This window comes from Cyprinus carpio, unplaced genomic scaffold, assembly GCF_018340385.1.
Source record: "Cyprinus carpio isolate SPL01 unplaced genomic scaffold, ASM1834038v1 S000006723, whole genome shotgun sequence".
Lineage (NCBI taxonomy): Eukaryota > Metazoa > Chordata > Actinopteri > Cypriniformes > Cyprinidae > Cyprinus > Cyprinus carpio.
Window position 1 is genome coordinate 164,445 of NW_024879328.1, and position 72,089 is coordinate 236,533.

Sequence of the window (72,089 nt, forward strand, 5' to 3'; positions counted from 1 at the left end):
ATGGATAATTTTTTTTTATATTATTTTAACTGCCATAATCTATTAAGTGCAATAACATTTAAGAAAACTTTTGTTTTTCATCTAAAAAGGTAACCATGGGAATCCACTTAAAGTTTCACCTTCCTATTCAAAATGGGCACCGTGGATTGGTCCTCTCACCAGAGTCAGCAATAAAAAACTCAACACTGAGTATGCCAAAGTTACCGCAAAGAAGTCTGTTGCAGAACATGTGGACATTGACGTCACAGAAGAACGACTGTCAAGTGAACTAATGAACTTAAAGGTCAATTTTAACATTTTATGTAAATATGATAGCAATGCATACATTTTATTTATGTGTCTTTCTCACACCCTAAGCACTACAGCAGAGTTAAAAACAAATAAAATTGAATACAATATACAACAATGATATAAAACAAATCTGACACTTAAACATAAGCAATTTTAAAAAGGTGGGTTTTCAATAAATGTACCGGATGTCTATAATCTGCTGGATGTTTTTGAAACTGCTTCCAAGTTTGGATATTAACTAAAAGCAAGAATTTTAATTTGTGATGATAATCTATCCTGCTTTGTAAGTAATGGTTATTGTTGCATCTACATTTTTTCACAGGTTGATGCCTTGAGAAAACTTGTTAAAGAATGTGGTGTGGATTCAAAGGGCTCAAAAATGGACCTTCTCCTCCGTTTGAGGGAGGAGATGAAAACAAGTAGCACTTATAACAAAGTGTTTCAAAAAGTTTGGGGAGCATCTGGTAAGTGCCCTAATTATATGTTGTTCCATAATCTATGTAATGATCCAAGCAAATATTTAACCTGTCAGTATGAGTCTATACGTGTACCTGAAGACAGCTAGGTTAATGGCCATGCTAATCGTGTGTATTTCCATTTCAAGGTGGCTGGGCAGTTATCATGTGTCCTTGTGGCATTGTGAACTCAGTCAAATTCAACATTAGAGCTGAAAGCCCACGTGATTATGCAGATATGTTGCTGTCATTCCAACATTTCCCAAACATTGTCATCTATGATTTTGCTCGAGGATTAGTGACTCATACCAACCTAAGGGAACCAGACAGACTCCCCTTCAGTGCTTGTGGATTAGTGGTTGCTGCAGCTATCCCAGATAATATTGAATCTGCTAAGAGAGGGGAACTGAAAATAAATTTGCCATGGTTGCAGTTGAAAAAACACCCACCTGATCTTAATGGCCATCCTGCAACTGGTTCCGCAGAGCACTATGCATTGTATGACACGTTTCATCAGTATAACACAAGAGATGAAAAGGATGCTCTGAGAGTAATTGGACTTGTGCCTGAGCTATGTGGGTGGATAAACTCCCAGACAGCGGAGCAGCTGTTCTCTGGCATGCGAAAGAACAACTATTTCATGAACTCTCTCTCCCCAGCAAGCCACATCTTCCTTATGCGTAACATTTTACATCACCACAATGAGAGAGTTAACCAGAAGGCACTGGAGGACTTTAAACAGGTTTCTCGTTGAGATATCACCCTTGATGCATATGGAAAAGCCATTTTGGGTATTTATAATTCGATTTCATTATTTTAATACATTTACATTTAAGATCTATTCTAGTACAACTATCATTTCAAGTAACAAATATACCTTAAATATCTGCATCTAGGGAACTACCATTCACCCAAACATCACTGAAGGAAACCATTGTTTAAATGTGTGCCTACGTAATTCTAAATATTTTTTTATGTCTTATCACTGTCAAATCCTTAGAACTGTCACTGTCTTGCAGTGCATGCGGATGTCCCTACAGATGTGTACATGGACGCCCACTGTGGTGAGCAATGTGAGGCTCTGACTATGACAACAAACCTCAGGCCCTGTCGCGCCTCATGGACACTATTGCATCATCCCCTTCAAGACAAATTGGTATGTTGGATGTACTGCTTTGTCACAAAGATTTATTAATTGACAATATTGTGCCATTTAGTTTGTATTTGTTGAAGTTCTTTAAGTGTTGGATGTTGATTTTTTCTGGAGCTTTTTGTGGTTTTAGGTTTTGAGGAGTTTTGAATTATTTTTTCACATTTGAAACTGCTTGCATTTCTTTGTAATATGTGTAATGTGTAGGTCAATTATGTACTGGATGAGGACAGACCGATGAAGGAAATAATCATAAAAGATGGTCAGACGTGCCTCACAAGAGAGAACTTTGTAACCCTGGGACTGAGAAAGGAAATGGATTCAGTGGTGAGGAACATTTTTAGTTTTACTTTTGAAGTAATTTAACTTTTTATGGAATTGGTATAAAAAAGTGTTGTATTTACAAGTGGGAAATGCGTGTTTCAGGATTATCAAGGAAATAATTCAGCATCAGGTGTGTGTGTGTCGGTATATACAGATATATGTGACACATTCAATTGAAAAACTGTCTGTAAATATTGATAGAGATGTCTACTACAGGGAAAAGATGTTTACATTGTAGATCTCCATATTCCACCAACTTGGCTCCTGCCCTCATCCTGTGACCCTCTCCTCTCTCTTCCAGTAAGTAACCACAATACATTCAAGTGATAATCCTTTTATCTTACAAAACACTTTTCAAAATTAAGTTGCATCACACAACAAGATAAAAACACGTCAAGGTCATACAACATGACTAAAATGCAAAAGAAAAAGGTGTTTCAAATGTCATTACAAATTTAAATAAAATCATGTAAAATAAAGATTTAAAAAAAAAGAAAAAAAAAAGAAAAGAAAGCTCTTCCAAAAGTAGATGAAATTAAAGATCAAAGATGAAAGAGTTTTGCTAGCATTCTCAGGCAGAGTTGAAAATAGCCTTAATCAAATTTAATGCAAATTTGCAAAACAATCTTTCTTGTTTAAGTTGGACTCCCAAAAGAAAGATGCCTTGATTTTCCCCCTTTGGACCCCAGGGCACTATCTGCTGTGTGTAAGTGAATTTTTAGTATTTATTCCAAAATGACACTTATGAGGATGGATAATTTATACTGAAATAAACAGATTTAAGTTGTAAGTCCTCTTTCTTTTTAACCTATTGTAATCCTGCCATTGACTTGGATCTTTTGAGTAATGGTGAAGACTTGTTGACTCATTTCCAAGACTACTTTCCCTGTAGGTTATTAAGCCACTTAAAAGAGAGATTTTGTTCCTGGATTCCCAATATTCAGAGAGAGGACAAGGCTTTACTCACGGACCTTACCGAAACATCTTAAGGTTTCTAAAGAAAAGATGTTTACTGGAAGGCGTGTTCCCCAGCCTTGTTTCAGACTGTTTGATCTACTGTTAGTCGTGTTCCCAAGACTTGCTCTGATCGTTTGAACTATAGCTGTTTGTCAGTCGTGTTCCTAAGACTGAAATGTTCTGCAGTTCCTCAACAGAACTTTTTGTGTCTGTTCCAGTAGTTGTTAGTTACTGATGCTTTGTTTTTGTTTTTATCAGGTCTGTTGCACAGCACATTGTCTCGGGACCATTGACCGAATTAACTGGCCTGGATGTTAAGGTAAAAATCATTTGCAAAGACATTTTATCTGCATGTCACTTTTTAAATTATTGGTTTGTCACAACTTGGGCTATTACTACTTTTGACTATTTCTCACTTCAACCTTACAACCTGAACACTCTCCAATCACCAGGCAAGACCCTATCACACTAACACACATCTCTAAGCTAGTTTGCGGTTCATTAAACTTGATTACTTTTTATTTATTTTTAAAAGGGGCTCCCTCGACAACATTATGGCATTGACTGTGGAATCTTCATGATAATGGTAACTGAACAGTTTTCCAGTAAAAAAAAAAAAAAAACTTTTTATTTCATGTTATCTCAGATAAAGTCCATGAACAATACCTATAGCCCTTATCATACATGCAGGTTTACTTTATTTTACTGTCATTAGGCTTATGTGTAAATGGAATAAGGACTGCAGAATAAGGATGGCAGCACAATGTCAGTGCTCGGTGATGCAGCTGTCTGTTGTTTCCTTTCTCAATTCCACCTAAAGCAGTTTTTGTTAATGTAATGGGAGTCATACTGTTGCAATAGAGGATTCTCTTTTTCATTTTATTTAGCTTGCTGACTTCAAAATATGCACACATAAAATTAGTTGTGCTAACTTTGCTATATTTGCAGTACTCCTGGTATGTTGTCATGGAATTTTAACTATGGTTTAAATATGTGCATTTTGATTTTGGATTTGGTCCAGGAAGCAGCTCCCTCTGTGGTCTTTCCTGAGATTTCTTCCTCTTTTACCTTTGGGTTTTTCTGCTAAAACGGTTGTCAAGGTTTGTCGTCCTGTTTTGCTTTATATGAATGTGTGGGCCTGTGTTTTTTTTTTTTTTTTTTTTTTTTTATTATTATGGAAATTGTGAGTTGGGCCTCCATATTAACTTACATAACTTTCAACTTAAACTGTAAATTTATTGTACTCTGGTGTCTTCAGCATGACATGCCCTGCTTAAGGAGGTGGTGGTGCACAGTGTTGGTGGAGAATCTTGAGATTGAAGGGTACCAGTGTCTTTAAATTCAAGACAAATTCAGGATATTATCATTGGTAATCTGGGGCAGCAATGTAAATGTAATTTTATTTTATTTAATACTATAGCCATGGCCAGAGGTTTGCCCACTTTACCAAGCAGGGAATAGAGATGGCCAGTGGAAGTCTGGACCCAATTTTCCGCATCCCTAGGAAGAGGAAATATAAGGGTCACCATCATAAGAATTATGACCAAATTTTAAAAGGCCTAAAACTTGGTTTTAAGATGTAATTTTAATTATTGTGCTTTATATGTAATAAGCTGAGTAATATGTATCTCATTTCCTTCATGTAAAGGAACCTGTCCTCTCACACCCATGCAAGGTGAAAAAGCCATGCAAAGTTGAGGCCTCTCCAAAGGGAATTGGTATTTTGCAGGCATGTAAACATCCCAGCTTTTCACTTCTTATATACTGTATCTTAATCTAAGATGCAACAAGAACTACATATATGCAGTTTGCAGGCCACAGCTGAAGGGTACAGAATATGTAAATTAAGATTGTTCCTTTATATTGGTCCAAGATAATGATGACTTAATATTGAGGCTACTGATTTTGCAGTGACTTATGTTATATGTTTACAGCTGCCTGAGGAAATTTTGCACAGAATCTTCATCCATGTGGTGCTGCAAGATGGAGACCCGTTATTGAGTACCGTTGCTCTCACACGCAAGCATTTCTGGAGGGTAGTGAGAGAAGAATCCTTTCTGAAGGAAGCACACTTCTGCTGGCTTGACAGTAAGTTTTGACTCTTTCCTTCTGCCCTCCTATATATATATATGAGGCAAAACACCTGAGCTATAGGTAGAAGTCACTTACAGGATCACTGTGAGCTATGGGTGCACTCAACTTGGACATGTTGGCTTGCTGCTTTTTACATTGCAGCAAGTTCAGAGCAAAACGTTTAGAACTTGAGAAAGGTTTGAGAAGTGTTTGTCAAATTTTGTACAACTGAATGTCCTGCAAATGCCAGCAGCACAACACAGATTTTGTGTTCTATTGTTTTGTCATCAGGTGTGGTGAACTGACGCATTTTCAGAGGAACATAGAAGAACCTACAGAACTCCATATCGAATCTCATTCATTGCAATTCTCTATACAAAGACTGTGAAGGCTACAGGGGATGTGGACGGAGGGGAAAACTACAGGGATTCCACTCCGACAATGAATTTTGAAGGATACTGCAGTGCTGACTGCTTTTATGAGGCTGGAGGCACATTGTAATAACTGATGTTCTGTTGGATGTGATTTTTCTATTGAATGTTATATGCATGTTAGAAAGGTTCAGACTACATGCATTTCTACATTTTTGTTTGGTCTCTGTTCTGTAAAACTGAAAGCACTTTTATATGGCAGTTAATAAATTCAGTTTACAAAGAATTTATGCAGTTTTTTCCACATATTGCAGGTGTCTGTTTCTATAAATCTAAATGCAAAATGGCTGTAGGTTATCACCATTGTTATCATTGGCAATGTATGTTGACAGGCTTGTACTACGATTCACCGTGGTAACAGGTAAATTAAAGGCAGACCTTAATGGACATAAAGTAATTAATTCATGAATATGTACACTGTGGACATTTATCTTTAAAAAAACGACTCAGAATGTGGAAAAGTTATCAATAATTTACAGTTAAGTTTTGTTAATTCATCATTAACCAGACTTACATGTCGTTGGGGTGTATGTAGAACATCATATATTTTTCATAAAATTAACACATAAAAAGCCAAGAATGCTGAGGAAGGTTAAGTTTTAATTGATTATCAACTCCAGAATCAATAATGCACAACACGAAACTGATTTACGCACTTAAATTTTAACCATTATCTCGGAAAAAAATCTCACCATTGTTTTAACATGAGCGGCCATCTTGCCAACAACATCTCGTTTCTACATCTCGCGTGGTTCTGTGTGATTTGGACAACTTCAAGTTACGCCTGTCTTGCAGTCTGCAGACGTACACGCTTGACTTTCCTGATTAATCAAAGGTAAGACTCGTGTTAATATCCAGCACTAGGTGGCGCAGTGAGCTCTTCTGTCTAGAACTGTTTATTATTCACTGAAAACTGATGTAAATAGTTCAGATGATTTAAGCAGCAGCTCCTGACAGCTGAGAGCTCGATCATGATGGTTTCTGATAGTTTGTTCTGTACGCTGTGCATGTTATCGCTTTTTGGTGAGGCTTTTTTGTCATTCAAAAATGTATGTTGAATTGCTGTTTATAATAACTAGTTAGTTGGAACTATTTTAATTATGTTATTGTAGAAAAATATATGTCCTTGCAGTTAATCATTGTTTTTGTTGTTGTGAACTTGTGAATCCAACTAAATATTTATCTACAGTAGTTGTAGCAGATAAAAAGTATGCCATGTAGAGCAATTAGTCAATTACTCTTTCTTTCTTTGACATAGGGCAGTATTTAGGGGAAGACCTGCAGTTTTCTGGTCCGGCTAATGGAGCAGTAGGAGGAAGTGTAGTGTTTGCTCCTGATATCCCGTCCTCCACATCAATTTTTACAGTTCAGTGGAATTTTGGAACAACTGTAATATTGACAGCACTGTCTGATTCAACTGTAATATTCCCAGCATACAGAGACAGAGTCAGTTTTGACAGAAACACTCTCGCTCTGGAGCTCCGGAACCTGAGACTGGAGGATTCTGGAACATACAAACTAACTGTAGCACCTAGTGCTGGAGCCCAACTTACAGGAGAAACTACACTACAAGTGTTCGGTGAGTGTGTTGCTTAAACTTCAGTATTTAATATCAAAGCATCGGCTATAGGCTTAAAGGGGTCATATGATGTTGCTAAAAAGAACATTATTTTGTGTATTTGGTGTAATGAAATGTGTTTATGCGGTTTAAGGTAAAAAAAAAAAAACACATTATTTTCCACATACTGTACATTATTGTTTCTCCTCTATGCCCCGCCTTCTGAAACGCGTCGATTTTCACAAGGCTCATTGCTCTGAAAAGTGAGGTGTGCTGTGATCAGGGGGGCTGATCACAGATACAAATACATATAATATCAACATTATGTGCAAAAAGGTGACATTACATGCAAAGCACCATTTATAGGCATATGCAACAGTATCAACCTTATGTGCAACAAAAGCTTTAACAAAATAAATTAAAAATATTAAATAAATGTATTGTTTTAAAAGCTTTGAGATTCTTGGAAGACGAAATAGTTTGGACATACTGTTGAACCTCTTTTTCAAAAACAGTATATAATGGATTTTGACGAGTGAATTTACTGCGGTGAATATGAAATTTAGCAAGAAGTAACAATAGGTTAATAATAAAATATTCATTAATTTTGTCTTTTTGAATATTAAAGAAGCCAAACAGTAGATCCTTAAAAAGCAGAGAGAAACCCTGGAGCGCACTGCGATTGATAACATTGGAGAATTCAATCCAAAATAGCTGTGTATGAGGACAATCCCAAAAGATCTGCATATCAGTTTCATTAGGGTCACCACAAAAAGAGCAGCTTGTATCTATGTCTGATTTAAACCTTTTCAAAAACACTTTAGCTGATAACAATCTGTGTTACAATTTGAATGAGATTTCTCTAACCTTGTTAGTTATGTATTTCAAAGACAGAGTCCATACTTTTTTTCCAGTCAATATGATCAACCACATTCCTCCAATAAGATATCACATATGGAGCTGTTTCAAGCTCCTTTTGAAAAAGTGATCTAATCTTATAATTACGTGATGAAGGAGGTGACAAAAAGCATAGTTTTCCTACTGGGATTTCAAATAGGTCTAAAGAAATAGATCAAGTGCTGGATGATCTAACAGAGTCCCTTAAAAGCATAACAGCTCCTTTGGGAATAGCGTCCATTACAATGGAGAATTATTTAATCATTTTTCGTAAATTTTATTAGTAACTTCTGAGTTAAATAACTGGGAAACAATCAGAATGTTTTTCTCAAACCAATTACTAAAAAACAAAGATGTTCTCTTCTATACAATGTCTTGATTTTTCCAAATGAAGTACCGGTGAGGGGAGAAATTATGCTTAAAAATTAATGACCATGCAAGTAATGCCTGTTTGTGAAATTTAGATAAATTGTAAGGGATTCTAGCAATATTATAATTACAGATGAATAGGAAAGGGAGACCACCTAATTTGGAAAATAGTAATCGGGGATAAAATTCCAGATTGAGTTTGGATTACACAAAAACTGTCTAATCCAATTAATTTTGAAAGTGTTGTTCAAAGAAGAGAAATCAAGGAAATTCAACCTACCATACTCATACGTGTTCATTAATACAGACTTCTTAACATAATGGATTTTGTTTTTCCAAACAAAATTAAACAGGATTTTATCAACTGATTTACAAATTTTGTTGTCCATATATAGAGAGTGCAGAGTATGTAAGCCTGGAGAAGCCCTCCGCCTTAGCAAGCAGTACTCTGCCTCTCAAGGTCAAGTCTCTCTGCAACCATGCATTGAATCTTCTTTGGGCTTTTATTATAATCAGATCAAAATTCAAGGTATATCTTTTATCTTGATTTTTAGTTATCATAATGCCTAAATATGTAATTTCGGATTTAACTGTAATATTATAAATAGTGAGTGCTGTACAATCTTTAATAGACATTAATTCACATTTACTTGTGTTTAGATTAAGACCCGAAGTTTCAGAGAACAGTTTTATATAATTAATTGCTATAGGGATTTGGGAAGCATCTCTCATAAGGTGGTAAGCATAAGGTGGTGTCATCTGCTAATTGACTAATAAATGTTTCTCGATCAGCGTAACGAATGCCCTGAATAGCACTTTCACATACAAATGTTGACAGTAGCTGCACACAAAGAAGAAATAAATAGGGAGAAAGGGGACAACCTTGTCTCACTCCTCTGGATAAACTAAACCTTGTAGGGCTGTGCAAAAAATCGAATACGATTTTCATGCGCATCTCTTCAGTAAACACGCTCCTGTAATTAGTAGTATATCTCCAGCACGTGCGTTAAGATCAGGGTTGCCAGGTTTTCACAACAAATCCTGCCCAGTTGTTTCTCAAAACTAGTCCAAAACTAACCCAATCGCGTTTCCAGGAGGTTCCCCCCCGATAAAAATTGCATCCCGGGGGTTAAAATATAAGGTTTTTTTGTCAGGGTTGCCCTGGTAATATTCACATTTTAGGTGCTAAATATCACATTATTGGTATTGGGGTCGCTTCAACCCGCGAACATGAAAAAAACAACCGCAGACTTGGCAACACTGGTTGGCATTTACTACACAGAGCCATAATTCACTGACAATCTACACAAAATCGATTTTAAAATCGCAGGCGATTCTTTCTCGATTTTGAAAGCGATTTTGTGTAGCTTGTCGGTGGACTACGGCTCTGTGTAGTAAATGCCGCTCCACCTGAACCAGTGTTACCAAGTCTGCGGCTGTTTTTCATGTCCGCGGGTTTGAAGCGACCCCAATACCAATAACGTGATATTTAGCCCCTAAAATGTGAATATTACCAGGGCAACCCTGACAAAAACGTATATTTTAACCCCGGGATGCAATTTTTATCGGGGAACCTCCTGGAAACGCGATTGGGTTAGTTTTGGACTAGTTTTGAGAAGTAACTGGGCAGGATCTGTTGTGAAAACCTGGCAACCCTGATCTTAACGCACGTGCTGGAGATATACTACTAATTACAGGAGCGTCTTTACTGAAGAGATGCGCATGAAAATCGTATTCGATTTTTTGCACAGCCCTAAAACCTTGGTGAAGTGCCATTCTTTTAATTTAATCGAAGCACTTCCATTATTGTAAAGGGTTTTAATTACTCTGCAAAACATGTCCCCAAAACCAAATTTATTTAATGAATTAATAATAAATTGGTGCTCTAAAGAATCGAAAGCCTTATAGAAATCTAAGAAAAGAATGAAGCTGTCCTCCTGAATTAAGTCTGAATAAATCTAATAAATCAAGAATCAATCTTATATTGCTTAACAATGTGTCTTTTGTTCAAAAAAACAGATTGTGTCTCATCTATAACAGATCCCAATACAGATTTTAGTCTTTTAGCAAACATAATAGCTAAAATTTTATAATCATTGTTAAGCAGAGAAATGGGACGCCAATTATCAATTAAAAGTAAATCTTACTTAGGTTTCGGAATTAAAGTAATTAAGCCTTGCGTGGGAGTCACGGGGAGAGCCTCATTCTGTATGTGTTCTTCAAAAACCTTCAGTAAAAAGGGAGACAATTCTCTAGAGAACTGTTTATAAAACTCTGCAGTAAGCCCGTCCGCTACGGGAGATTTATTGTTTTTAAGTTCTAGAATTGAGTTACTAACTTAAAAATATAAGATAAAGTAATATCACTATCACAGAGATTTCTGTCATCGCTTGAGATACTCTTACAATTTTTAACAGACTCCAGAAAAGTATGGGCTGCCTCTTCCGAAAATGTTTTTTTATACAGATTACTGTAAAATCAAGTGCAATTTGCCTGAGGATTATTAGTGACTGTCCCCTCAATATTGAGTTTCAATTAGTGAAGTACTTAAGCGATTCTATTCTAAACTGAAAAAATATGCTGTGTTACATTCTCCCTCCTCCAGCCATTTTTGTCTTGATCTAATATAAGCACCCTGTGCCCTATAAGTGTACATCTCACTAGACTGCAGGTCAGCATACTCAAGTTTATCAGATTCAGAAAACAACTCTGGGGGTTTAGGAGAAAGTATCGCAATTTTAGACACCACCTTATTTTCTTCTGCTCTCTTAAGTTTAGCTAAATTACTACCCTATTTTAAAGTATTTACTAATTTCAAACTTCAACAGCTCCCACAGTAAACAGTATTAATCTAACACTAAAGCTCTTCTCCAGTACTGCTCAATCAATGATGTAATATTCTTCTTAACATTTTCAAAATGGAGAAGAGAATTGTTCAGTTTCCAATTAGAAGGAGATGAGCTGAAATCAAGGGATGCAGAAAGACAAAGCCTAAGAGAGACTGCACTGTGATCTGTAAGAGGTGTAGCATGAATGCTGACTGATTTACAACTATTTGCTAGTCTTTGAGAAATGAGTCAGTAATCTATTCGGGACTGCTTAGAATGGTCCTTGCTGCTCCACGTATAGAGTCTCTGCTGTGGATACATTTCTCTCCATATATCAACAACACGAAAACGCAACATGAAATTATTCATAATTGGACTTATAGAAGCAGCTCTAGGGGGAAACCTATCTAAATCACTGTTTAAAACCATATTGAAATCCCCACCTAAAATAAGAACAGCATTGGGGTATTTATTTAACCAGTGCTGTATATTTTCAATGATATTGTCCATTAAAGAAGTATTTTGTATAGAAGAATTGTATCCATAAACATTTAATAACACTGAGATGGTCTGACCAAGTGAAAGCACTAATAAGAGAAAATGACCCTTTGGATCACTGTCAACGTGTAGAATTTCACCAGCAAACTTATTTTTTAAAATGGTGACACCTGCTGATCGCTCTGTGCCATGCGACATCCATACATCACTGCCCCACTGGGAATTCAAATATTTGACATCGTGGTGTGTGGAATGTTTTTCTTGAAAAAAGCAAAAGTCGGATCCATGGTTTTTAACAAACAAAAAGAGGGCTTTGCGCTTCACATTGTTTCTTAGACCGCTGGCATTAAGAGAAATGGACGATATTGACATTGAAAAAATGAACAGCAATGAACAGCTGTTCAACACGATTCAAAACAAAGGCAAAAAGTCAAAACTGACTGATAGATGACAAGAAAGCTGAGATGAACAGAGCTTAACTGACCAATTTAAAGGTCCAGCTGTAATATGACAATAGCTCAAACGCCATAGTGACAGTTAACAGTCATCATCTTAGAAAAGAGTACACGATCCTCATGATGGAACTCACAAAGCAATCTCCACACCTTCAATAAACGCACGCGCTCCGATATAATAAGCCATTTTTCCAGCAGCCCTCGCCTCTCTCACTCTCGGCCACAAGCTCTTCCGTCTCTCCCGGTCCTGCGAAGTCAGATCCTCTGCGAAGCGGAGGTTGTTGTCTTTGAGAAACTGGGAATTTTTGGCCGCTTTCCATAAGGCATCACGGATAATCTGTGAGGAAAACTGCATGATAACGGCGCAAGGTTTTGTGTGGTCACCTCTCCTCCCTAACCGATGCACAGTGTCAACAACATCAGGGTACTTGCTCTTGGCCTTGGGATAAGTCTCGCTGCAGATTCGAATGACCTCGGATCTGATATATTCTTTGAAAGTCTCAGGCACTCCAAACAATCTCAAATTCCACCTGCGAGAGTATCTCTCCAGATCAGAAATGCGTGTTTCCCAGGTGCTCGTGAGATGTTCTTGATCTTTAAGTCTGGAATCTACATCTTTCACATTAGTTTTTAGATCTTGTACTTCTGCAAACACAAAGTCTACCGTTTTCTTCAGACTTTCTATCTTCAGAGCATTGGCGCTAATCATTCCTTCGAGTGCGTCAGGCCGAGTATTGATCAACGAGGAGAGTGTAGAAATGATGGCAGAGTCGGCCTGCTCGTTTGGACTTGAAGATTTACCTTTTTTATGAGCAGGTGGCTTGCTAGGAGTGACAGGGAGTGAAGTCGCGCAGAGATCTAGCTCGTTTACAGCAGGAGAAGCATAATCTTGGACATCCATGATGTTGATAGTGTCTGATCGCTCTTTGCGTTTGTCAAATGGCATATTTATGCTCTTAATTGTATGTACTAAAATATAATCTAGCAAATGTAACAAAAAAAAAACGTTAATACAGCTATACTTTCTTAATATATAAAGTTTGGTCAGGAGCTCTGAAAACTTTGACTTAACAAGGCGCCATCTTGGACCTCCCCCGACTTCACTTGTCTCTGTTGAATCCAATGGGGTCGCTGTGTCCATTTCTTTTACTGTCTATGGCTGTGATTGGCCAGCTATCCAGCGTGAGACGGAAATGTTACGCCTCTTAACATATTGTGAAGCCTTGTCCGGCCGGCCATTATAAACGTGATATAAACATGATTTCTAGTTGTGTTTACTTTTGGAAGGCAAAAACAAAGTAGTTTCGCTTTCACAGTGAAACACACAGCGTCTATACGACATGGGGGAGGGTGCGGCAACAACAATACTACAACGAGAATAAAAGGTTTGTCTTCTTTCTTTGCGTGAACATCTGTGCATCGTTATGCAAAACTTCCCACATACTGATGTAGATATGTGGGGGCGTGTCAGAACGAGCCGTTTCAGGGGTGCGTGGATTAGTGTTGTGTTTTATTGTTTTTATCTCTTTGGATTTGAGACTTTAGTCTTTGCAACTTATGTAGATATGTGGGGGCGTGTCAGAATTGTAAGTTTCCAAAGAGAAAGGAAAAATTGAAATCGCATCATATGACCCCTTTAATATATGATTGTATGAAATTAATTTAATACCTGGAAGTGGAAAAAGCGACATAAAGCAATTTAATATGCTGTAAACTAAACATGGATGTGTAAAAATTGCAAAAGTGAGTAGCAGAAGTACTAATGAGAGTATAATAATAATATTTGAGATATGCACAAGTCTGCTGTTATTTGCAGTGAGCTTTGTGGTTAATTGTTACTGAACCAGATTTGCACAGATGAGTGTTACTTAGGGCACTCTCATGTTTAAACTTCTAAAAATGTTATAAAAGGGAAATTATGTTGAAACTGTCTTGAAAATTTGAAGCTTTATCATTTATTTTGAAATAACTTTAAGACAATATATTTTTGTTGTTTTACTCTTGTCTGAGACACAGATTTTCAGTCTTTTTATCAGCTATGAAATCCATTTAAAAAATATAATTATATGTTACAAACTATGACAATATAAATAGACACTGAACATAAACATTCCTTTCATTGTTGATTGTCCTTCTGTACCACCCTTGACCACACTAACTGTGAAAATGTGAAAGACTAATTTTAATTCTATTGTGTTTGTTCTTTCTCACTCATACAGAAAATATAACTAATGTCAGACTTATTGGTCCAGGAGAATCATTAATAGAGGGAGAATCATCTGCTAACATCAGCTCTGAGGGAACTGGCAGCATCCTCTCTGTGCAGTGGATGAAAGATAACAGTCCTCTGTCTCCTAGCAACAGCATCATCTTCTCATCTGATAACAGATCAGTGTCCATCAGTCCAGTGCAGAGATCAGACAGTGGAGAATATCAATGTACATATAGAAACCCTGCTAGCTCTGAGACGGCAAAACTCAGCCTGATCATCAACTGTGAGTGTTAAACATTCAAACATCAAGATGATTTGAGCTCAAACCTGATGAAATACAGACATTCTTCAGTGCTCAGTTTATCAGTGAGTCTTTTGTTTATGCTCTAGATGGACCAGAAGATGTTTCTGTTAAGGGTCAGGATGTGGTGGATTTAGGGGTTCGTGTGTCGCTCTCTTGTTCTGCAAATTCTGAACCTTCTGCCTCATTCAGCTGGAAGTTTAATGAAACAGACACCAGTGTGACCACAGACACATTCACCATAAACGAGACTGACTTCACACACAGTGGAGATTACATCTGCACAGCCTCGAATAATGTCACAAAGAGAAGCGCCTCACAAAAACATGCTTTACTAGTTAAAGGTAAGAATAGTTCAAACTAACCTGAAATGAGTTCCCAAGTTTTGATAATCAATACTTTCACCTTAATTTACCACTAGTTCAAGTGTATAACTGTTAGTATTTTGTGTAGTAAATGGCCTTGGTCTTTTGATTCTTGTATCTTTTCCATAGTAGGAGGAGTAGGAGGAGGAGGAGGAGGAGGAGGAGGGCTGTCATCAGGGGCGATAGCTGGGATTGTCATTGGGGTTTTAGTGGCAGTTGCAGGCATTTGTGGTCTGTCTGTCTATTTAACAAAAACTAAGAAAATGTGAGTAATCTGGCAGATCATGGTGTATTTTGTGATCACACCTTTGATTTAACATATTATATACATCAATACATTTGTATACAAATCACAACTTCAGCTTCCAACAGGCCTTTGTAAATCAAGTTCTACACATATGTATGAACTTCATGATCTCATTCTTATGTGATTTTATTCCTGTTTTATATCAAACTCAGTGTTTCTGAGTTTCAGTGAATTTTCTTAACATTTGAATAGTGATATTTCATACATTATAAAATGACCACAGTAACTGTAATAAAGTGAATTTTTTGTGAGACAGAAATGTGGTAAAGATGACAAGTTGTAACAAAATGTCTTTGTGTTTATGCTGCAGCCCAAAGTTAAACCAACAACAAAAAGGACAAGCAAGTGGAGGTATGTTTGTTATTCATTCATAATGCCAGCATTAGTATGATTTGATTGAACAACACAACTGACATCACCAATTATATCTAGATTGCTCTTGATAAATACATTATATAATAGATTTCAGATTAACTATTCATATTACAGATAATTCAGTATATATTTATTTCAGTGTCAAATTCATTGAGTCTTTCTTTCCTTAAACAGCAGCACAAAGCAGACAGGAGACAGTGAGTAACCCCTTCAGTCTCTTCTGAAATTAAAAAAAAAATAAAAAACTCATCCATTAATAAACTTTTTGATTACTTGTAGTTTATTTTTACAGTAAGTGCAAATTGACATTAATCTTTCATGTGTCACTGCACAAAGACATGCTGATGATCACACTTCAACTATACTTAAACTATGAATATTGACAAATATTCAGTCATGATAGGCATTAGCACTGTTTATAGTGGGCTTTCTGTTTCATCATTTGTTTATCAGCAACATATTTTACATTTAATTTAACCTCAAGTGACAACATCATTCTGTCTGATGTTCTGATTATAATTTAAGAAAAAAAAAATTGTTGGATGCAAACTATAAATAAATTATTGATTTGCAGAAGGCTAGAGGAGATGGAACGATTCCAGGGAAGATGAGTGAACATATATACGAGAATGACAAACATGAAAATGAGTATGAGAATGATATGTATGAAAATTTAAAACTTGAAGATTCAAGAAGGCCAAGGGCTCCTACTCCTCCTCAGGTGAGCAGTCCAGTCCAGTTCATCCCATTCTAGAGCATCATGTGTGTGTTTCGGCTGCATCACAAAATAAGTGCTCTTTATTCTTTTCTGTGGCTTTGCAGTAAAACAATAAGGAAGTCATTTGGTTGGTTTATTTTATTACATGCTTGTGTCATGTCTCTGTTCAGGTATCAAACCCTCCTCCTGTGCGCAGGTGAGGAAGTGAAGACACTGAAACACATCTACTGCAAGATGATCTATCAGGCTGTATCAATTTTTTCCTCCTTTTTTTTTTGTAATTTAAAGATAAATTGTATATGACCTATTACTGAAATATTATAAACTGTTGATTTTATTGTTTGTTCTATGTGCTCCACTCATGCAGTTTAATTATAAACTTGTTCCTCACTATGGACAAAGGTATTTTTTCCTTACTTAGTTCCTTACAAATTCACAAATACATAAGTATATTTCTGTAACAGTAAAAGATTAGGGTCAAAGCCATTACCGTATTCACTGAGTTATAAAAGCTAAATGTCTGTTAATGACGTGAAAACATGAAATACTAAAATAGGACAAGTACTAATAACATAGAATCATATCTGCAGATCTGGTATTGTAATGATCATTTGCAGGCTCACGTGGAATCTGCACATACAGAACTCAGTAGAAAGCAGATTTAACACCAGTTCATTTGTCATCCTGTCTGTGCTCATTCATTCAATATTTTTGTGTTTTTACATTTAAATATGAATTATATTTTATTTATTTATAATGCATAAATTACTCAGGCTTAGCTATACTATTGACCCCATGCATGAAACAGTTCCTCATTCTCTCTTTCCTGCACTGGGCCAATAAAAGAAGATAAAACTGATAGTGGGTTATGAAAAACAAAGGCCACATTCATGAATAAAATCTCCTTTAGACCTGAACACATCATCACTCAGGCAAAAGACATAAGGAAGTGACATTTTATTCTGGTGGTCAGGGGCGGACTGAGACTTTCAGACTCATCTAGGTCATCCTATACACCCACAGCAAATTCTGAAACCACAGACAACGAGTATAGGCCTACCTGTTTTTATTATAGCCTGTGATAATTAATACATACAAACCCCTTAAAATTAAACATTTACCTTTAAAAAGAAGGTCATCCAGTCTACTATTATCACTTAGATTACAGCGTCACTTAGAGATATAGCACTTATATTATTGCACTGATTGACTAATAACTGTGATTAGACAGACCCTGGGTCCCAGTGTTCATACTATCCATATTTTATTAGGCTATAAATTTGTTTCAGCTCCCCCTTAAAGCTCTTGTATTTAGATCACCTCTCAGAAAAAAACAAAACAAAAATAAAATAAAGCCATTTGCAATCCATATAAAGCACCTGCCACATTTAAGTCAAGTATGTTAAGATGTCAAGTAGTGCACACAGTAGAAAGCATATTTAACACCTGTTCTTTATAGAATTCCCACCATCTGTGTTAATGTATTCAGTATTTTTGCTTGATTATGCTTTGTTGTGAATAAGAGTGTAGTTCAGTCTTGTCTGCTTAACATACTTGAGAAAGATTAAATTAATTCTATGGATTTTCTCCCAACACAAGAACAGAAAATACAAGTTTACAGTATTTCAGTTTCAAATTTCATTTTGATCTTTTCTGCAAATGTCTTTACTGTATGTCAAACAATGTTTTAAATTTATAGACATTAGAAGACACATTCTCATTCTTTCTTCCTTGTACTGGACAAATAAAATAAGTGATAGTGGTTAATGAAAAACAGGTTACGTTCATGACTGAATTCACCTTTAGACCTGAGCTCAATGTTACTAATGGAAATTAAAAAAATGGCATTTTTTCTTCTGTTTGTAAATATTGAGTTTTAATAATCACATTTTTGTGTCCATTATTTATATGGAAGTTATATTATCTGTGTCATGGAGCTGTGTTGATAAATACATGAAGACGAGATAAAGACAAGCAGTCTTTAATAAATCCACAGATAGGTAAATCCAAACAAGGGAAGACTGGCGATACACATAATATTGACAAGACCCGACAACCTTAAACTGAACAGACAGTAACTTAAAAACACAGACCTAATGAGGATAGTAACAAGACACACCTGAACATAGTAACATAGTGAGATCAATAACCATGACAACCACTAAAAAAAGCCAAGAACGGCGAAAACACAAACAAAGTCCATGTGGTTGTGACAATCTGATTATCTAAATATATTATTCCCGACCTTTTCCAAAAAGGTGATATAACTGCTGTTCTCTTATTTATAATGTTTGTATGCCATTTATTTTATATGTCATAACACAACTGAAAAAATAATTTTCAAAACAAATGTACTGAGTTAAACTTTAACATCACGAACATTGCTGTAATCAGCTGAGGTTCTCAATATAAAATCTATCAAGTCTGTTATATTTGAAGGATCCTTAGATCCTCACATGCAAATTGTGTTGTGTTTTTGTTTTCATGTTTTTTAATTCATTTATAATAATTTATTCATATAATCATTAGTCATTCATAGTTCACTAATTCATAGAGTTATTATTTGATTATTTTTATTATTTGATTTTTTTTATCATTTATCATTATATTAAGTATTTTTATTGTTTATTCATTTATTATGTTTCTGTTTATTATATTTCTTGCAAATTTTTCCTTCTTTTGTATTTCCATTGTTGTTCATTCTCATGCTTGTGGGGTTTCATGATCTGTTTTGTGTGTATGATAAGAGATAGATAAGAGGGAATGTTTATGGAAACCCAAGGTTTATGGGATGTTGTTGTGTATAACAGTACATGTTGGACTTGTGCTGGTCAGACGAAGTTTGAACATTGAGAAAAAGATTGTCCAATAAACTCTGTTACTTTTCTGTTCCTCGGTCAACTTCTTGACTGACAGAAGACTGTTAAACACTCGTTTTGGGTATTTTTAAGACTTGCTGCTGACAGGGTTTTGGTATTAACAGCTAGCGCTGCTGACTAGTTATTCTGTTACTGGACAAACTGATATTTTCTGATGGGATCTGGCGTCACGGGCTGGATCCTAAATATTATCTGGTGTGGAGACCCGATCTAACATATTTTTTTAAAAAATTGGTTTAGGTTTTGTTGTTAAGTAAAATCATTTATTGACCCTGTTTTGAAGCATTGTCTGTGAAACTAATTTGATTTGCTACTCACATTTATTTTTTATGATTACCTTTATATCAACCCCTTTTCTAAGTCTGCCCCATTTCATTTTAAGAATTTTAAGCTAATTGGGTATTGTTTTAATTTTGATTGCTTCCAATGTCCTCTTTTGTAAGTCGCTTTGGATAAAAGCGTCTGCTAAAATGACTAGATGTTTCTGTGATGTGTTGTTTCAGAGTAGTGGAAAGGAAACAAGGATACACATTCAGGTTTTTATTTTATTGCACTTTACTATCTGTTTGTATCTGTAGATTTCAGTTACAGTATATATATTTAAAGGTTTCTTTTTTTTAATCCCCCTGCACTGCGCCAGAAATCTCCAATTTAGTAGCACTTACATACACCATACTTTCCACTTTCATTCCTATCCTATCCTAACTCAAGGCTCGAGGAGATGGAACGATTCCAGGGAAGATGAAGGAACATTTAGAAGGCCAAGGGCTCCTACTCCTCCTCAGGTGAGCAGTCCAGTCCAGTTCATCCCATTCTAGAGCATCATGTGTGTGTTTCAGCTGCATCACAAAATAAGCGCTCTTTATTCTTTTCTGTGGCTTTGCAGTAAAACAATAAGGAAGTCATCTGGTTGGTTTATTTTATTACATGCTTGTGTCACGTCTCTGTTCAGGTATCAAACCCTCCTCCTGTGCGCAGGTGAGGAAGTGAAGACACTGAAACACATCTACTGCAATATGATCTATCAGGCTGTATCATTTATTTATTTATTTATTTTACAGTTTAAAGATAATATATATATATGTTCTATGTGCTCCACTCATGCGGTTTAATTATAAACTTGTTCCTCACTATGGACAAAGGTATTTTTTCCTTACTTAGTTCCTTACAAAGTCACAAATACAGAAGTGTATTTCTGTAACAGTAAAAGATTAGGGTCAAAACCATTACCGTATACGCTGAGTTATAAAAGCTAAATGTCTGTTACTGACGTGAAAACATGACATACTAAAATAGGACAAGTACTAATAACATAGAATCATATCTGCAGATCTGGTATTGTAATGATCATTTGCAGGCTCATGTGGAATCTGCAGAACTGCAGAAAACAGATTGAACACCAGTTCTACACATTTGACATCCTGTCTGTGCTCATTTATTCAATATTTTGGCATGTGTTTTTAAATTTAAATATTAATTGTATTTATATTTATTTATAAACTACTCATGCTTAGCTATACTATTGACCACATGCATGAAACAGTTCCTCAGAAATCATCAGACACATCCTCATTCTTTTTTTAGCTGCACTGATAATGAATGGATAATGCTCCATGGAAAAACAAAGACCACACTCTTGACTAAATTCACCTTTAGACCTGAACACATCATCACTCAGGCAAAAGACATGAGGAAGTGACATTTTATTCTGGTCCTCAGTGTCAGACGGGGACACAATCTAAAATGATTTAAATACCTAAGATTTAACAAACCTATATTTCATACAAATTGTTATTGTAAAAATATGGTTCCTTGTTAGGAAAATCTGACAAGCAACTTCATTTCTTTGTATTTATGTTCGCCGTATTCTCCAAATGCATTGATTGACACTCTGCTCACAGTAAATAGCCAAGTCAGTGCAATAATATAAAGGTGTGGACTTAACCAATAAGCGAGGTAAGAGGCCGCTTAGGGCCCTGGGGTATCAGGGGGCCCCATCTGATATTGGCAAAACATATTGGGTAAAGCTCCAGTGTGTCAGTCTTGTGTTTTTCTCCCCATGTTCTCCCCATTACCTATAGTTTCTCCCATGTCTGATTATGCCCATATTTGTTTTTCCTGTTCCCATTAAGTTTGATTAGTTTCCTCCTGTGTTTTTAATCAACTTATTAGTTCCTTGTTACTTAAGCCCTGTGTCTAGCACCTGTTTTTGAATATCTACCCCATGTGCTACGTGTGTGTTCCTGCCTGTTCTGTGTTCCCAGTTATTTGGAGGGTTAAAGACTGCTATTGTTGTAATTCCCTCATTCCTTCACAGTAGCTGAACCGTGATACAGTGTGTATTTGTGTTCTGGATAGAGTAAAATTTTCACTCATCACTCAAGGTGCAGAGTTTTTGTCAAGTGCTGAGTTTTACAAGCTTATGAATCCTCTCATTGAAACATGTATATAAGAGATTGATGCAGTGATTGTGATTGATTGTGCAGTGCAGACAGCTTCACTGATTAACGGAATGTTGTAAGATTGCAATGAACTGAAGTGAATGTGATCTGAAAAAAAAAAAAAAAAAGCCTAATGTGTATGTAGAACAGCATCAAGTTGACTAATTATTTATTTTAGTTGTGAAGACGTAAATAAACTATAAACTAGAGAGAGAGAGCAAAATATGGTTTAGACGTAAAAGAGCACATAGTTATTGTGTTGGGGCCCCATACCTGAAATTTGCTTAGGGCCTCCAAATCACTAACTTTGCCCCTGATAATATAAGTGCTGTATTGTAATTCATCAAACATTCTGCCCCCCACCCCCCTCATTGGAGAAAAATGATGCTCAACAGGAAGGCATGTGACGCTGTAATCCAAGCGATGATAGTACTGTAGTAGATGGGTGACTTTCTTTTTAAAGGTAATTTTTTTTTACAACGTATTTGTATTTATTAATTATCAAGGTCTATAATAAAAACAAGTAGGCCTATACTCATACTAACAGTATATGTTTGGTTAGAATATACACTACCGGTCAAAAGTTTGGGATCAGGAAGTGTTTTTTAAAGAAGTCTCTAAAGCTCATCAAGGCTGCATTTATTTGATCAAAAATACAGAAAAATTCAGTAATCTTGCGAAATGTTATTACAATATAAAATAAAGGTTTCTATTTTTATATCCTTTGAAATATAATTTATTTCTGTGATGCAAAGCTGAATTTCCATCAGCCATTACTCCAGTATAACGTTGTAGCAACAATCACTTTCTGGGGAATAATTAACTCAAATGAAGTGAATATTCATGAGTCTATGAATATGATGTGCTTATTGCTTACAAATATTAAATTACCCAAAGAGGGAATATTTCATCATTTAAAGGTAATCTTTACTAGAATTAATGTAAGTTATGTAAGGGAAACAGGTCAATTTAGCTCAAAGGGAATCATTTAAGATTTTAAAGGGAATTTGAACAGGATCACTGTTTCACGGCTGATCACTGAAACGGCCAGCGATTCACTGAACGAGCCGTTTAACATTAAATCTGCGCTGGATATTAATATCCAAAGTATAGAGAAAACACTATTAATTAGCACAGTAACAAGATCGGCAGTTTAAGACATTAACTTGTGAGCACAAAACACAAGATACTTCTCTTTTCAATATAAATAAGGCTTTATTAGATAAATCTAAGACATATAAACTAATCTAACACATAAGCACACACACTCACACAAGTTGCAGGAGGATGGAACGTTAGGAAAGAATGAGTTTAAGAGAATGAAAATGTGAAATCCCAAGTTTACAGCAATACGAGAAATTGCATATACATTAAAAACCATCAATCACTTAATTAACCCTCGCATTGAGTTCATCAATTAGGTTAAAATTATATTAGATAACACCAGTACAGATCAGAGTCTGGAGGTATGTTACTTTTGATGCCTGTGTAACGGGGTTCCCGTTGTTGTCGCTGAAAAGGTGGTTTCCCGAGGTTGCTGATTGGCTGGAAGTTCAGTAGTCGTTGAAGTGACATCTTGGGAAGTCCATGGTTGGGCGTAGGCTGAAGATGCGGAGTTGTGGGCTGGTTGAAGTTGAACGGGCACTCGAGGTCAGAATCGGAGACACGGCGTTACAAAACTTAACTCAGAATCACGAAACTCTCAAACGGAAAAGAAAAGAAGTAAAGTTTGACGAGACTAGGTGGTGTTTCTTCTCATCGTGGCTAAGTAGCAGCAGGCGTGCAGGCCGAAGCGCGCTGGAACGGCGCTCGAAGAACGCTAAAAGTGATGACAAAGCATGACTAAAAGCTAAAGCTAAAAGCAGGCTAAAAGCCAGCATGACTGATAGCAAAAGCTAAACGAAAGCTCAAAGCTAAAAGCAAAATTTGATGGTGTCCTGAGTATTTAAACTGGCATTTTGGCCACACCTCAAATGTTGTCTTGACCAATTAGATATTGTCTTTTCTCGGTGTGTTGCAATGTTTGTCCCACCCATTCATAAATCATATGTTATCTTATCAAGCACGTGGTCCGAATTTTCCCTCTCTTGCAGGGTATAATTTGGACATGATTCCTATAACAAGAATATGATACATTTGACAAATAACTGATGGTCAGAAACGTTTCAAGCAAGAAGATTCGAACACACACATACTAAACATGAATATGATCCCTTAAGCTATTGAAGAGTTATTTAAAAAGACATACACAATAAGTGATTAGAAACATTAAAGTCAAATGTGTGGGTTACAGGTATAAAATGGAGTTAAGCAATGGACTGATATCCATTTAGAAGTCTTTTTTGAGTTCATTTTGGTGCCTGTATGCATTGGAAGGCATTCTCTGTGCCATTCTGGGGAGTAAGGATATCTCCTGTGAAGACCAGAGGGGTTAACAGGTCTCCTTAGGAATTTCAGTCTGGTTCTGCTAGGTGGGGGGAAGTCAATCCAAAGATCTTGTTTACTCTCATGGCTTTACATGTGAGGGTCAGACTGTCCATCTCTTCGATTACTTGCCCTAAATTAGACAATCTCTTCTTCGAATTGAAATTGTCAATAATTGTTCTAATGGTGTTAATGTTGAAAGCTGTTCTGTGAAAGAGTTTGTTAGTTATCTTGCTTAAGACTGTGGTGCTAGGAGTTGATTTACAACATCCTGCCTTTCTGTGGAATTCGGCTCATGTTTCAACCAGGCTCCCGATCGAATCTTTAATTTGTCTGGTTCACGCTACATACCCCCCTTCGATCGGCGAGGTGTTTAGCTGAAGACATCGTCGATCGCTGGAGAAACAAAGGCAGAAGAAGCAGACAAACACAGCAAACAACAAGACAACACCTCCATGACAGTTACTGTACTGGTGCAGGCATCAGGTTATTTAGGTACACGTGGTTAAGTTCCATTAGTCAATGTAGTTTAGTACATTGAGGATAGTTTAGATCATTTTGGAAAACATTGTTTTATTTTGATTCGCCAATCAAATTTGTGGTTAACTTTGTTTGGTTCTTCTAGGTTGTCTTAATTTATACGTTTACCGTTAATTTTCTAGTAACATCATTTGCAATTAAATGAGTTGACCTATCGTGCATGGAGCTCTCTGGCTTCCATTCAGTTTAGAGTGGCTGGGGGATATTAGGTGTGGTGAGTCAATCCTAATATCAGACCTTCGACCCTTGCAGGGTGTCTAGGTGTTTCACCTACTCAGGAAAGAGGGGAAGGAGAAGGATAGGTAAAAGAAGAACAAAAAAAAAACAAAACAAAGCTGCTGTGGGTTTTCCTAGCATGGCTTACAACTGCTGTTGAGCTAGGATGTCATGTGCAGCTAGTGTGTCATGTACCTTAACTTAGTGTCAGATGTTATAACCTATTGTGAGGATGGCTGCATGTTTCTTCATGGAGGGTATATGTAACCTTGTTACACTAAAATTTGGACATTCTACCTGTGGGAAGAATATGTTTGTTGAATGTGTTATCAGTAGATGTGGTTACCTCTGGGTGTAGGTAATGTTGTGTGTGTTAAAGGTGTAGTGTATGTGTGGTCAGATCTGTTTCAGTCTGTGTTGTCTCCCCCCTTTGCTTGTATGTCACTGAAGACTGGCTCTCTGCATCCTTGGCTTGGATGAGGGCGTGTCCATGGTCTAGTGGGGGTCAGTCCAGCAAGGCAGGAAGTTCTTTAGCAGACAGTCGGAGGTAGTTTGGCATGGCTGTCTGAAGCTGGGTTGCAAAACTTTGTCTCCTATGTTGCACTCTTCTTGTGATGCCTTCTGGCTGTGGCAGACTTTCTGACCTTCTGTGCTCTGGTGGTCGCTGTTGCACAGACAGGAATGTGGTTCTTGGAGTTGGAGTTCATTTGACAGTTTGTTATTGAGTGATGGGAGACTGAGAGGTGATGTTCTTTAGTACCTCAGATTTTTCATCAACGGTTGGCCGTGAAAGACTTGCTCGTTCTGGGTGGTTGTTGAACAGGTGCTTGTCATCTCTGATGTGGTGCACCAGGTGATCACCGGCCTTCCGTTCTGTCGCTGGTCACAGCGAGCATGACTCAACTTTGTGGTCATAAGTGTGAAACTGGTCTTGAAGGAGACTCTTTCAGTTGTCTCATGACTTGTTCCATGTCTTCTGACAGTAAGCTTTCATGTTCTTGTGAATACTCAGCACTGTGCATGTCTGAGTGGTGCTGAGGTGGGTTTCGTTGTCGCTTACCTACACGAGTTGCTCTTGGATGAGTCAGGTGATTACCTTTGGATGTCTAGTTAGGTTTCCAGTTGTTCTTATCCTTTTGGTTTCTTGAGAAGCGTGGCTGGTCCCATGGATTTTTCCAGCGGCTGGGCCGAAAGTGGTTGTGGACATGGGTGTCACGTTCTCTGTGCTCTTGATGGAAGATTCTGGTGTTGTGATGCCACTGGGTGTCGTCCAGTGCAAGGCTTGAGTCTTTGTTGACAGAGTTCAAGAGTGTGGATGTTTTGTTACCTTTCTTTGAGGCCATCTTCTGCTTGTTATAGGCCTTCTGTGTTAGGTCACGCAACTGTTGGATGGTCATGGAGTGTGAACAGGCCATGACACCTAGATGGTGGCTGACTCCAGGGTGCAGATTCTTTAGGAAGAGGCTTTTGAAGTTCACATCCTCTTCAAGGTCAGGCTTGTTGTGTGCACCAAAGTAGGCTTGTCGAAGTCGGTTGTAGTAAGCTTGTGGAGTCTCTTGTCGACCTTGTTTGGTTTCCAAGGCAGTCAACAGTCCATGTTCAGACTCTGGGTCTGTAAACTCTTTAATCAGGACCTCACGAAGTCGCTGGTAGTTTGACTTTGTTTGACTGGGCTGTCGATCTAGGAAGTTTCGTACCTCAGGACTGGACGTGGCTCTAAGGATGTATAACCTGTCTCTGTCTGTCACATGAGGTCTCATTTCCAGATGAAATTCGATATCTTGCAGGTAAGCCTGGACGTCGTGGCCCTCTGTGGAGTTCGGGTTGAATCTGCTGATGTTTTCAGACAGCTTGTTGAGGTCTTTGATGGTCATCCCGTGTGCAGCTCTAAGGTCTTGGACGGGAGGTTTTCTTTCGTTGGCAGGACATGGTTGTGTGGCGAAGGCAGGTGAGGTTTTAGGTTGTGGCCCTTCGCTCCTTTCGTCATATGCCAGTTCTTGGACGTGGGACTCTGCTCTGCTCAGCAGTGATGAGGCTAAGAGATGTTTCTCTTTCCTTGGCTCTTGTTTCTGCTTGTAAGCATATTGGAGTTCTTTTCTGACCATGTAGAGCTCATCGTTGGTATTGTCTAGTTGTTGGGTCAGATTGTCCATTTCAGTTCTGTACCTTTCAAGGTGGTCTTTCAAAGCACTGATTTCAGAGTTCTTGTCTATGATGTCATTCTTGGCTTTCTCTAGTAGCTGTTCGGCATACTGGAGTCTGTTTACCAGGTCTCTCTGGGCAGCTGTTGCATGTTGCTGTTCGAGCTGAGCTGCTGCCAGGGCTGCTTGGAGCTTCTTAACTTGTTCCGTTGTTTCCTGCTCCCTCTCGTTGGGTGCTTTGAGTTGATCTTGAACTTTCACTTCCAGCTTGTCTATGCGATGTTGAGCACGTGTCAGCTCCTCTTGCAGGTGGGTGATGTGCTTGTCGCTCAGTTTCAGCTGGGTGGTGAAGGCATAGCTTAGGGAGCTGGTGATCTTGACTAGCTCCTCGTGGTTGTTGTTCTGGCTTGAATCTTGTGTCAGGAATCTTCTCAGGATTAGGATTATTATTAAAAATAATAACAGTTCAAATGTCTTGGGGGTGAGGCTGTCTGTCATGCCTCTCAGCCAAGTGTTCACATCTTCCCCATGGGTGATGGGGTCTGCAGTCTGCGGCATGTTTGCACGCTGGCGAGAAGAGAGACTGACACAGATCTGTGTGGAGTAAAAGCCTATGTGTGGTGAGACAACTAAGTGTTGTGTCAGTGATTGTGAACCACTAGTGAAGTGTGGTGATGACTTTGTTGATCTCAAGGTGTCTAAGTAGACTAGAGATGCGAAGACTTTGTCACTCTAATGAGGAAGAGGAAAAGAGAGAAAGAGGTGAAAAACAAATTCAATGACAAGCAACAATTTCTGTTTTTCAAATGAGGAAAATATTTTTTTTCCAATTAAATCTTATCAAGAAGGTAAACAATATTATTAAATCTCTTGTTTTGGACAAAAGAATACAATAATAATGCTGATATCTCTTTCCTTAGTCTGACAGGATTGACACCATACATCTTACAGTTGGACCGCTCACCAGGGAGGCTGCGAAGGCGACAGTTGTTCAACACGTATCTCTATTAAATTGATCTCAGCGTTGGATGAGATGTTAAAACTTGCGTTTCCAAATGTAGGGAGGTTAGGAAGAACAAAGGAGGGGTTGATTGCAATTAAATTCATAAGGGTGATTCGTCGTCTTTGACAAGATTGCGTATTTCATTCACTTAGAATTGATTGATGGTTCTTACATGTCCCTACAAATGTTAAAAGTGAAGAGGAAAGGAAAGGAGAGAGGGGGACGGAGATGGTAAGTCTCAGTAGAGGTTATATCAACTACGAGGAGAGCGTTGTTTTTAGTTGCTGCACAACTAATCAAACAAAATAAACTTTAAGTGAAAGAGAGTTGTCTTTCTAATTTATTTGAACTCGTAGTGAGGGATAACAATGTCTCCTTTTAGGGCTCAGGTGTGTTGTTCCCAAGCTAGGATACACAGAAATTAAAAAGTAATAAATGGGCAAAATAAGCAAAATTTAAATTAAATAAAGGAGAAAATCAATAAATAAAACAATAGTGGCTAAGTGTATAACCACAATAGAAAGAAAGAGGGGTAAAACACAATAAAATAAGTACTGAGTCTGAATAGTATATATTCAGATGGGTAATAAATAAATTAGGTAGAATAAGTTTAAACTTTCAAAGTTCAAGGCTTATTCGTACCTAAAATAATTAGGCCCAAAAAGAATACCAGAATAATGATCATATGAAATGATCTGATAGGGAAATCTGAATGATTCCAAATAAATTTAATGTTGCAATTAAATTTGAATTTGACAATTAATAATTGTGAGTCAGTATTTCCCTTTCTAGTAAAATGCCAATAAATGGTATCGTGAGAAAAGAGAGAAATAAGAGAGAGAAAGAGACCAACAAGTGTTAGTTGAGATGTTTAAAGGGTTAAATCACTTTAGCGTTGCCCACACACACAGACACTATTCAACCACTGGATGTTAATGCTAACAGCTAATCTTTGAGGCTAGTGGCTTTAGCATAGACTTCAATGTAAATACAACTGTTTCGTTAGCTTAGCAACACCGTGGAGTTTGTTTACATTAGCGTCGATGCGCTGCGCGTGCGCAGTTCAAAGTTGCTCCGGAAGTATGTTAAGACTTCCGTGTCACGGTCGTAACTGTGGCAACCAAAACAAACTCTAGTGGACTAGCACATGAATCATTGCATTGCAAGTACAGTTAAGCATGTTACATGAAATGTCGGCGCATTCCAACACTGTACAAGGGTCAATGACGTGGCGTGTCAATTCTGGTGTCCAAAGCATATTCATAATATTAAAAATGTATGCATTTTTAAATGCATTTCATTAAATGACTCAACTTTCCCCTCTTTAATTACTCATGTGAGAATTCATTATAAATAATTAATCTTTAAGGATCCATTGAGCTCAAAAGTCCCAAAATATCATTCCGGGTAACTGTCCCGACTAAAAATCTGAATACAAAAATACAATTAAAATGTAAAAAATAAAAATATTTAAAATCTACTTGGGCATAATTGTATTGATGTTTTAAAACGATACCTGCATATATGGTTATAATACTAAGCTTAATTACATTTTAATGACAGAAAGACTTTTGTCCCCAAATTGTGATTTCTGTAATGTCATTCCTGGATAACAGACACCAATGACCATTTTAGACCATAATGTATTGTGGTATGTCATGTGACATAATATTGTATCAAAAAGAAGACCCTGAAGGAGCACCAGAACATGTGCAAAGGTGAGTAAGCGTCTCTTAAAATGTTGATATTTTGACCTTTTCGGTCACTGATGCACTTTGTAGCAATATCATGTGTCCTTTTGGATAACACTGATGAACTATTTATAATGTTTTTATATTAAAAAACTATCTATTTGATCTAAAAGATTACCTTAAAGCGATGATGATGGCTAAGTTGTAGTTTTCCATAGGTGGTTAAATTAGTGCCTGATTATAAACAAAAATGTTTACTTTGTCATTCCTGGATAACAACATGTCATTCTTGGATAACAAAAAAAAAACCTCTGTTAGCCAGGACATGTCATCCGTTATCCAGAATGACATAGGCATAACAATCTAGTTTTTAATTAACATTTGTAAACTTTTAGGTATAGTTATTATAGTTATATTATTAACATTAACATTATTTACATAATTGTATGTTTTTTGCCGTATTTTTGCTGTCATTCATCTTGATTTCATATGATTCACATTCAATTATCATTGAATTGAACTTTTGTAATGTTAATGGTCAAATCATGAATAATGTAATCATTTTTATTAATATATCCACATTTGGTAATACGTTATAATAACTAAACGTTATTAATCATTAGTTAAGCATCATTAAACAGGTAATTCATTTACAAAGCATTACTTAACATTAATAAGAATTTTATAAATGCAGCTATAAATGCTTAATGCTTGATTTATAAGCCTATCCATAAGTATGAAATTAAAGTATGAAAATACAATTATTAAACACATTATAGATATGCTTTTAAATCAAAAATAAAGCATTTATAGCTGTATTTATAAACTGCTTATTAATGTCTACAGGTCCTTCTCAAAAAAATTTGCATATTGTGAAAAAGTTCATTATTTTCCATAATGTAATGATAAAATTAAACTTTCATATATTTTAGATTCATTGCAAACCAACTGAAATATTTCAGGTCTTTTATTGTTTAAATACTGATGATTTTGGCATACAGCTCATGAAAACCCAAAATTCTTATCTCAAAAAATTAGCATATTTCATCCGACCAATAAAAGAAAAGTGTTTTTAATACAAAAAAAAGTCAACCTTCAAATAATTATGTTCAGTTATGCACTCAATACTTGGTCGGGAATCCTTTTGCAGAAATGACTGCTTCGATGCGGCGTGGCATGGAGGCAATCAGCCTGTGGCACTGCTGAGGTGTTATGGAGGCCCAGGATGCTTCGATAGCGGCCTTAAGCTCATCCAGAGTGTTTGGGTCTTGCGTCTCTCAACTTTCTCTTCACAATATCCCACAGATTCTCTATGGGGTTCAGGTCAGGAGAGTTGGCAGGCCAATTGGGCACAGTAATACCATGGTCAGTAAACCATTTACCAGTGGTTTTGGCACTGTGAGCAGGTGCCAGGTCGTGCTGAAAAACGAAATCTTCATCTCCATAAAGCTTTTCAGCAGATGGAAGCATGAAGTGCTCCAAAATCTCCTGATAGCTAGCTGCATTGACCCTGCCCTTGATAAAACACAGTGGACCAACACCAGCAGCTGACATGGCACCCCAGACCATCACTGACTGTGGGTACTTGACACTGGACTTCAGGCATTTTGGCATTTCCTTCTCCCCAGTCTTCCTCCAGACTCTGGCACCTTGATTTCCGAATGACATGCAAAATTTGCTTTCATCCGAAAAAAAAGTACTTTGGACCACTGAGCAACAGTCCAGTGCTGCTTCTCTGTAGCCCAGGTCAGGCGCTTCTGCCGCTGTTTCTGGTTCAAAAGCACACGCCTGTGCACGGTGGCTCTGGATGTTTCTACTCCAGACTCAGTCCACTGCTTCCGCAGGTCCCCCAAGGTCTGGAATCGGTCCTTCTCCACAATCTTCCTCAGGGTCCGGTCACCTCTTCTCGTTGTGCAGCGTTTTTTTGCCACACTTTTTCCTTCCCACAGACTTCCCACTGAGGTGCCTTGATACAGCACTCTGGGAACAGCCTATTCGTTCAGAAATTTCTTTCTGTGTCTTACCCTCTCGCTTGAGGGTGTCAATGATGGCCTTCTGGACAGCAGTCAGGTCGGCAGTCTTACCCATGATTGCGGTTTTTGAGTAATGAACCAGGCTGGGAGTTTTTAAAAGCCTCAGGAATCTTTTGCAGGTGTTTAGAGTTAATTAGTTGATTCAGATGATTAGGTTAATAGCTCGTTTAGAGAACCTTTTCATGATATGCTAATTTTTTGAGATAGGAATTTTGGGTTTTCATGAGCTGTATGCCAAAATCATCAGTATTAAAACAATAAAAGACCTGAAATATTTCAGTTGGTGTGCAATAAATCTAAAATATATGAAAGTTTAATTTTTATCATTACAATGAACTTTTTCACAATGTGCTAATTTTTTGAGAAGGACCTGTATTAATGCTTTATACATGATGAATTAACTGTTTACTAATGTTTAACTAATGATTAATAGCGTGCCGTTATTATAAAGTGTTACCCATTTTAAAACTTTTGTATAGCTTCTGGTGTTTTAAGGTCAATTCTGTTCTTCCAGATGCCTCTGTCTAATAAAGAGAGGCAGAGACGGTTCAGAGCCAGGATAAACACAGATGCAGAAGCTAGGGCTGAGTATCTTGCAGAAAAGAGAGCAAAGTATTATGGTGATGATTTAGTGGAATAATAGTGTGTCAGTAACAAGCAAACTTGAAATATTAATCGAAATAGGTTCACACTCATTTGCAATAAGCCTAAATGTTTTAGCTGTGTAATGCGTTATTACACATTATACACTATACCCCTGGCCATTGTTTATGAAGCATTATAATTTTACAGATTTACTGTGTCTCTTACTTTGTTTCAAGTTTGAGTGTTGGAAAGAAAAATTATACTGATGATGGTTTTTATGGTAATCCTGAAAAATATTGCAGAATGTCATTCCGTCTAACAGTATGTCATTCCGGCTAACAATGACACGGGCAATTCATTTAACCCATATTTGTGTGTTAGATTACACAATTCAGTTTTTTTGTTGAGTTAATGATAAAATAAGTCTTATTTACTTTATTGGAAAACATTTTTAAACATTTCCCAGATTTTTTTTTTATTTGGTTCTGAATTTTGAGTTAGCAGCAGCCAAAAATGAGCCCGTGTCTATATGAAATCCCAAATTGATTATATTAATTGTGATTAAAATGTAGTCTTCCGAGCACTAATTGTTTGTTGAGCTCCAAATATGGAGATCAGTACATTTTTTATATGCCAACAATGGTAGAAATTTAATTAATTTAAAAATTCATTACGTTACCCAGGAATGACATTTTCATGGGGAAAAAGATCTGATTCACCAAAAAAATGGTTAATTACATTCTTGAAATGTGTAAATATAATTGCATTACATACACAACACTCTAATAAGTATAGAAAGTCGTAAAATTTACATTTTTTGCCAGTTTTATTTTTTTTCACATTTTAAATCCTTATCCGTCATTCACCCACAAATAACAACACCGCATTTAGTTGGTTTTGCGATGTGGCGCTTAAACTCTCAGTTCGTACAGAGTTAACTTTAACTTAATTCAAATAGCAGCTTCTTGCTGTAGTTAAGGGAAATCAGCGATCTCAGCGGATCTGAATCTCCGTGCCAGTTTCCCTGGACACAAACACAACTGGTTTTCTTCGCTGTTGGTACAAACTTAAAATTAACTTGATCAAGCTTTTAAAACACTCCCATCACACTCGCACACACGCAGTGTTGAGCGAGATTGCATTCACTTTGTGAACAGGGAAACATTATTCTCTAATATTAACCCAGGGAGTCGAATAGCTTTTGATTCAGCAGTGGAACACGCACTGGCAATCAAGCTATGAATAACGAGGCTTTGATAAATAGATTGAGGAACACGCTCAACACTATTCTTTATTCACCGATTTATTTCCCTTTGAATTAACGTTACAGCAGTTTAGCTCTGTTCAGCGAACGGTGACTGAGATTCCCTGCCGGGAGTATAGCTTTTGAGAGGCACTGGAACACGCAGTGAAATCAATTTAGCTATAAACAAGGCATTACAAAAATGAGGAACACGCTCAATTTCTACCTTATTGTACGATCTCAGATGTTAACTTTAAGTTCACTTACTGCAGTTTAACAATGAAGAGGCGGACTTGAGTTACAGCCTCCTCTTCTTCTTCTTCTTTCTGTTTATTGGCGGTTGGCAGACTAGCTTATTAGTGCATTACCGCCACCATCTGAACTGGAGTGTGGAGCATCGATGCATGTATATGTATTATATATGTATGTATATCATACTAAATACTACCACTAATAGTCAAAAATAAATAAATAAATAAATAACCATCATTATATTCTTATATAATTTCCTGTATCTTTAAGATATTTCAACAAAGCAAATCTAATATTCTTATTCCTTTTTATCTTACTTAATATATCTACTAGCATCATGCTTCCACCTTCTTCTATTACTTTAGCTTCTAGCATTTGTCGTTCGTTGTTATATGCTCTACAATGCAACAGTACATGCTCTACAGTTTCACAAATCCCACAATGCATACATAATCCATTCGGATGTTTCTTAATTCTATTTAAATTTCCATTCAATGCAGTATGTCCTATTTTAATTCTTATTATTACTGATTCTTCTCGTCTTCTTAATCCCATGTCATTGTTACGTATTCCTACTTCCCTTTGAATTCTATATAGATGTCGTCCAGTCTTCTCTTTCTCCCAAAGTTTCTGCCATGCATTTATAAGAGCCTTCCTAATTATTGTTTTTGCTTCTGCCTTACTAATTTTTATGTCAATTCCTATCTGATTCAAGTTCAAAGAATTCTTAGCCTGCTTATCTGCCTTCTCATTTCCTTTAACTCCAACATGTGCTGGAACCCAAATAAATGAAATAAAAATGCCCTGATTTTCCATTCTATATATATACTGCAGTATTTCAAGTATAACATCTTGTCTGCAGTTAGACTGGCCTGATTGGATGCTCTTTAATGCAGCCAATGAATCTGAACATATTACCATTTTTTTTTTATTCTATTTTCCTCTACCCACTGGAGAGCCATAACAATAGCTACCAACTCTGCTGTAAATACAGATAAAAAATCTGGGGTTCTTTTCTTAATAACTATTTCATAATGTGGAATAACTACTGCTATTACTGTTTTCATAGTTTCTGGATCTTTTAAACCATCAGTAAATATCTGTATCATATCATAATACTTCTGATCCATATATTTATTAACTCTTATTTTTATTGGATCACAATCCTGTTTCTTCACTTCATCTGTTAAATAAAGATCTACTATAGGCATTACAAACATCCATGGTGGAACTGCTGACATGTGTACTGTATTACTGAATTTTATATTTTTTACCTCTATTGATTCCGCTATTTCCTCCATTTCTTGACCAATATCCTTAATATTACTTTTTCAATTTTACCAACTTTTTAACAATATTGCTTTAGTAGGGTGTTCATTGTTGTGCCCCATCAAAGATGCCCAATATACCATTTTCAGTTGTTTACGTCTTATTTCCAACGGCATTTCTCCCATTTCAACTTGCATGGAAGCTCGAGGGGAAGTTTTAAATGCCCCACAGCATATTCTCAAAGCCTGCGTCTGTACAGCATCTACTTTTTTTAGTAGAGACTTACTCACCGACCCATAAATCATACTACCATAATCTATTGCTGATCGGATGATAGCCATATATATATTCCTAAGAGAACTTCTACTTGCACCCCAATCACTACCTGCTAAACATCGCATAACATTCAGTGCCTTTTTGCACTTGGTCAGCAGTTTCTCTACATGCGTATTAAAAGTCAATCTTGAGTCCAACCACACTCCAAGAAATTTTACCACTGACACCTGTTCCAGAAGCTGTCATGACAAATTAATATTAATATTTCTCTTTTTTGTAAAACAAATGATTTGTGTTTTGGCTACTGATATTCGAAAACCCCATTTCAGTGCCCACTCTTCAACTTTATTTATTGCATCCTGAACTTTCTTAACTGTATATGATACATTTCGGCCTCTTTTCCAAATTGCCCCATCATCCGCATATAAAGATCTACCCACATCCTGCTGTAAACCACTGAATATATCATTTATCATTATATTGAATAGAAGAGGGCTACACACACTCCCTTGAGGTGTTCCATTTTCGACTGCATAAACAGTAGAACAAGATGTTCCCACTCTAACCTGAATTTTCCTCTCAAACAAAAAATCCAACACCCAGTTATAAATTCTTCCTCTAATTCCCATACTCTTGAGTTTTATAAGTAGCCCTTCTTTCCATAACATGTCATAAGCTTTTTCCACATCAATAAAAACTGCAATCACAACTTCTTTACGTATCTGTGCCTTTCTTATTTCTGATTCTAAACATAACAATGAATCCATTGTTGTTCTACCTTTCCAAAAGCCACTTTGATGAGGAGTAAAAAGACCTCTGTTTTCTATTTCTTTTGTTTGCCTACTTGTAATCATTCTCTCCATAATTTTGCACATGTTCGATGTTAGTGCTATCGGCCTGTAATTTGTTGCTTCTGACCTATCTTTGCCAGGCTTTCCTACAGGGATAACTATTGAATGTTTCCACGCTGAAGGAAATTTGCCCTCTGCCCATAGTTTGTTGTATAACTTCAGTAATTTAAAAAGTGCTACATCTGATAATTTTCCTATCATACTATAACATATCTCGTCCTGCCCTGGAGAAGTTTCTTTTACTTTAGCAATTGCTCTTTTTAATTCATAAAGTGTAAAATCTGCATCTAGTGGGTTTCCACTTGCTTCACACTTATTCAAAATATCAGGATTTTCTCTTCTAACTCTTTCTCTACACTCCTTAGCCTCTTCAGTCAAATTACTACTACAATTTACTTTTGCAAATACTTTAGCTAGCATCTCTGCCTTCTCTTTATTTGAAACTGCAATTTCATTTCCATTCTTTAATACTGGCATGTTAAAATTCTTGCAAATACCTCCCATCCTTCTAATCATACTCCAAATATCTGAAATCTGTATATCCCATCCAATATTTTTACAGTAATTTCTCCAATAGTTTCTTTTAGCTGTTTTAATAGTTTTCCTTACTATAGCTTGTGCTTTCTTATACTTTATAAGGTCCGAGTATAAATACGATGATTTAACTTTCTTAAATGCTTTATTCCTTTGTTGTATCACTTCTTCACACTTTTTATTCCACCATGGTACTGACTTCCTTTTCCTAACTGCTGTTTTCTTTCCTATTATCTCTGTCGCCGTTTTATGTATAATATTACTTATTTTTCCATTATATTCTTCTATTCCATCTTCCTGGTCATCCATTTCAATAATTCTATTACTACAAATATAACTGAATACTTCCCATCCTGCATTCTTTAATTTCCATCTTTCTAGGTTTCCTTGTTCTGCCTTTTGTATTTTAACACCAATTCTGCTTCTTTACTGGATAATGATCACTCCCTACTGTTGTTTCCTTCAAAACTTTCCATGTACAAATGCTTGCCATATTTTCTGATACCAATGTAAGATCTAGTACTGACTCCTGGCCATTTACAATGTTCACCCTAGTTCCTGATCCATCATTAATACACACCAGTCCATTTTCATCCAATAATTCTTCAATTACTTTACCATTAAAATCTGTATTTTTACTACCCCATAAAGTGCTGTGACTATTAAAGTCACCACACCACACCACTTTATCCCCACTTAATTCCACCAATTCTTCTAATTTTTCTTTTTGTAATTTTTTACATGGGTTATATAAGTTGATCACCCTGACGCTACCTTTATCAGTCCAGATTTCTACCATAACAACTTCTTTTTCATTATTACTAATCTCTCTATACCTCACTCCTTGTTCAATAAAAGTTAATACACCTCCACCTGTTCCTATTTCCCTGTCTTTCCTTACACTTTCATAGCCTTCAATTCTAAAATCAAGATGAGGTTTTAACCACGTTTCTTGTACACAAATAACCTTTGGTTTCTGTTGTAAATCTTCAATATACTTTTTTAAATTCCTGCCCATTTGCTAAAAAACTCCTTGCATTCCACTGAATTATCTCAAAATACGTTATGTACCTACCCCATTAGTAGCCTGCGAACCTTGGGGACCACCTACAAGTGCTTCTTTAACTGACTCTACTGTTGTTTCTCTTATGTCCAAATATTTCTCAGCTGCCCTAATTATTATCTTAATTCTTTCTGTTCTACTTGTAGTTTGAGCCGAGCAATTAATCACCTCTGCCACGAATGTTACAAATTTAATTTTATCAACCACTAACGAATCCTTGTTGATTCTGCACTGATTCTTTTGATTTTGGGTTTTTCACACTTGTGGATTCATTTATTTTTGGTGCTTCACTACTTTTCACTCTTTTAATAGCATCAGCATATGATATTCCTTCTGTCATCTTGACATTTTGGACTTTTATTGCCCTTTTCCTGACTTCACATCCTCCATATGCTGAGCTGTGTTCTCCCCCACAGTTACAGCATTGCAGTTTAACATTTTCTCCACACTCCCCATATTGATGTTCTCCTGCACATTTACCACACCTTTGCCTACCTTTACATATAGCAGCCACATGCCCATATCTTTGGGATTTAAAGCATCTCAACGGCGGTGCTACATATTCCCTTACATTGTAGCTCATAAACCCAACCATCACTCTTGTTGGCAATACTTCTTCTTCGAACTGGATCATTACAGACAAACTGTCTTTCCTCACCCCATCCCTTGTATACTGCATCCGTTTAACTTTGCAAACCTTTGCTCCAGTTAAACTCTTTTTAATCTCATCCTCTGACACTTCTGTTGGAATTCCATATATGACACCTTTAGTTGTTTTCCTCTCTTCGCATTTTGAGCATTTTACTGAATTACTTGCCAGTGTTTTTAATCGCAATGCTTTTTCTCTCTGCTTTTCATCTCTGCATATTAGCATTATATTTCCGTCACGTAATGTTTTTGCATACTTAATGTTCCCTAGCTTCATTTTAAGTGCTTCCGTTATCTTTAATGGGTTCTTTGATCCAGGCACTTCAAATTGAATGATAACCTTATGTTCTTCCTTCCTTTCCACAATTCTTCGATTACTTTCCTCATTATCACTATCCGTATTATGTTGATGTACTTTCTTCCTTTTCCTATTTACTAGGTTCCACTCCATTTCATTCCTACCTCCCTCACCAGCTTCTTCCATCCATTCCTCCTGTTCACTTCCTGATCCATCGTCACTTCCTACCATCTCTGCTCCAGTCACAGTTCAGTGCTACCAACCGCCGTCGTCAATTTTTAAGATTTCTGTTCGTTTGGCGTTTATTTTATTCAAGCGGTCGTGCGCTGCTTACGTCACGGGTCACACACGTCTCGAATCAGCTTCTCATCTTTCATCCGCAGCAACAGAAAAGATTAAATAACTTGGTTTATGCTCACAATTTAGTTTTAAGGTGAAATTTGTACTAATTGAGGTAAAAATATCCAAAAAATGACCTACACGCATCAAAAGAATGAGAAGAAATAATGGCGATGATGTCATTAAAAAAATGTCAAGTTATAGTGCTGCAGAGATATCAACCTTAATTAGCATTAGCATTACTAGCCACGGCCCGACAGGTGTCGTTATACCAGTTTCGGCCATGGGAGGCGGTATGCGGGCAACATAACCACCAGCCAACCTGCAATACACGAATAACTCGCACGGCTTGTGGGCGTACTTGAACCTAATGTCAATCGAGTGGAAGGTACAGCCCACTACTTCATTTCAGTTCAGGGAAGAGAGTGGAAGGATGGGAAAACACAGGGAACCAACCGCGCTCGGAATCACAAATCAAATCCGATAAGAAAAGGAGCCGAACCAGAGTAAACATCGGCACTGCTTTCCATCGCTGGAGACAACTGATGGACTTGAAAGAAATGAGGTTCGACTCCTAACTTGCAACATTTCTTTTGGATTGGTAAGTAAGATGCTGTTGGTATTTCGCTAGAAGTTTGTTTTATATGTTTGCGTACTTTTTTCCGGGAAGTTATAACATAGAAATGTATCGAAGGCTGTTCGATAAACGTGCTAATGTTAGCAATGGCTAACCGTAGCTGCGTTTGATAATTAGCTAGCTATAACTTACCCACAGATCCGATCCGGTTTTCACACCTGTTATCTACCAAAGCCCGTCTCTACCAAGCTGATGCTAAAATGTAACATTACCTAAGAAGCTCGAAATGTCTTCGATGATAATGAACCCGAGAGAGAGAGAGAGAGAGAGAGAGAGAGAGCGTCCCGGCCGCGCGCGCACTCACTCACTCACTATATTCAGAGCGGTCAAGTTTTTGAAAGCGTGTGAAAAGAGTCAATTGCGTGTGTCTCACGGTGAATGCTTGAGAGTTGGCAGCTCTGGTTACGTTGGTTGGCGCTAGCTTGGTCAACATCAGCTGTCTGATGTTGACAGAATGCTGTCTGTCAAATTAATTTAATTCAAATAATGTGTATATACAACTCAAAATGTAATATGAACAAAACGAATATGAACATATTCACTGGTAAAGGTGAAGGGGAGTAGCTTGAAGATGTCATGTTTCAAAATCACTTGACATCACCCAACGTTCCTCTGGAGGCAAAACGTCCTCTTAGGCTTCGGCTATGGCTCTAGGGTTGTTGTGAAGGTAGGGGCGGAGCATAGAGACTATGCCGTTTCTCGTTTGTTACTCTAGAGTAGACCAATTCACTTTATTGAGGCATACTGCCCCCATCTGGTATGGAATGTGGAGTATGACTAGATTTTTTGCCAGACATTACACATGGCTCCTTTAAACTGCCCGCATTCGCGCCACCATTAATACTGTAAGTGAAACAGGTCAATTTAGCTCAAAGGGAATCATTTAAGATTTTAAAGGGAATTTGAACAGAATCACTGTTTCACGGCTGATCACTGAAACGGCCAGCGATTCACTGAACGAGCCGTTTAACATCAAATCTGCGCTGGATATTAATATCCAAAGTATAGTGAAAACACTATTAATTAGCACAGTAACAAGATCGGCAGTTTAAGACATTAACTTGTGAGCACAAAACACAAGATACTTCTCTTTTCAATATAAATAAGGCTTTATTAGATAAATCTAAGACATAAACTAATCTAACACATAAGCACACACACTCACACATTCACACAAGTTGCAGGAGGATAGAACGTTAGGAAAGAATGAGTTTAAGAGAATGAAAATGTGAAATCCCAAGTTTACAGCAATACGAGAAATTGCATATACATTAAAAACCATCAATCACTTAATTAACCCTCGCATTGAGTTCATCAATTAGGTTAAAATTATATTAGATAACACCAGTACAGATCAGTCTGGAGGTACGTTACTTGTGATGCCTGTGTAACGGGGTTCCCTTTGTTGTCGCTTAAAAGGTGGTTTCCCGAGGTTGCTGATTGGCTGGAAGTTCAGTAGTCGTTGAAGTGACGTCTTGGGAAGTCCGTGGTTGGGCGTAGGCTGAAGATGCGGAGTTGTGGGTTTTTTTTAGTTTGTTGGTATGTAGTTGTTAGGTTCGGAGACACGGCGTTACAAAACTTAACTCAGAATCACGAAACTCTCAAACGGAAAAGAAAAGAAGTAAAGTTTGACGAGACTAGGTGGTGTTTCTTCTCATCTTGGCTAAGTAGCAGCAGGCGTGCAGGCCGAAGCACGCTGGAACGGCGCTCGAAGAACGCAAAAAGTGATGACAAAGCATGACTAAAAGCTAAAGCTAAAAGCAAAGCTAAAAAGCAGGCTAAAAGCCGGCATGACTGATAGCAAAAGCTAAATGCAAGCTCAAAGCTAAAAACAAAATTTGATGGTGTCCTGAGTATTTAAACTGGCATTTTGGCCACACCTCAAATGTTGTCTTGACCAATTAGATATTGTCTTTTCTCGGTGTGTTGCAATGTTTGTCCCACCCATTCATAAATCATATGTTATCTTATCAAGCACGTGGTCCAAATTTTCCCGCTCTTGCAGGGTATAATTTGGACATGATTCCTATAACAAGAATATGATACATTTGACAAATAACTGATGGTCAGAAACGTTTCAAGCAAGAAGATTCGAACACACACATACTAAACATGAATATGATCCCTTAAGCTATTCAAGAGTTATTAAAAAAAGACATACACAATAAGTGATTAGAAACATTAAAGTCAAATGTGTGGGTTACAGGTATAAAATGGAGTTAAGCAATGGACTGATATCCATTTAGAAGTCTTTTTTGAGTTCATTTTGGTGCATATATGCATTGGAAGGCATTCTCTGTGCCATTCTGGGGAGTAAGGATATCTCCTGTGAAGACCAGAGGGGTTAACAGGTCTCCTTAGGAATTTCAGTCTGGTTTTGCTAGGTGGGGGGAAGTCAATCCAAAGATCTTGGTTTACTCTCATGGCTTTACATGTGAGGGTCAGACTGTCCATCTCTTCGATTACTTGCCCCAAATTAGACAATCTCTTCTTCGAATTGAAATTGTCAATAATTGTTCTAATGGTGTTAATGTTGAAAGCTGTTCTGTGAAAGAGTTGGTTAGTTATCTTGCTTCAGACTGTGGTGCTAGGAGTTGATTTACAACATCCTGCCTTTCTGTGGAATTCGGCTCATGTTTCAACCAGGCTCCCGATCGAATCTTTAATTTGTCTGGTTCACGCTACAGTTATTTTGATTTTTTTTTTTTACGGTGAAGTTGATGTTATGCTGAGTTATAAAATATGATTATTTTTACTATTCTTTGTTTGTGCAGTTGATTTTTATATTATGATCAGGAAGAACAATATTTTCTGTGTCTGTAGTATTTAGATTACTGAATAGTAATTCCTAGAAAACAAAGCTTGTAGCTTAGATCACACGATTCAGGGACTTCGATCTTGATGAGCAATAAAACGGTTCAATTCAAGCAAATTATTGTATTTAATAAAAGCGGACTAAAGAGTACATAACTACAATTCACACAGAGTAAATATGAGTATATAGCAAAACAAACAATACAATTTAAACAAGATAATCAAACGAAAATAGTAATGAGATAGAGAGGAAGAGAAAGAGAGAAAGAGAGAGAGAGAAAGAGGGAAGGCAGATCTCAGAGTGACAATTTTCAAACCGTTAACTTTGTGAGAGACTCCAAGTCATTGGATAATTTCACAAAAGTGGAATAGCCTAGACAACCTTAAACAGCAATTTTTAAGTTGCGATATAAGAAAATACTTGCTTTGATTTGGCTCTTGTGTGTAGCTGAGCTCAAATTGTCCGTTGTTGTAGCTTCTGCGTTGTCCGGTCCGGAGCTGATGATGCGTGAGTTCGTGGTTAACGCGAATGTAAACTTTGCCAAAAGATGATTAGACTTAAGTTCGTTTGGCTCGTGAGGACAATTGAACGAAGTCAAATATCAGAAGACAATAAAGAAAAACTAAGATAAAATGAAAAAGTAAAGAAGAACAAACGGAGGGACTTCTTGAGAAGTCCGATCACGAACCTGGGAAACCCCCCCTCTTTCTCTGGCGGAATGCCAAGAACAAGGGTTTTCCTTTGTTTTTATTGAAAGGTTGGTTCACACCTATGTCACCTTATGAACCAATGAGGTGTGAGAAACTGAGGCGGGAAAAATCTTCTTTGTCTGCTGATTCCTTCCGCCCACTGGTCTAATTTATGGCGATGACAAAATTACACATTTTTCCTCAGAAAGATTGTACTTCTGAAACAATGCATCTTTGTGTAATTTGCCGTTGAGATTCGTCACAGTCGGGTTTCTACGATCATACAGACACCATAAACTATAACTTTGCGAGTCAGGGATACAGAGATACAGAGTTGTTCCTAACTACAGGCATATAAAGTTTGATTAAACACACAGTAAACATTATATCTATTCCACTATATCACGTGAAGACATCTAAGCACATAAAGAGATACATTTAATACATTTAGAGGTAGTTTATCAAAAGTGTTAGCCAGAAATGCTCGTGTGGGTGTGTGTGTGTGTCTGGAATGTCGTCGTGCTGTGATTAAAGGGCGGGTGTTTATCTTTCCTTTGATGCTCACGAGAGTGTCTCTGGATCATCTCGAAGGTGTAATAAATGTCACGAGGGCTGAGATGTCATCGACATCGTTGCGCCCGAGGGGGGGTTTTATGTTGGAGGATGTTGTAAAAACAAAAGTCCTTATCTTTTTTTTTTTTTTTTTAAGTTCTTGTCTCTGAGTGCAGGATGTGTTAGAGAGTCAGGATTCATTAATATGAAACAGATGGTTGAATACCATCCGCTCATTAGTGTTACAACGTGTCACATGATCCTTCAGAAATCATTCTAATATGCTGATTTATTATTAGAATTATCATTGTTGGCAACAGTTGTGCTGCCAAATGTTTTTTTTGGAAACTGTGATACTTTTTGCTATACAGTTTAAAAAGAACAGCATTTATTCAAAATAGAAATCTTTTCTAACAATATAAATCTTTGCTATCACTTCTTAACAACTGAACACATCCTTTCTGAATAAAAGTTTTCATTTCCTTCAATATTAATGTTTGATATCACTTCTTATCAATGTAACACGTCCTGGGTAGTGGATTTTGTTATATAATATTTATTTTTTTTTTTTATGTTCTTCTTTTTAACTTTTTATTCATCAAAGAATCCTGAAAAAAAAGTATCACAGGTTCCAAAAAAAAAATATTAAGCAGCACAACAGTTTCCAGCACTGATAATAAATCAGCATTTTAGAATGATTTCTGAAGGATCATGTGACACTGAAGACTGCAGCTGAAAATTCAGCTTTGCATCACAGGAATAAATAGATTTTAATGTATATTAAAATAGAAAAATGTTATTTTACATAATATTTCATAGTATTAGATTTTTTCCTGTATTTTTGATCAAATAAATGCAGCCTTGATGAGCATAAGAAACTCCTGTAAAAAACATTAAAAATCGTTCTGGTCCCAAACTTTTGACTGGTAGTGTATTTTATTAGGCTATAAATATGTGGCTATTTTACAGCTCCCCTTTAAGCTCTTGTCTTTTCTCCTTTTCCATCTCTACAATCCTATTCTGCTCACATGTGACTGGAGGTTTGAGATGATTGGAGTGGATAGTGCGTACAGTACCTCCCACTTTGTTGCAGTTTCCTGATTTTTGTAAAATAAATCCTGATTTTGCATTTCAAATAAAAGAGTGGTTTCAGTTTAATATGTTGCAGGCTCATTTACTGGTAATAAATAATTGATCATAAATAAAAATCATGATAATAAATAATCAAATAATATTGGGCTTGTTTTTTCAGCTTGTTTTTTAAAGATGCGGTTGCTTATTTGTCACGCGAAAGTTGGCAGCAGTGATGATGATAATGGTGTGGTGCTGATGGTATTTTTTAATGGTGGGGTTGTTATGGTATCATGGTGGGGGTGGTCATGTGAACTATCAGTGGTTCTCGCAATACTACATGGTTATGTTAGGTTAGATAAGTTTTTTGAATATCATACTGAATATATAAAATTATAGTGAATATAATAAAATTATAGCATGATATAGTGACCCAAATACCACCCAAAACAACCAAAACGTGTGTCAAAATTTGTTATTTCTTAGGTTTTATACAGCTAAAAGAACTGACACCTTGGATAATAGGAAGGTTAAAAGTAAATAACAGATAAAAGCCAGAATGCCAAGGAAGGTTAGGTTTTAATAAATTTATCATCTCCAGAAACAAATACTACTGTATGAAAATGACTTGTACACTTCAATTTAAATGGTTATCTCGGGAAAAATATTGTCATATTTTGTGTCTATACAAGTGGCCATCTTGCTGACAACATCTCGTTTTGAGATGTCTTGCCCCTTGCTACAAGTTACGCCCAAGTAAGGATTGATGAAAGCTGGAAATAAGGCTGTATAGTAAAGAACCAGAAAGGAAAGTTTACATTTTTAGTGGGCCTGTTTGATTCTTGTTTGACATGGGCAGATCATATTATAAGAATACAAGAGAAAAGCAAAAAAATAAATGTTATGGAGACGCTTGTCTGGTAGAGAATGAGGTGCAAGTTTTCAATGATTGAAAAGAATTTATGTGGCTATGACAAGATCTATGATGGACTATGGTAGTATAGTGTATATTTCAGCAGCTAGGTATCTTTAGGAAAGAATTGGATCTAATTTAGGCACAGGCATTGAAAGTGTGCAGTGGGGCTTTTAAAAGTTCGCCAGTTTCTGCAAAACAAGTACAAATGGGAGAAATGGCACTGGTATTGAGGAGGAGGCATCTGATAGCAAATTACTGGGCTAATCTGCAAGGGCATAATGAATTGCACCCCATAAAAGATGTGTTAAAGGAATGCTGAGAGAATAGGAGTAAGAAGGACAATTTTGGTAGGCTAGGGAATGAAGTGGCAAAAGTGCTTGGGGTCTTTGATATGAAGTTTAGTCCTACAGTAGCACATTCAGTCATAGCCCCATGGAAGATTATTAGTCATGAGGTAGATTGGTATCTTTTAGAGATGAAAAGGAAAGAAGAAGAGGCTGATTATTAGGTGTGTTTAATGAGTATGTTTCAGAAGTATATAAAAACTTTACACAGATCTATACTGATGTTACTAAGAATCTGGAGACAGGAGTAACAGGATTTGGAGCGGTGGTTCCAGCAAAAGGTATTGGAGTTAATTGAAGAACATCTAACACTCGCCAGACTCGCCAGACTCTACTGTACTGTTCATTAATATTTCATTTAAAATTGATAACGTTACCTAGACAAAACGTTTACTTTCTTTTTAATTATATAGATCATAATACATAAATAACATGACTTAAATCTATAAACATCTAATTATTATGAAAGCAATTTTAAAGTCCATTTAATAATTAGCTTGACCAAGCTGGCATGGGGAAATTTTATTTACAAAACCATGCAATCACAGCAAAAAACAGCAGTTATACAATAAGTGTAGATAAAATATTTAACACATTTTGCAAAATAACCATGCATTTACTTGGAGTACGGCATTTATATGTACACTTCGACTGTAACATTTAATAAATAAAGGTAAACATTGGTAAATGGCAAAGTTTTGGAATTAAACATTTGTACTTGGTAAAATAATTTAAATAATTATTACCTAACTGTTACTATGAATCATTTTTAAAGGTAATCAGTGGATATAGCTTTTGGTTGTTGCTCATTGTGAGTCATTGTGCAGCATGTCTTTCCACATCTTAGTCCAGCAAGTTCTTTGCTTTGGAGCTTTCATTTCTGCATCTGTAAAGAGCACATAATGCACAAGTATCTATTACTAAAGGTCTAACTGAATGCACAAAACTAAATGAAATTAAATATATTGTATTAAAGCACATGTTGTTTGAAAGACTATTTACGTATTATTATTTACCCATTTAATTCTAGCACGTTAAGTGGCTGTGTCCAGTGTGATTGAAATTTAAAGTGTGTATCATCCTAATTAAAGAGATAGTTTACCCAAAAATGAAAATCATTTATTTCCTTTATGTTGTCTACACGTGACAAACCTGTTGGTTTTGATTACCAGCATTCTTCAAAGTATCTTCTTTTGAGCTCTGCAAAAAAAAAAAAAAAAAAAATTAATTAAGTCAGGGGTTTTAAAAAAAAATGAGGGGGAATTGATGTAATAATGTAAATTATGACAGAATTCTGGGTTAACTATACTTTTAAGTAAATTAGTATAAACAGTTTTCACTAGTCATCACTGTGCAGAAAAATAACAGTGAATGCCACAATAAAATGCTTGAAAAATACACATTTAATAGATCCATAGCTTCCTGTTGGTCAGTTTGTCTCTTCAGTTAAGATTCCCCCCATTTGTTTTGCAGAAAACATTATAGTATATAGTATAATCATGGTCAGTGCAGACATGTAGTTGAACTCACTTTCTCATTGACTCTAGCTGCTCCTTGCTAGTCCAGACATAGAATTATAATAATGTCCACTGCTCGGTGTTCACAGGTGTCTGAGAAACTTCTGCTATTTCTTCTGGGATGACTACAAAACATAGGTTAAAATAAATTTGTGGCACATTTAAGAGAAATATTCAGTTATTCCTGTATGTCTCTACATGCTAAATGAAGAAACAACTAAAGATGCAACAACTGTGATTCTGTGTTTTGGCAGTGGTGAGAACCTGTACATACATATAAGTCTGCTTACAAAGCACCTGTAAAAGGACACAGCTACTGCAAAAGATCTCAAGACATATTGATGCATATAAATTTGACTGCAGTACATTGTCATCATAAAAATCACTGCAACTCGCTTATATATTTAGTTAACAGATTATTTGAAAAGAACGTTCTTCTATAGAATTATAATACTAACAGTACAAACAAATCCTCTTCACTCTAACATCCTTGAAGCAATTACATTCAGTTACTTTCATAAAAATAAGAATGTGGAAACTAAAACTACAAACCTTTCTCCTTGTATGCACTGGACCGTCATCATCCTCCTCTTCATCCTCCTCTTCATCTGTTTGTTTGCGCATTGGAGTGTTGTTCTTCAAAGTTTAGTGCAGCGTATACACTCTAGACTCACATAACTGTACTTAGATCAAAGACAAAAAACATCTTGTTGATTTATTAGCTTCAGGTGGAGCATAACAAAAGTTTTCTGGCAAATCAGCAGTCTCGCATGTGAATTTAACCTCTTGCAAGTTTCTTTATGAACTTGCTAACTAAAATACTAAAATGTAAAAACGCATCTATGCTTACGAGAAATATTTAATCAAAAGAATCCCATGCATCCACATCTCTTGGTAAATAATCCATTGTGATTTGTCTGAAAGACATTACTGGACCCTTACTTGACCCCCTGCAGTTTGCTTACCGAGCAAACAGGTCCATGGATGATGCAGTCGACATGGGACTGCACTTTATCCTGCAACATCTGGACAAAACAGGGTCTTATGTGAGGATTCTGTTTATGGACTTTAGCTCCGCTTTCAACACCATCATCCCAACATACCTCCAGACCAAACTAACCCAGCTCTCTGTCCCTAGCTCTAGCTTTCAATGGATCACCAGCTTTCTGACAGATAGGCAACAGCTAGTGAGAACTGGTAAATTCACATCCAACAGCCGCACCACCAGCTAGGGATGTAACGATTATAGATTTTGTTGGTACGATTATTGTTTGAGAAATAGTCACGGTTTTATGATTATGATGATTATTATGCATTTATAATGTATACAATCACATGGACACTCTTTAGATATTAAAGTGTTATTTATTGTTGCCTTTTGAAACAGAAATAACACAGTAACCAATAATACAGCACAAAATAATAATAATAAAGACAAACAAAAGTCCATCTCTCCAATTGGAATCAAAAAGGTTACCTCTGCTCTGTAAACATTAATAATTGTTAATTAATATTAATAATGAGTGGAATAAGCTGAACTATTATTGTAATCAACTGTCATCCATATGTATTCATTTTAAAAGGGTCATAAGATGCTTTTTTAAAAGATCATTATTTTGTGTATTTGGTGTAACAGAATATGCTGACATGCTTTAATGTTCAAAAAACATTATTTTTCAAATACTGTACATTATTGTAGGTCCTCTATGCCCCACCAATCTCAAACTCATCGTTTTCTACAAAGCCCCTCCTTCTGACAAACGCAGTCTGCTCTGATTGGCCAACTGACCCAGTGCATTGTGTTTGGCCGAGCACCGCAAGCACTCGTCGGAAATGTAACGCCCCTTTCCATGTTTTTGAACTTCATCTTTCAAAATAAATGTAAAGACAGTTAATAATGTTCAAGCCCGAAAGGGGAACAGAGTCGTGTGACAGACACAGTGATGAAGCTCGTATGTGTTTGCAGTACACAAGCCACGGACGGTTAAGCTGACTCTACTGTGTGACCATGTCTCTCTCTCTCTCACACACACGACACACAAAACTCCGCATTTGAACAGTCAATAGCAAATACTTTAATAACAAAACATACGTACAGTAGCCGATTCAGAAACACCAGATTGTTGTAGCAAAGTCTGAATTACCTCCTCTCATAGGTTCATGAAACAGTCGTCCATAAAATGCATTGCTGTTCTGTTGTAAGTAATCTTAAAGCTTCCTAAATGCATCTGCTTTTGGAAGGCCAAATAAAGTGCTTTTGCTTTCGCCTAGATACACACAGCATCTCCCTGATATGGCTGCTTCAACACTAACTGCGTTTACTGAAACCACGCCTTCTTTCTTTGCGTTAACATTTGGGTGGCATTACGCAAATATTTCCACATCGTGATGTAGATATGTGGGGGCGTGTTTGAATGAGCCGTTTTAGGGGGGCGTGGCAGAGTCTTAACTTTGATAAAGAATATCTCTTTGGATTTGAGACCTTAGTCTTTGCAATTTTACAGATTTTTTTTATGCACCAAGACCTTGAAACACTCCAAAGAGAAAGGAAAATTTTAAATCGCATCATATGACCCCTTTAATAATTTTTATAATAATTCACAGGATTTTACATGTGGCCTGAGAAGATCATGTCTATTATTTTGGTTTGTGAGATCAGAGATCACGCTGCGCACACATAAAATTCAGGAGGATACAAACTTGTTGTTAACCCTGCCTGTGACTTTTATTAATAAAATAGCTTAGATACTGAATTGCTTCATTATATTCATCAGCAACGAGGGGGTAAAATCACTGTTTAACTAAACACACGTTTGTAGAGAGACGTGCTGATGCAGGTTCACACACACACACACACACACACACACACACACACACCTCTCGTTCTCTCTCTCCGGATTGAATAATTGATTCAAGTAGCTAAATGTTAAAATTAATTAATTCAAATAAATGTGATCTTACCACATAATTTCATCTCTGTCTTACCTGAAGCGGGCAGAATGCTGAGCTAATGAGCCGTAGATTCACGTCAGACTTGCCTTCAGTTTGTGTATTAAAGTAGTTTAAAGCCGTGTATTTGCTCTTTAGCAGCAGTTTTCATGGCAATATTTAAATGACACCCTGGCCATTCTTGGTGTACCCAAAATAGTCCCAAACTATTGACTTCAGTCATTTTTCTGGTGGAAATAAAGGATCGCTGTTTGGTTCCTCTGTCATAGGTAATCTAGTGTGTGCAGCCTCCGTGTCTCTGATAAGCACAGCATTTTAAGCTGGTGCACCGCTAGTGTAACTTAGTTTTCGTTTTGCGCAAATTGCAACTGTTCCGTTCTGTGCAACAGAAACACTAGGTGTAGCGGAGCCTTTACGATTAACCATGACATTTTAAAGCGCGATTTATTGTGAAACCGGTTAATCGCTGCATCCATACCAACAGCACTGGCACCCCTCAGGGTTGCGTCCTCTCCCTACTGCTCTTCTCGTTGTACACCAACGACTGCACCTCTACTGACCCCTCTGTCAAGCATGACTGAGCTGAAGTTTGCAGATGACACTAGAGTCATCTGTCTCATCCAGGGGTGCGTTTCCCAAAACCATAGTTGCTAACTAAGTTAGGAACTTTGTTGGTTGCATTGCAATTTCCCATTGCCAACCAACTAAGTTGCTAACAGGTTAGCAACTATGGTTTTGGGAAATGCACCCCAGGATGGTGACGAGTCTGCTTACAGACAGGAGGTTATAGAGCTGGATGTCTGGTGCAGTCTTAACAACCTGGAGCTGAACACACTCAAAAACAGTGGAGATGACTGTGGACTTCAGGAGGAATCCCCCTGTACTCTCCCCAGTCACCATCATGGACAGCACTGTAACAACAGAGTCATTCAGATTCCTGGGAACCACCATCTCTCAGGACCTGAAGTGGGACACTTACATCGACTTTGTTAAAAAAGCCCAGCAGAGGTTGTACTTCCTTCGCCAACTGAGGGAATTCAACCTGCCACAGGAGCTGCTGAAACAGTTCTACTCTGCCGCCACTGAGTCCTGTGCACTTCAATAACTGTGTGGTTTGGTTCAGCTACAAAATCAGACATCAGAAGGCTACAGAGAATGGTTCGGACTGCTGAAAGGATTATTGGTGCTCCCCCGCCTACCCTCCAAGAACTGTATACATCCAGAGTGAGGAAAAGGGCTCAGAAAATCACCTCTGGATCTATCACATCCAAGCCATCTTCTTTTTGAACTTTTGCCATCTGGTCGGCGTTACAGAGCACCGAATACCAGGACAGCCAGGCAGTCGACCTCATGCACAGTTAATGTTTTACCATTGTGCAATTAAAGTATGTGCAATAACCTTATTTACTTATTGATATCTTATTTATCACCCTAAATTCTAGTACACCCCTACAACTTATTTTTATTTTATTTTATTCCTATTCTATATACAGCACATCTGTACATACATTTTTTTTTGTGTGTGGTTTATTTATATTTATGCATGTGTTCTTGAAACATTTGTCAATAAAGCCCATCTGAACTGAGAAAAAAAATAGTAGAGAGGGATGCAAGAAATCTGAATAGAAATAAATTACTGATATGACTTTTCCTGACCTTTAAATATTTAAAGCACACATTGTGATGTATGCAGCAACACTACCTACTACCTGGTTGCTGTCCCCTTTTCTCAATCACCCTATTAAATTCTTCCACTTCACTGAAATAGTAAATGGAGAACATAATCACTGCTGGGTTAACAGAAATACCGTTAACGCTTAAAAAAATGGATACATTGAATATTGTGTAAAAACAATTCAATTTTCTACTCTTACCTGTGATGATAATCCAGACCAGATAGGAAGGCCACTGTCAAGGTAGACAGGTGCTGCACACACAGAAGAGGCGGAGACTTCTGGTGGCACATATATTGTTTTATTGCTGTAAAAACACATAAACAAAGATAGAAATTAGTTATCTTTCAACTGTGTGTCAGTGACTGCCAGAGTGGCTTCTTCGTATATAAATGAAGCTCTATGTCCACAAACTCACTTTGCACAATCTTATGACAACACATCAAAAGAAAATGAGAATATATTGCTGAATACTGTCTGTTACAGATTAACATTTTCATGACATCAGACAGACAATAATACTCAATACTCAAACATACACAAACGGTGTATAAGCACTTTGTTTCCTTTTTAGTAGGCTATTTCTCTCTATGTGCTCTGTTGTAAACGATCTGTATCAGCCATTTAGTTGTCCCTAACCCATAACAGATGTACAGAACACAAACGTAACAATAAACAAATATCAACTCTTTCATAACAATGAGTGATTGTAATTATATTTTCTGACGACATAAGTCGTAATGCATCACGCGGCCTCCACCAGCGCAGCGGCGTCGGCCGCCTCCCAGCCGCGATTGCGCAATCCATCGCGCGGGTGCAGCCGGTGCAATGATCACTCGTGTTAATATCCAGCGCTAGGTGGCGCAGTGAGCTCTTCTGTCTAGAACTGCAGTTTATTATTGACTGAAAACTGATGTAAATAGTTCAGATGATTTAAGCAGCAGCTCCTGACAGCTGAGAGCTCGATCATGATGGTTTCTGATAGTTTGTACTGTACGCTGTGCATGTTATCGCTTTTTGGGTGAGGCTTTTTTTTTTTTTTTTTTTTTTGTAATTCAAAAACGTTGTATGTTGAATTTCTGTGTATAATAACTTAGTTGTGCCTATTTTAATTATGTTATTGCAGAAAAAATGTATGTCAGCCTTTGCAATTAATCATTGTTTTTGTTGTTGTGACTCCAACTAATTATTCTACAGTAGTTGTAGCAGATAAAAAGTATGCCTTGTCTAGAGCAATTAGTTGACTCTTTCTTTTATTCTTTCTTTCTTTCTTTGACATAGGCCAGTATTTAGGGGAAGACCTGCAGTTTTCTGGTCCGGCTAATGGAGCAGTAGGAGAAGGTGTGGTGTTTGCTCCTGATAACCCACCCTCCACATCAATTAATACAGTTCAGTGGCATTTTGGATCAACTGCTATATTGTCAGCACTGCCTGATTCAACTATAATAGTCTCAGCATACAGAGACAGAGCCAGTTTTGACAGAAACACTTTCGCTCTGGAGCTCCGGAACCTGACACTGGAGGATTCTGGAAAATACACAATAACTGTAATGCCTAGTGCTGGAGACCAACTTACAGGAGAAACTACACTACAAGTGTTCGGTGAGTGTGCTGCTTAAACTTCAGTATTTAATATCAAAGCATTGGCTATATAGGGTTAATATATGATTATATGAAATGAATGTAATGTGTGGAAGGGGAAAAAGTGACGAAGCAATTTAATATACTGTAAATGAAACGGATGTATAAAAATGTCAAGTGACAAGCAGAAGTGCTCATGAGAGTATAATAATAATAATATTTGAGATATGCACAAGTCTGCTGTTATTTTGCAGTGAGCTTTGTGGTTGATTGTTACTGAACCAGATTTGCACAGATGAGTGTTAAACATCCGAGTTTTACTCGCATGTTTAAAGGTTTTAAAATGTTGTTACATGAAAATTTGTTGCTTTATAATTTATTTTGAAATAACTTTTAGACTACAGTATTGATTTTTGTTGATTTACTCTTGTCTGAGACCCAGATTTTCAGTATTCTTTCAGCTATGAAAATCCATTAAAAATATAATTATATGTTACAAACTATGACGATCTTAATAGACAGTGAGATAAACAGTCTATAGGGCGCACATATTCAAACATAAACATTCCTTTCATTGTTGATTGGCCTTCTGTACCACCCTTGACCACACTGTGAAAATGTGAAATGGTCACTAAATGTGAAAAACATTTTAAATCCAGTGTGTTTATTCTTTGTCTCACACTCATACAGAAAATATAACTAATATCAGACTTATTGGTCCAGAAGAATCATTAATAGAGGGAGAATCATCTGCTAACATCAGATCTGAGGGAACTGGCAGCATCCTCTCTGTGCAGTGGATGAAAGATAACAGTCCTCTGTCTCCTAGCAACAGCACCATCTTCTCATCTGATAACAGATCAGTGTCCATCAGTCCAGTGCAGAGATCAGACAGTGGAGAATATCAATGTACATATAGAAACCCTGTCAGCTCTGAGACGGCAAATCTCAGCCTGATCATCAACTGTGAGTGTTAAACATTCAAACATCAAGATGATTTGAGCTCAAACCTGATGAAATACAGACATTCTTCAGTGCTCAGTTTGTCAGTGAGTCTTTTGTTTATGCTCTAGATGGACCAGAAGATGTTTCTATTAAGGGTCAGGATGTGGTGGATTTAGGGGTTCGTGTGTCGCTCTCTTGTTCTGCAAATTCTGAACCTGCTGCCTCATTCAGCTGGAAGTTTAATGAAACAGAGACCAATGTGACCACAGACACATTCACCATAGATGAGACTGACTTCACACACAGTGGAGATTACATATGCACAGCCTGGAATAATGTCACAAAGAGAAACGCCTCACAAAAACATGCTTTACTAGTTAAAGGTGAGAATAGTTCAAAACTAACCTGAATAAGCTTAATTTACCATTTATTTAAAGGCACTTTACATTTACAAATATTTAGTACACTATTTTGTAAGTTTTTCTGCTCTTTTATTTTGTCGTATTGCTGTCAATAAAATGTTGAATCACTCTTTTGCAGCTTTTTGAATCAAATACGCTTAGATAATTAGACATGAAATACATTCCCATGGGAACGCAATATGTTCATATAGCCTACCTTTTTAATACGTGGTTTTAAACTTATTTATTTTTTAATTAAAATTTTGAGGCTGAAGTGCATTACTATTAGTATTGTGTGCCGTACATGACCTTGATCTGTTGTTGTTATTCTTTGTCATAGTAGGAGGAGGGCTGTCATCAGGGGCGATAGCTGGGATTGTCATTGGGGTTTCAGTGGCAGTTTCAGGCATTTGTGGCCTGATGGTCTATTTAACAAAAACTAAGAAAATGTGAGTAATTTAGCACCTATCTGTGTTATTTGTAATCACATCTCTCACATTTTACACATAAATATCTGAGTGTATGAGTCACAACTTTTATCAGGTTCCAACAGATCTTTAATAATCCATCAGGGTCTTTAATGATCCACATGTGACTTGTGAAGTCCAGAAATATAAAAATCACATTTATATATATGACATTATTACATATCAAACTCGAAATTGTTTCCAATTACCGTGAATTTCCTCCATAGGTGTTTGTGATATTTTATACACATAGAATCAAAATGACCATGATCTCAGTAGAAACAGCTGTTATAAGTTGCTACTTTATGTGGTGAAGAAAAGCAAATAGTTGTAATAAAATGTCTTTGTCTTTACCACCACAGCCCAAAACCAAACCTTCAACGAAATAGAGGGGCAAATGAAGGTGTGTTTATTTGTTTTATTAATAATGCCAACATGAGTATAATCTGATTGCACAACTGACATCACCAATTCTAGCTAGATTGACCATGATAATGACCATCCTATAATCGATTGCAGATTAACTATTACAGATACAGTACATATTTCTTTCAGTATCAAACTCATTGAGTTTTTCTTTCTTTAAACAGCAGCACAAAGCAGACAGGAGACAGTGAGTGACTTTCATTTCTGACTCATCACAACCATTTGACCTTATATGGATATCTGTTTAAAACTGTAAATCTGATGTCAGATGAATTAGTGTTATTAACTGAGATTCAGTTCTTCAGCATATTTTGTATCTTGGGTCTTTATCTCGTAAAGGCAATTAAAGAGTGTATGGCTTTTATAACAAGAGGGATGAATATATTATACAGTCAGCTCAAAAGGACTTTAATCTTTTACGTATTATTGCACAAAGACATACTGTTAAGATAGAAATTGAGATATATGGACACTGACAGATATTCAATCATGATATTCATAGCCATTACCACTGTTTAATGTCAGCAACATGAGCATTTTTTATCAGACTTCCACCTCAAGTGATCATAATTGTTTAAGGTTGTAATTTAACAAACACAAATGACTATTTGTAGGACTTGGACTATGAAGTGGTCATTAATTTCCAGAATGCTCGAGGAGATGAAACGATTCTGGGAAAGAGGATTGAATCTAATATATACGAGAATCCTGAATATGAAAATGTGTATGAAAATGTAAAACATGAACTTTCAAACAAACCAGTGGCTCCTCCACCTCAGGTGAGCGGTTTCATAATATTTAAATCCAGCTTGTCCCATTGTAGTGCATCATATGTGTGCTTTAGCTGCATAACAAAATAAATGCTTGCAGTCAAACAAACAGGAAGTTGTTTGGTTGGTTTATTTTATTATATGCTTGTGTAACATCTTCATTGAGGTATCAAACCCTTCTTTTGTGTGCAGGTGAGGGAGTGAAGACACTGAAATCTGCTGCACTGAGTCTTCCTGCATATTGAACATTTTTACACATTTAATTATATTTCTGTACTTTATTTACATATCTAGAGATCTGGCATTAAAATGTTCACGTGAAGGTCCACATGGAATCACAGTAGAAAGTAAGTCAAGTAGTGCACACAGTAGAAAGCAAATTTAACACCTGTTCTTTATAGAATTCCCATCATCTGTGTTAATTTATTCAGTATTTTGGCTTGATTATGCTTTGTTATAAATAAGAGTAGTTCAGTCTTGTCTGCTTGACAATGATTAAATTAATTCTATGGATTTTCTCCCAACACAAGTACAGAAAATACAAGTTTACAGTATTTTAGTTTCGAATTTCATTTTGATCTCTTCTGCAAATGTCTTTATGTCAAATAATGTTTTAAATTTACAGACATCAGAAGACACATCCTCATTCTTTCTTCCTTGTACTGGACAAATAAAATAAGTGATAGTGGTTAATGAAAAACAGGTTACGTTCATGACTAAATTCACCTTTAGACATGAGCTCAGTGTTACTAATGGAAATTAAATAAATGGCATTTTTTGTTTTGTTTTAATAATCAAATTTTTGTGTCCATTATTTATATGGGAGTTATATTATCTGTGTCACGGAGCTGTGTCGATAAACACACGAAGACGAAATGAAGACAAGCAGTCTTTAATAAATCCATGGTGAAAACACAAACAAATCTGATTGTCTAATTATGTCATTTATGATCTTTTCCAAAAAGGTGATATAACTACTGTTCTCTTATTTATAATGTATGTATGCCATTTCTTTTATATGTAAAAGTTAAAATGGTTAAAGTTAAAAATGGTGTCATACACAACTGAAAAAAAGTTTATCACAAAGGCGCTGGGTTAAACTTTAACATCATGGACATGGCTGTAATCAGCTGAGGTTCTCAATATAAAATCTATCATCAAGTCTTAAGGTCTGGTGCTTAAGTAAAATCATTTTATTGACCCTGTTTTGAAGTGTTGTCTGTGAAATTGATTTGCTAGTCACATTTAATTGTTTATGATTACCTTTAAATCAATCCCTTTCCTAACTCTGCCCCATTTCATTTAAACAATTTTAATTATTTTTTTTTTTTAGAAAATTGCATTTTAAAGCAAGTTGAAATATATATATATATATATAGTTTGATATAAAATCAAAACAACAGCATCAGACTGCGTGTATGTAAGCACTACAGCAGTTTTGTTCAGCTTTTGTGTGTCCAGTATAAACAAAGGAGGAAGGTCGTGTTACAAGCCTCCCTGTCTGCTCAGACAAAATTTGAACATAAATGTGAAAGGTTTGGGAAAATCTTATATATCAAATTATAATACAATACAATAGAATCCAAACAGAAACCCTCTGAATTTTCCGAGACTATTATAAGACTATTACTGTTGGCTTGTGTCTGTGTAATGCAGAATCATCCCATATTTAAGACATTAAAGTTGTGTTTTGCATTAAACCCAATTTGTCCTGTATAGGCTACATAGACTATAGATTAAAGAGGCTATTAGAGAAGTGTAAATAAATGTGCAGGTCTCTGAAAGGTAGTGGTAGAGCAGCGGAGAGTGGAGTAATCTAAAAAATTATTGGCTTTGTGGAGAATTCTGATGAGTCTGTTGATAGCATTGTGTGTATAGAGCATAGTCTTAAACAACTGTCACTTACTGTACTGTAATGCAACACAGTTCAGGCAAAGCTGAATAAAAAGAACAGCTAACTACTGTACTAACAGGCATCATGCCCACATTGTCTACAATACAGTAAAACATGTACTGGATGAGTTTTCAGTTGATGTAGAGAACATTGTTCTCAAAATCTATGCATTTTTTCCCAAGCTCTGCAAAAAGAAGAGAAAAACGTAAAGAATTTTGTGAGATTTTTGATGTTGATTTCCATGAAATTTTGTGTCATGTTGTGACCAGATGATTGTTTCTAAACCCTGCAACCACTCATCTCATGCAGAACTGGACTGCTCCCAAGTCCTACTTGATTAGTGTTGGTCTGTCCAAGACACTTGAGGTTCTTGCTGAACCTGAAAATAAATGCAAAAGAGCTAGAGGAAGTGCAAGAGGAAGGAGATTTTGAGCTTTGTCTTCTGCCAAGTATCTTGAAAAAGGTGACATGGCACCTCTCGATCTTTCATCGTGGTGTCTTTCATGAACAAGTTGATTCAGAGGAGAGATGAAGTTCTATGAATATTTGACAAAACTAAAGTTCCAGTGTGCTCCCCCGGTGAGTGTGATTTTGAGGTTGTGTGTTTATGTTAAATATATTTTTGTTCTTTAAGGGTCTGTCATCAGAATGTGGTGTATCTGTTGAAGGGGACCTTTATCAGAGGGGGCTTGGTACCAGGGGTCTTCTCCTGGACCTCTAACAGGTGTCTGGTCATTGTCTTAGCATCTTTATCTGTTGGCATTGGACATTTGTTTGATTTTGTCCACCAAGATCCAATCAAAATGTAGCAAACATTTTTTCACTGTTGCAGACAGAGAGGGGCCCCACCATAAAAATGGCCCCTGGAATGTACTGTTCACAACACAAGTCTACAATTAATCATTTGCTGTATATATATATATATATATATATATATATATATATATATATATATATATATATATATATGTATATGTATATGTACAGCTTATTGAAGTCTGTCCCTTTCATTACATATTACATGACAGTTGTATATGTTAAAATGATAAAGTACTTTCAAAAGAAAAATGACAACATGCACTTGAACAACATGAACAAAAACTGCTCCTCCTCATTTGTGCAGCCAGTCACACTTCTATATTAGCACAATTTGCTCAAGATGGTTTGTGTGCAATGTGTGTTTTATTTTATTTTATTTTATTTTATGACATTAAAATTCTTTTCAGAATTAAACCGCACATAAATAGGTAAAGCAAAACAAATGTGTTTATGTCTGAGATTGACTTCAGCATTTTATTCAGGCACCAACAAAAATATTTTAATAGACATACTTGACTGCAGACATGCACTATGTGGTACAGAACATATATTTTGTGGTTGTAAATTTATTTTTATTTTAATAATTGGCTGCATGTGGTACAGAACATATATTTTGTGTATCCCTTACACTGTCCCTTATTTTTAATGAAGAACCAGAATGTTCTTTATTTTACTTTGCATTTAGGTAACATTGCTGCACCAAAAATATCAGTAATATGAAATAATTTATTTGATTTCAAAATAGTCTCTTAATTTAGATGTTAAGTAAGGCATGTGTTAACATCCAGCACTAGGTGGCGCAGTGAATACTCTGCTCTCTATAACTGCCGTTTATCATTAACTGAGAACTGTGTGTAGATACTAGTTAGATGAGTTGAGCTGCAGCTCGTGACAACTCAAAAACAACCATAGAGCTCGATCATGATGGTTTCGCATGGCTTATATGGGACCCTGTGGATATTGTCCTGTTTTGGTGAGCCTCTTTCTATCAATTAAATAATGTTGTGTGTTTTAAATTCCCATACGGAAATATAATATACAGTATGACATATATTGCCTTAAAGAGTAATATTGCCACATATGTTACATATTATATAAGGTCATATAGTATTCACATATGCACCTTCATTTAAACAACATGTATACAAATGTTTTGTATGTTTATAGGCTATTTGTTTCTGTTTTTATAAAATATTTTTTTAAACGTATGTCTATCTTTTATATTTACTTATATAATATGAACATGTATTGACGGGTTTTAGGATGGATATTTTTGCATATGGGTTCATTAATAGTTTGGTATTATTTTCACAAGCAAGTGGTAAATTAGTACATTAGTACGTTAATTTAAAACTTATTAATAAAACTTTTAATAATAAAAATTTCTGAAACAATGATTAGGCTATGTTAAACATAACAATTAAAGCGTTTTATTATTAATTATTGTGACATATGAGAAAATTGTATTTATACTTTTTTAAAAGTATAATTAATTTATTTATTAATTTTTTACAATCAGTTTATTCAGTAACAAACAATGGAAGATGCATGATTTAAAACACACTTATAGGTCCCAAATAATAGATGTGATATGCAATCATCACAGTGGACAACAGCCCTTCAGTACGCAACAAAATTTACAAAATCCATAATATATAAAATGTCTATCCAGTAGGATGCATAAAAAACATGAAATATGTTTTGGCCCTATATCTAATGCATGCCATATTAAGTAATTTACATTCTGGCCTAATTTCATATTTTAAATTGTATATTTACTGGGTTAACCACACCCGAAAAATTTAAGTACAATTACTTTACACTAAGTGCAAATAGCCCGCCTTGTTGGCAGAGGCTATTTACACTAACTCCACCCACCAACGTATGATTCAGCTAGTCAAAATTACAAAAGACAGACAACAATTGATGCGATCGACCCGGGTTCGAATCTGCCTTTTGGCAAACTTTTTTCTCGCTTTTCAAATTTTAAATCACATCAGAAAAGCATTTATTTTTAATGAAAATAAAGGTATTAATTGAATATTTATTTTATAGTATTGGGTTTGGTTAGTGTAGTTTTGGGTAGGGTTTTGTTGTGTGTATGGGGTGGTTTATTTTTAATGTTTTGTGTTGTAATTTTAATTTTTTGTATTTAATTTATTATTGCATACTGTTTTATAATGTACTACAATACTGAGGTGCAGATAATTGCCACTATTTGCAATAAGTAGCAGAAAATCCTGCTATTTTAACATAGTGTAAATAGAATCTATATATATTTGCACTTAGATTAAATAGTGTATCACTAAAAAATGCTACTATTTGAACAAGCATCCATCGCTCTGTTGGTGCCCTAGGTGACACCTAGATTTATTTCACTATATTACAATTAAATCCTAATCTAATCATGACAAACTATATATTGTTGAAAAGGTCTAAGACTCCTTAATATATATTTTACCAATGTTTTTTGTAAAAAATTATGTAGGAAAAGTAATCTCAAAAATCTCAACAAAAAAAAAAACATTGCACCCTCAAAAATCTACATCATAACAGGAGTTCTGACCTTTGTCAAAAAAAAAAGTCTTTTTCGTTGCCTTTTTCTCTAAAACACTTTAGAAATAATCAGAAATTATAGATCAACTGAAAACTTAAAATCTCAAAATCCATCCTTTGAAACCCATTTTTAAAACCAGAGATTGCATTACCATGAAAATGGTACATCAATATCATGTTACAAAATGTTTTCGTTCATGAATTAAAAGAAATTACGTTTGGATTGTGCACTTTACAAGTCTATGTTTAAAAATGTGAGTGACAGTTGAGGGGTCAAGCTGTGGTGTTCATTCACATTGTTTCTAGATTATGTCTCTGCCAATACTTGTAGAAACAATGTGAATGAACACCACAACAGCTTAAGTAGCACATTTTGCAAAACACAAAATTTGTGTCACTGCCAGTACTTTTGGCCACGACTGTAAATGTAGATGTTGAAGCACCTTGTAGGTATTTTATGAGTGAATCTGTTAAAATAGCCTACTGAAGAGACCAGACATGAGCTACTCCCACAACTATGCCTAGTGACAAGTACTTATTACAACAAAGAGAAATATGAGCAATATCAAATGCCTAAAATAGTCTAACAGACTACAAAGGCAACAAATAAAGGCAGCATTTTGTAGTTTATTTGTAGATGATAGCCAGGTAGCTAGCTAGTTAGTCTAATTAGCATATCCATACCTTTCATTTCAGTTTTGTGCATACAGTGGAAAATGACATACTTAAACTTAATCATTTCATTGAATGCTGGATTATAGTCCTAGTCATCTTTTTCAAAAAACATTTAGACACTTTTTGGTGAATTAAAAGCAGGCAGTAATGTAACTGATATTAAAACAACATTACAGAAGTTTAAATTTATTTTAAAGAAAATAAAGTAAAATTAAATAAACAGTTAACTCAAGCAGATATATTCCACGGTGTTAGTGTTGCCATTAAGATGTTTTAAAAGGCTATTTCAAAATACTACATAAACATCACGGGCTAATACACAGCCGTTTACTTGTGATTTTTATCTCTATATTGATATTTTTTTCTGCTCCTCTTCTTTGTGTCACTTCCTGCCTTGTGCCCCTGATAATTTTCTTTTTTCACTCATTTTTTAGAAATGATACTTTAAGAGCACATAAATGGCAAAACTATTTTAACTTCATTCGCCATGCATAATTAATGTGTTATGATGATGTATTATAATTACGTCATGACCAGAAAGTGTTTAAATTAGTCCAACATGACATGTTGTCAAATCTTAAGATTTTTTGTTGATGTCAAATTTATTTTATTCTAACATTATTTTAATCAGTTTGATGATCAGTCAGTACTAAAATTAAGTTAACTCTCAGAAATTATTTTGCTTAATTTATGGGTGTAGGAGCGCACGATGGTCACAAGCTCTTTCTTAAATTTTTTACTTTTTTTTACTTATTTAGCCACTGTCACTGCCATTTTATTGTGAAGGTCTGTGCAGAGTGTGGCATCGAGCTGAGTGTGTGGGTATTGAGGATGGAAAAGGGAATTGAGTTGAGGCTATTGAGTGTGGAAGAGAGCGCTGTTCATTCACTCCTCTCACCTACATTTACTGCCAGTACTGAAAATCAATCCCACAACCTTCAGATTATAAGTCCAACATTCTAACCATTAGGACACAATTGCCATGTGCCCTAATGTACTAATGTACATAAATCAAGTGCTCTTGTTTGCAACATTGTTCTTCCTTAGGTTATGCCTCAGCTTCCAGTCTGCCTCAACTACCTAGAGAATGTTCTGATAATGCTGCATCAAGGTAATCAGCTCTCAGCTTGACACTATGCTCTGCACAGTCAAAATGGCGGTGGGTAGTTGTGGCTCGCAGGTTCACTTCTCAGTACCGGCAGGAATTGTAGGTGGGAGGAGTGAATGAACAGCGCTCTCTTCCACTCTCAATAACCCATGACTGAGCTGCCCTTGAGCAGATAAAATAGCTGCCCACTGCTCCGTGTTTGTTCACTACTTACTGTTGTGTGTGTGCACTTGGATCGATTAAATGCAGAGGATAAATTCCAAGTATGGGTTACCATACTTGGCCTACTGTACATGTCACTTTGTAAAATAGCAAAGAAAAGAAAATAAATAAATAAAAAAATTATCAAAGAGTGCCAGAAACTTGTTATTATTATTTATTTATTTTTTCTGTTAAAACTTATATGCTTATTTGCTACCCTGTAATGATATTTTGCATCACATGTGGACCCAGTACACATTATTTATTTTTAGGAATATTTTGCACATTTGCTGTCCGACTTAAGTGGAGCGACTTTATGCTAGGGCCAGAGTGAAAATAGTACATTAGATTTTTTTGATGCAACCTACGATCCAGCTTGTATAATATGTGACCAGTGATGACATCAGTAAATTATGCAAAAATGATTTTGTGTAATATATATGCACTTTTTTTTTATTAAAATTGAAAAAAAAAAAGCAAATTATATAAATGTAAATGTAATTTTGGTTTTTATTTTAGCATTATTGTTGTTGTTGTTGTTATTGATGATGATGATGTTGTTTTAAATAGGTCTGTTTCTAAGTGAAGACCTGCAGTTTTCTGGTCCGGCTAATGGAGCAGTAGAAGGAAGTGTGGTGTTTGCTCCTGATAACCCGCCCTCCTCATCAAACAATACAGTTCAGTGGAATTTTGGATCAACTCTAATATTGACAGCACAGTCTGGTTCAACTATAATATTCCCAGCATACACAGACAGAGTCGGTTTTGACAGAAACACTCTCGCTCTGGATCTCCGGAACCTGAGACTGGAGGATTCTGGAACATACAAACTAACTGTAATACCTAGTGCTGGAGAGACACTTACAGGAGAAACTTCACTACTGTTCGGTGAGTGTGTTGCTTAAACTTGGTTTAGTATTTGAGACTATATGTTGTAAGATTAATAGATGACAAATGGGTATTTAATAAATATGTGAAAGATGATTTCAAAAGTAACATAACATATTTTTGTTAATTTATAATTCTGTAAATTAAACAAGAATCGTAAATATGTGAAAATGGTATTATAATAGTTGCATTATGAGAAAACTGATGAGAATATAAGTATATAATAATAATAATAGTTATTATTATTATAATCATTTATGTATGGACATGCCTGGTGTTGTTTTTGTTGTTATGAACTTATCAGTTGTTGTTTTTTCTAGGTTATTAAGCTAAACAATTATTGGTTAGCACTCAGGAAACACAAAATGTTCACTTAACTTCAACCAGAAATGTTTTTATAATCATGGGGAGACCTCTGTGGCTCTACCGTTGGTGAAAGTTTAAATGCTATCAGCTTGAATCAACTGTGCCTTGATAACTAATCAAAATATAACCTTGACGTCATTTAATTAGAAAGGCATTTTTCCACCAATATAAACTCCAAAAATTGAAGAAGACGGAACATTAGCTGATATGCTGTTGATTCTGTTAAGTGATAAGCTGTTATTCTCCTAAAACAAATAAAACTTTTCTAAAAAATTTAACATATACACTCCTCACAATCCAACCAACCAGGCCATGCCAAATAATTGAGCATGCATGGGTGCTGGTTTGAGCTGGTTTAAGTTGGTCCTTAGCTGGTCATGAGCTGGTCATGTGTTGCTTTTTTTTTACATTTTAATTGTTACCTCCTAACAGGTGCTGGTGCTTTATTCATCTTCAGTAGACTACGTATCGTATCCGTCTTCTTTGTAAATAGGCTGCTTCCGTTACAGTCCTAACATGACATAGCAGCAACATGTTTATGAGAATGCGTACATGGACAGGAAGTACAACTAATTATTATTTAGTGACTTACCAAGAACGAGGGCACAAATTATTATACTGAGCACACAATTTACTTAAAACAAAGGAACTAATTGTTAAATTGTGCCTACTATTTTTTTATTCTTGCATGTCATGTAAGGGCTCCGTAGAATTACATTCAGTGCTCACTTAATATGAAAGTTTTGTTTGTTCTTTCTATCTGGTTCACATTGAGTGTTTAATTAATTTGAGAGACTATTTTTAGGTTTAGTCATTAATAGAGGGAGAATCATCTGCTAACATCAGCTCTGAGGGAACTGGCAGCATCCTCTCTGTGCAGTGGATGAAAGATAACAGTCCTCTGTCTCCTAGCAACAGCATCATCTTCTCATCTGATAACAGATCAGTGTCCATCAGTCCAGTGCAGAGATCAGACAGTGGAGAAAATCAATGTACATATAGAAACCCTGTCAGCTCTGAGACGGCAAAACTCAACCTGATCATCAACTGTGAGTATTAAACATTCAAACATCAAGATGATTTGAGCTCAAACCTGATGAAATACAGACATCTTTCAATGTCAGTTTGTCAGTGAGTCTTTTGTTTGTGTTCTAGATGGACCAGAAGATGTTTCTGTTAAGGGTCAGGATGTGGTGGATTTAGGTGTTCGTGTGTCGCTCTCTTGTTCTGCAAATTCTGAACCTTCTGCCTCATTCAGCTGGAAGTTTAATGAAACAGACACCAGTGTGACCACAGACACATTCACCATAGATGAGACTGACTTCACACACAGTGGAGATTACATCTGCATAGCCTGGAATGATGTCACAAAGAGAAACGCCACACAAAAACATGCTTTACTAGTTAAAGGTAAGCTATTAAAACTAACCTGTGTTGTAAACATTTGATAATCATTGCAATTCTACATTAATTTGCCTCTTAAGATGTGTTGTATTCTCAAAAATGTTATGTAAGTGTAGTAGGTACTTTTATGACATTTATTTATTACATAAATGTATTGTCTGTTGCAGCATATATAAAATACAAAATTATTAGAAATATATATACAAACCCGATTCCAAAAAAGTTGGGACACTGTACAAATTGTTAATAAAAACAGAATGCAATTATGTGGAATTTCAATATTTTATTCAGAATACAACGTAGATGACATATCAAATGTTTAAACTGAGAAAATGTATAATTTTAAGGGAAAAATAAGTTGATTTTACATTTCATGACATCAACACATCTCAAAAAAGTTGGGACAAGGCCATGTTTACCACTGTGTGGTATCCCCTCTTCTTTTTATAACAGTCTGCAAACATCTGGGGACTGAGGAGACAAGTTGCTCAAGTTTAGGAATAGGAATGTTGTCCCATTCTTGTCTAATACAGGCTTCTAGTTGCTCAACTGTCTTAGGTCTTCTTTGTCACATCTTCCTCTTTATGATGCGCCAAATGTTTTCTATGGTGAAAGATCTGGACTGCAGGTTGGCCATTTCAGTACCCGGATCCTTCTTCTATGCAGCCATGATGTTGTAATTGATGCAGTATGTGGTCTGGCATTGTCATGTTGGAAAATGCAAGGTCTTCCCTGAAAGAGACGTCGTCTGGATGGGAGCATGTTGTTCTAGAACTTGGATATACCTTTCAGCATTGATGGTGCCTTTCGAGATGTGTAAGCTGCCCATGCCACACGCACTCATGCAACCCCATACCATCAGAGATGCAGGCTCCTGAACTGAACGCTGATAACAACTTGGGTTGTCCTTGTCCTCTTCAGTCCGGATGACATGGCGTCCCAGTTTTCCAAAAAGAACTTCAAATTTTGATTCCTCTGACCACAGAAGTTTTCCACTTTGCCACAGTCCATTTTAAATGAGTCTTAGCCCAGAGAAAACGCCTGCGCTTCTGGATCTTGTTTAGATATGGCTTCTTTTTTGACCTATAGAGTTTTAGCCGACATTGTGTTCACCGACAATGTTTTCTGGAAGTATTCCTGAGCCCATGTTGTGATTTCCATTACAGTAGCATTCCTGTATGTGATGCAGTGCCGTCTAAGGGGCCGAAGATCACGGGCATCCAGTATGGTTTTCCGGCCTTGACCTTTACGCACAGAGATTGTTCCAGATTCTCTGAATCTTTGGATGATATTATGCACTGTAGATGATGATAACTTCTAACTCTTTGCAATTTTTCTCTGAGGAACTCCTTTCTGATATTGCTCCACTATTTTCTGCCACATCTTTGGGGGAACTGGTGATCCTCTGCCCATCTTGACTTCTGAGAGACACTGCCACTCTGAGAGGCTCTTTTTATACCCAATCATGTTGTCAATTGACCTAATAAGTTGCAAATTGGTCCTCCAGCTGTTCCTTATATGTACATTTAAATTTTCCGGCCTCTTATCGCTACCTGTCCCAACTTTTTTGGAATGTGTAGCTCTCATGAAGTCCAAAATGAGCCAATATTTGGCATGACATTTCAAAATGTCTCACTTTCCACATTTGATATGTTATCTATATTCTATTGTGAATAAAATATAAGTTTATGAGATTTGTAAATTATTCCATTCCTTTTTTACTCACAATTTATAGTGTCCCAACTTTTTTTGGAATCAGTTTGTGTGTATATATATGTACTGTGTATATATAATGGCCATTTATTTTATAACTTCATAATGTGTGGTTTTAATTTTATTCTAGTTTTTTCATTACATCTTTGATACATGTTAAAATGCCCTAAAGTAGGTATTCTATTCTGTACATGATGTCGGTCAGTTGTTTCCTCTGTCTTTGTCATAGTAGGAGGAAGAGGAGGAGGAGGAGGAGGAGGGCTGTCATCAGGGGCGATAGCTGGGATTGTTATTGGGGTTTTAGTGGCAGTGGCAGGCATTTGTGGTCTGACTGTCTATTTAACAAAAACTAAGAAAATGTGAGTAAAAATTGAGTTTCTTAATTACGTACAATTACAGTGACTTTCTCTGAAAAAATGTCAGTATTTATTTATTGATAACAAAAAGATTTCGGTAAAACAACTGTCATAAGCTGTCTTTTTGTGAGACAAAAATGTGGTAAAGATAAAGTCTTTGTCTTTACACTACAGCCCAAAAATAAATCTTCAACAAAATGGACCGGCAAGAGGAGGTATGTTTGTTATTTATTCAAAATGCCTACATGAGTATGTGATTTATAATTTATTGTTTAGTTCTTGTGTACGACAATGAAAATGAACATGCCATAATAGATTACAGATAAACTATTCATATTACAGATGATTCAGTACATATTTATCTTAGTATTAAACTCATTGAGTGTTACTTTCTTTAAACAGCAGCACAAAGCAGACAGGAGCCTGTGAGTGACTTTCATTTTTTTATTTTCTCATCATAGCCTTACTTTTTATTAAATGGATACTTGATTTAAAACTGTAAATCTGATGTCAAATGACATTACAAGCACTTACTGGAAAAGTGCAGTAGTTATTCAACCTCAGAGGTAATAAAATAATTTATGGCTTATTGAATTAGGGATGAGTATGTTTTTACAGTCAGCTTAAATGTACTTTAATCTTTCACATATTACCGCACAAAGACTTGCTATGAGGATGAGGTATGGATATTGACAAATATTAAATAATTATGATTTATTAAACAGTTTAATAATGAGATTTCATCTTTTATTGTTTACAGTGCTGTGAAAAAGTGTTTGCCCCCATTCTGATTTCTTCTGTTTTCGCGTATGTCTCATAATAAATAGTTTCAAAAATAAAAACAAAGTGTTACATAAAACAAAAGCAACCTTGATAAACACAAAATAAAGTTGTTGTTTTTTTTTTTTTAATTTTGAATGATAAAATGATAATTTTATTTACTGAAGCAAAAACGTTATCTAATACCAACTGGGCTTATGTGAAAATGTATTTGCCCCTGTTGTTTCAAATTACCAAATCTATGAAGCTGCATTCATAATTTGGTTCTAGATGAAACCGGGCCTGATTACTGCCAGTCTTGTTCAAGTAAATCAACACTTAAATACAACTTTTTAAGCTGTATGAAGTTGGTTAAAAGGTCTTACCCAGTAACACACTATGCCAAAGGTGAAAGAATTTCCAGAAATTATGGGGAAGAAGGTGATTGAAATTCTGGGAAGGGTTACAAAGCTATTTTAAAGGCTCATGGATTCCAAGGAGCCACAGTGTAAGCCATTATCTCCAAATGGAAAAAACTTGGCACAGTAGCCAAAGTTCCTAGAAATGGACAACCTCCAAGAGCACAAAAAAAATAAAAAAACACATTGTCATAATATTAATTGTCACAAAAGACCAGAGGACAACACTGAAGAAACTGCAGGCCTCTCTTTCATCAATAAAGGTCACTGCATGACTCCACTATCTGAAAGACACAGGCCAAAAATGGCATCCATGAATGACTGATGAGACAAAAAACACTGCTAACCCAGAAGAACTTTAAGGTTCGATGAAACACACCTTGATGATCCTCAAACCATTTGAGAGAATGTTTTGTTGAGTGATGGTTCAGAAGTGGAACTGTTTGGAAGACAAGTGTCCTGTTGCATATGGCGTAACCCAAAAACTCTATTACAAAAAAAGAACATCACAACTATGGTCAAGCATTGTGGTGGCAGTGTGCTGGTGTGAAGAACATGAGGGAAACATGAATTCTGCTCTCTATCAGAAAATCCTAAAGGAGTCTTCAGACTGAAAGTTGAAGGCCAAGTGCAGCTGGATTAAACAGCAAGACAAGTCCACCTCTGAATAGCTAAAAAGAGAAAAAAAAAAAGTTTTGGAGTGGCCTAGTCCTGACTTGAACCCAAATGCCTTAAACAGATAGTTCATACTCGAAAACCCTCTAATGTGGCTGAACTACAGCAGGTCTGAAAAGAAGAGTGGAACCAAATTCCACCACAGTGCTGTGAAAGATCGATAGCAATTGGTTACAGTTGTTGTCGCAAGTGGCACAACCAGATTTTAAGTTTAAGGGGGCAGTCATTTTTTACAGGTGATGGATAACTTTCTGTAAAAAATTGCTTCAGTAAAAAAAAAAAAAATGATGTGTTTACATGTTTACTTTGTCTTATTTTATTGAAGATCTAAAACTATTTAGCATGAAATATACACAAAAACAGAAGAAATCAGGATGGGGGACAATGCATTTCACAGCATTGTTAATACATTGTGACATTGTGATTTTAATTTAACAAAAACAAATGACTGTTTGTAGGACCTGAACTATGCAGACATTAGCCATTTCCAGAAGGCTAGTGGAGAGAGAGTGAATCTGGGGAATAAGAGTGAATTTAGTACAGAGTATGCTGAAGTAAAACACGGAGGGAAGTCAAGTGCTCCTCCACCTCCATATGGACAGGTGAGCAGTTGTATACATTAAAAGTAGCCCATCCCATTATAGAACACCATATGTGTACTTTAGCTGCAATAAAACTTTACTGCATCACACAATAAGTGCTATTTATTCTGTTCAGTAGCTCTGCAGTCAAAAAATAAGGAAGTCATTGTTGATTTCATTTATTGCATGTTTCTGTAACTTCTCCAGTCACGTATCAAACCCTCCTGTGCGCAGGTGCGGGCGTGAAGACACTGAAACACTGAAATCTACTGCACTGAGTCTTCCTGCATATTGCACATTTCACACGAGTTGTGTTATTTTTCTAATTTAGTCTGATTTCACTGGATGTTGTTGTGTAAGTGAAATGTAAAACTTTTATTATGGTTTTGAATTCAAGATGGCTTGATAGGCTGTGAAATTTTTCTGTTTTCACGATTAAGATGAAGAGACAGGGGAGGGTTGTAACACTGCTCAGTTTATCTTGAGTTTGCATACACATTTTCATAATTTATCTGATACAAATCTATGTTGTTTCGAAATCTACTACTTCTCTTGAACTTTTATTATGGTTTTGAATTTAAGATGGCTTGATAGGCTGTGAAATTTTTCTGTTTTCACGATTAAGATGAAGA

At 36.3% G+C, this 72,089-nt stretch overlaps 1 protein-coding gene and 1 long non-coding RNA gene across 3 annotated transcripts; both read left to right on the forward strand.

Moving 5' to 3' along the window:
• Positions 1-1,132: 1,132 nt before the first annotated feature.
• LOC109083247 lies at positions 1,133-4,149 on the forward strand. The gene is made up of 9 exons (XR_006159759.1): positions 1,133-1,537; positions 1,766-1,902; positions 2,104-2,223; positions 2,323-2,350; positions 2,437-2,520; positions 2,861-2,926; positions 3,436-3,496; positions 3,713-3,763; positions 4,126-4,149. It is a non-coding gene; the product is annotated as an uncharacterized LOC109083247 (long non-coding RNA).
• A 2,445-nt stretch (positions 4,150-6,594) lies between these two features.
• LOC109105372 (carcinoembryonic antigen-related cell adhesion molecule 1-like) lies at positions 6,595-57,743 on the forward strand. 2 transcript variants are annotated; one of them, XM_042755557.1, is made up of 9 exons: positions 6,595-6,704; positions 6,940-7,260; positions 14,506-14,781; positions 14,889-15,143; positions 15,294-15,429; positions 15,782-15,822; positions 16,021-16,043; positions 16,421-16,567; positions 16,735-18,869. In XM_042755557.1, the coding sequence occupies exons 1-9, from the start codon at positions 6,653-6,655 to the stop codon at positions 16,762-16,764; spliced, it is 1,281 nt and encodes a 426-aa protein (XP_042611491.1). In that variant the 5' UTR covers positions 6,595-6,652; the 3' UTR covers positions 16,765-18,869. The 2 variants fall into 2 exon arrangements, with proteins under 2 accessions (XP_042611491.1, XP_042611492.1); XM_042755558.1 differs by lacking the exons at positions 6,940-7,260; positions 14,506-14,781; positions 14,889-15,143; ... (3 more) ...; positions 16,421-16,567; positions 16,735-18,869 and adding exons at positions 53,735-54,055; positions 54,725-55,000; positions 55,108-55,362; ... (3 more) ...; positions 56,888-57,052; positions 57,236-57,743 and having other exon boundaries at positions 6,605-6,704.
• Positions 57,744-72,089: the final 14,346 nt, after the last annotated feature.

Coding starts and splice junctions, on each gene's coding strand:
- LOC109105372 (XM_042755557.1), top strand. CDS start 6,653: ATGATGGTTTCTGATAGTTTGTTCTGTACGCTGTGCATGTTATCGCTT. Junction 15,823..16,020: donor AAAAGGACAAGCAAGTGGAG/GTATGTTTGTTA, acceptor TTCCTTAAACAG/CAGCACAAAGCAGACAGGAG. Junction 16,044..16,420: donor CACAAAGCAGACAGGAGACA/GTGAGTAACCCC, acceptor ATTGATTTGCAG/AAGGCTAGAGGAGATGGAAC.